At 40.6% G+C, this 72,089-nt stretch overlaps 1 protein-coding gene and 2 pseudogenes across 1 annotated transcript; 1 reads left to right on the top strand and 2 right to left on the bottom strand.

Moving 5' to 3' along the window:
- Positions 1-8,580: 8,580 nt before the first annotated feature.
- LOC147449833 (uncharacterized) lies at positions 8,581-10,567 on the bottom strand (annotated as a pseudogene).
- An 11,011-nt stretch (positions 10,568-21,578) lies between these two features.
- LOC147449834 (uncharacterized) lies at positions 21,579-22,532 on the top strand (annotated as a pseudogene).
- A 1,264-nt stretch (positions 22,533-23,796) lies between these two features.
- On the bottom strand, positions 23,797-24,515 carry LOC147449835 (uncharacterized). The gene is made up of 2 exons (XM_086522706.1): positions 24,121-24,515; positions 23,797-24,046 (listed from the first exon to the last, which is right to left on the bottom strand). The coding sequence occupies exons 1-2, from the start codon at positions 24,513-24,515 to the stop codon at positions 23,797-23,799; spliced, it is 645 nt and encodes a 214-aa protein (XP_086378832.1).
- Between the last annotated feature and the right edge of the window lie 47,574 nt (positions 24,516-72,089).

The raw sequence follows: 72,089 nt of genomic DNA on the forward strand, positions 1-72,089 counted from the left end.
GGACAAAACCTACAAAAGCTTGGAAAATTGACTAAAATTTGGGATTTTCCAACGTTTAGTGATCCAAATTCAAAAAATATTGGGAATTGACCTCTATAGGGCCAACTGGCCAAGATTCACTGGCCAAGATTCATGCCAAAATGGGATCGCGGTCCATGTACCTTTTTATCAATTGGGGTTGAGATTTGAATAGTAGATTGTTGATACCATTTGAAACAACTTTCCTAGAAGGCACAATAGTAAAAAGTGAAAAAAAGTTGGTCATAATAGCAAAGTATCAAAAACTAGCCAAAAAACCGCAAAGGAGACACAAAATTCTACTTTTGATTGGCAAAAAGTTGTCCAAATCCAAAAATGTTTAGGGAGTAGACTAGTGACATCATAAGTAACCAGCATGCTAGATTTGGAGTCCAGATATGATGGAACATGGATCACGATCCATGTATCTGTTCTGATTTTTTGGATAGAGACCATACCAACCTGTAGCAGAGAACATTGTAAACAAAACTTCCAAAAGCAAGAAGGCCAAAAAAGTTCAAAAAGTGGGTCAAAAGGAGAAAATTTAACTTCAAGGCCAAAAACCATCAAGCAGACCTAGGGTTTGACTTTTTGATGACCTAAATTGGTCCAAATCACACAAAAAGCATATAGCTAGGATCAGTAAACCAAGGGGAGATTGTGTACCAAGTTTCATCTCATTCTGACACAAAAATACATGGATCACAAAATTTATTTTTATTTGTCACAAACTGAGACCACACTTGCACCATAGCTAGATCTAGTCACAAGGAGCCTAGTGGTCTTTTCAAAATTGAATTTGGACTTGAATTGTGATTTTGCAAGCAAATTAGAATTTTTTTCCAAAAGCGTGACAAAATTTTGTCAACTTCAGGTTTTGACTAATAGAGTGGTTGTAAACTCATAGCCACCAAGTGTTTTTTTGTACATATTTCAAGAGATAGAATGTGTGGCTCAGAGTGGTTTCTATCCAAGGATTTGGATGCAACAAAAGACATAACATATCAGAGTTTTGCAGTAGTTTTTTCTTGATGTAGTTGCGATCTGATAGAGTATATCAAAGTAGAAACCCTGTTGCAGGAGATCAACTCAGTCACATTTCAACATACAAGAGTGTTAATGAAGGACCATTGGCGACCTTAGAGCCCATTCTAGAGGAAAATCTCTTTGATACTTTTTATGAGAGATCTTACACCTACATGGTTGAAGGGTTCAAAAGTGTGAGTTTCAAAGAAGAAATCAACATGGGGGAAAGACCATCCCAACCCGCACTCCAGCTATGAAACTTTTGCACTTGAAATATCAGTTTGAAAATAAACAATGTGCAAAAAGTTACAAAGATGATATGGATTGCTATTGAGTGAAATTAGAAGAAAGACACTTTGATGACGAGGGAACCATGTACTTAGTTGTGCAAAATTCCTATTTTGTGGAGAAGTGGGGATTGATAGGCATCAAGGATAAGGTTGATATTGACCCTGAAGACAAGCCGTTGAAGCTAGAAATGCCTAATGGGAAGCTAAGGTGAGTGAATGAGGCAACTCGAGTCAACATGGATAATACTCATGTGGGGTTTTATAAGTACAGAAATGGAGAGAAAATACTTTTTTATAAGTGCGATGAGCCCTACATTGGAGAGCTATTGGAGAAAAATATCTTGTATGTGTTTACATACAAACAAGGCCGAGATACCCAAGTGATCATGCTCGATAAGTATGGACAGAGATACTCTGTTGTAGACCATAGAGAGTCGGAGATATATATGTACTTTGGAGGACCTCTCCATTAGTACTATGTCACTCCTAGCATGTATAGACTGATTGTCTAAAAAACGAGGCCAAAAATCTCAAGAGTGAGTCCTCTTAGAACTAGAGTGGAAGATTCATTCATCCGACCATAATTTTCAGTACTACGACTGATGGGATCCTTGAATTCAAGGGTGTCAATGACCACACATTGGGGTAGTGATGCTTCAAACACAATCCACACTATGAGAGCTCCACTAAAGCTAGGGATGTGAAACCGGACAAGAGAACAATTGAGAGAAATCTAACTAGAATCCCTAATGGTGGGTACAAAGCTAGAGAGGTTGTTTTAAGAGAACCTAGAATGATGAGAATGGTAGCTGAAACAAGACGGTGGTAAAATGTGTTTCCAAAAAGTACAATGGGTTGGGGTATCCATATGCACATGTTTCACTCTTTAATCAAGTCTTAAGAGCTGAACAAGTTGTGGATTTCCACACCAAGAGGACTTTGGGTTAACTTTGGAAGGAACATCATTGACATGGTTCCAGCTATTGAATAGGAGAGATTTCCAAAATATTGAGTAACTCCTGTGAGAGTTTGCAAATGAATTCTTAAAAGGAGAAATCAAGCACAGTATAGTTTCCCAAATCTATGTCTTTAAGCAAAAAGAGAACAAAAAGGTGAAGGAAGATTTGCTTTGCTTCAAGCAATATATTGAGAGATGTCTAGTACAAGAGTTACCGCAAGACGAGAGAAATCACTTCTCTTTATAGAGGGCTTGAGAAACAAAACCCTCAAGAAAGATTTTCACTTGAAGGCATGCACCACATTTGAGCAAGTCACTAGAGAAGCATTGTATCTAGTCGACAATTGTAAAACTTATGGAGAGGTATTGGAAGATGTAGAGGCTACTACCAGTAGTGCCTCTTCAACCATAATTGAACCATCCACAAAATGTAGCGCTCCTGCTTCAATCACACCAAATGTTAATCAAGTGGTCGAGGAAAAGATCCAAAGGATGAATCAAACCAATCAACAAAATCCGAACCTATGATAGCCACCACAAGCAACAATGTACCTAGAGCATTGAAGTGGTGCATAATTGAGAAAAAATACACAAATCACAAGACAAATGAGTGTTTTTACAATCAAAATTACATGAGAGAAAGGACATATGGTTCTCCAAGAGTGCACTTTGGCACCACCACCGAGGTACCAAAGAGGTCCAAACAATGCAATACAAGAGGGAGATAAGCCACAACCTGTATTGAGCCAACAACCTCCTTTACCTCAAGACAATAGAGCGATTGTTCGTTAATACACACAATCAGTAGAAGCACTCACTTTTCAACATATGTTGCCACCAACCTCTTAATACAAAGAGCAAGTGGAAACATACGGGGAGAGCTAGAAGGAGATGCCTATGCCAACGAGGGTTATCCTTCTTGGAAAAGATCAAATGAGGCTGTAGAACCTTCTTACATTTCTTAGCCAACAAAAAATCATTACATGATGGATGAAAATACACTCATGTTCATAGCAAATCAGAACTAGAAATCTAGAGGATATCCTCCTAGGATAGGACAACCAATGGGGCACAACAAGATGCTCAATCATAAGGTCCTTGCTATGAATGTGGAGGTAACCATTGGGCATGAGTTTTTCCACACAAGGGTGAGCAAACACATATTTTTGGATTTTGTGAAGGTTGTAGTGTAGGCCATTTACTTTCAAACTATCCCAAGAATCCTAAAAATAAGGGAAATGTAACAAAGAATGTCATTGGGGTTTTACCTTGTTCAAGTGGATCTGAAACCAAGCCAACAATTCCTATCAATGTGGTAACTAGAGCTCAGGTTCAGGAAGCTACAAGAAACATGCCTATAGAGAACGAGCCAAAACTTCCATATCAAACTGAATTGGAGAGTATAACTGTCAGGACTCAAAGAAAATCTTGGAAAGCAAAGAGAGACAAAATGAAAGCCAAGAGGCTAAAGGAAAATACATCCTTGGAAATAGAGCAACAAAAAACCGGAGAGCATCTCAAATATGAAAACAATAAAAAAGGAAAGGTTGAAGGAGCGAGGATTTCTAAAACTTTACCGGGTGGTTCAGTCTTGGTGGAGAAAGTACTGGGACCCTTAGATGCTCTGTTGCAAGCATACGAGGCAAGATTGAAGAACAACCAGACTTTAGAGAAAGGTTGGTATCCGCATCCACAAATCAAAACAAAAAGATTAAAAATGTGCAAATGGATCATAGAGACCACTCAAGCTCTAATACAACTAGAAACAAATATTTCCAGCTAGGAAATCATGACACCTCAATAGAAAATGGAAAATGAGCACAAGAAAAATAAAAATGTCGATCTAATGAGACCTGAAAACAAAACACCTTTGGATACAAGGGTAGTTGCAAACACAACTGATGATGTCAAGTCACAAGGAGTGATGCCCGTTCCAAAAGTGGAAGAGCCATCGCCACAAGCCTTGTGTTTTCCACAAGGCTTGTTGGAAACATTTAGAAATCACAAAGATGGTAGTGTGACTTTTAATTTTTCACCTATCACAAAAATTAAAGTGGATCATGAGTTCTATCAGAGGGATATACAATCATTATATGGTGATGCAAAGATGGAATTGTTTGTAGTAAGCAAAACTGAAATGGTAAAGACTTTATCGTCTTTTATAGGAGAGCACAAAGCTAAGTCAGGGGTTAAGGTTGTGCCCTCTCAATGGAATCCAATTCCATAGATGATGTACACAAAGAGCCTCCATGAATTGATGTCATCTCCTATAAGACATACCATCACTCTCTCAAAACTTCTGCAGATTACATCACATCTATGGGGCCAAATGGGCAAAAATTCGAAAAGGGTGGGGCTTAAAATCCCTCCTCAAGAAGTTCTTGTAGATGAAAACATGGGTAAAAATCCACCAAACCATAGCTATACTTGATAGCAAATCTAGAGTGCCCATATCTACAAAGGAGATATGGGAGAATTGGGGAAGACCAACTCTCAAGAAGACAAGAATGAAACTGCAACTTGCAGACGAGTTTGTAGAAAGACCTTTGGGAATGCAGCAAATAATTGCATCCTCTTGTGGGATTGAATATGAGCATACATTTTCCATAGTGGACTTTGGTAAGAGCAACAAATTTAATGTTATTTTGGGGCGACTATTCATGCATCAACTCAAAATGGTGCAAGATTGGGGCTACGACCATCTCTACTTGTTGTAGCATAAGGTTTTCATGAGGGTTATCCCCAAGGACCATAGTTATAGAGATGTTAATTGAACCTCAGTGAAAGACTTTGACTTACCTATGGTCCAAGGAAAACAATTACCTACATGGTTGCCAAACCAAACACGTATTTGGATGTGTGGATTGTTTGAATATGGAAGCAAGATTGCATACTAGAGAGGTCAATAGAGAATAAGAGCTACATTCGGGAGTCATTTCTTGAAGATATGTTCAAACCTTTTGGATGGGACCAAATACTAGCAACTCTAGATGTGTGTGTGAGCGAGCTAACACCCACAAAATTTTGTGACGATGAGGGTTTTGATATAATGCCCTTCCAAATGGTGAATTCTATCTTGGAATCACGGTTGGAAACCGAGGAGATTGAAACGCAAGAGACTATTGATTGCACACGCATAGTTGATGAGTCCAAGATATAAGAGACAAAAGGGACAATGAGTTCGAAGATTTGCGAGATGATGATTTAGAGATTGGCACTGAGGATGGGCTATCAAGTAGCTTTGAAAATGAGAATAAGCCAAACCAGCATGAGGCACTCTTCTAAGATTTCTCAAATCAAAAATTGAGAAGACATCAGAGGTATCGAGCACAACACGTGAAAAAACAAAGAAACAAACAAGAAAAATCAATGCCTCGATTGTTGAGAAAAACACAGTATTTGAGCTTGTTGGAGCAGATAATTGTTTCAGGGACAAAATCACTCAAAAACCAATGAAACTAGCTTCTATAAAGACCAATCAAAAGAAACAAAGCAAAGGGAAATTCAAGGACAAACATCATAACAAAAATGTTCAAACTTAAAAAAAAACATGAATATCAAGAGTTGAAGGAAACCCTGAAAGAAGTTTGGATAACAAAAATGAAGAGGGATTTGACACGGATAAATGAAGAGGGATTTGACACGAATAAATGGAGGGATTTGATGTGGATAAATCCGACGTGCCCTCTCACTATAAAAAATACACGATACAAGACAAAAGATTTGTAGTGAAGCATGTGAGGAAACTCAAAGAACTAGGAACATCATATGATGGGCATGAGAATGTCAAGCAAATCAACCTGGCTGAACTAGGAGAAGAACCAAATCCGGAATGTATAGCCACAGACCTCACTGAAGAGGAAGAGAAACTTCTAATAGCTACTCTCAAACAGTATAAAGATGTGTTTGCATGGTCATATAAGGACCTTAAGGGAGTTGATCTAAGCATTTGTCAACACACGATACCCCTTAAGAGTTTGTCAAACCTCGCAGGCAATGTCCCTATACGTACAATGAAACATTCACCAAAATGAGTGTCACCAATTGTGGCTATATCCAAAAAGAATGGAAAATTGCAAGTTTGTGTAAATCTCAAACAAGTAAACGCTACCACCATCAAAGATAACTATCCCTTACCAGTTACAAATCATGTGATTGAGAGAGTCATGGGCAAGGAAGCTTACAACTTTCTTGATGGCTTTTTAGGCTATAATCAGCTTGCCGTAAAGGTAGAGGATCAACACAAGATTTCCTTTGAAACAAAATGGAGCATATTTGCTTATAGAGTAATGCCATTTGTCTTGACCAATGCACTTGCCAAATTCCAAAGGCTGATGAGTCACGTGTTCTGAGATAGTTCTTAAAGATTTACATGGATAACTTATGCATTAGGAAAAATTTGGGATCTAGAGAGGGCCTTTTAAGAATTGAGGGCCAAAAGGTAAGAACCAATCAGCTTTAAGACACCGTAACGGTGAAAAGTATCACTAAAAAGAGTTTAAAAAGAAGAATTTTGTAAAAAAAAGAAGTGAAAATGACTAGTAAACCCTTAAAACAAAGATATCAATCTTCATTGTTCTCAAAGATCGAGAAGCTTTATTCATTTAAAAAGAGTCCCTTTCAAATCAACCAGTACTTTCATGATGCAATCCTTCTCTCAAGGAAAAATATATTCTTATTATTAAAATCAACCATAAGTGGACTGCTAGTCACAAAAATATCCCGTTCATAAGCTACTTATGATTAATTATACTTCTCTCATCTAAAGCTTCTTGAACTTCATCTTCTCAAGTTTCTCTTGTTTTCTCTCTGCATTCTATGGCTTCTTCAAGCAGGTTACATAAACCCTCTGCTAGGCTATTGAGTCTATAACTCTTTTCAATACACTTGATGATCAAAATCATCGGATACCTTCGACAATAACTAAAGGATCTTGGATTCTAATACAATGAAGAAAGTGAAAGAGGCAAAGTACAAATGAATTTTTGTCATCTTGGAAGGCAAGGGTGAAGGATTTTCATGTCAATGACAACAAGAAATCAGTTATAGAAGTTCTTGTTCAACATGTTTATATGCATAGAGAGCTTACACTTTCTGAATGGCCAATGAACCTTCCATTAAATAGACCAAACTATAAGTTATAAAGTAGAAGTGTTTATTAATGTGGTTTCTTTGAATTTTATTATGATTTTATTTATTTATTTTGTAGATGTCTATCCTTCTTCCTATGAAGAATGGAAATCAGTGGATTGTATAATAGGAGTAATCAATGTCTACCATGCTTTCATTGGTAGTCAACAATATCAAAAGGAAGAACAAATCGACAACTTGCAGAGCTAGGTGTTCTCTTTTATGATAGTTTCTTTCACGTCGGTACCGATCTTTCTTCTGGAACACTAGAAAAGCTTTCTTTATCGGACTTTTTAAGTTCAGACTGGCCCTTGCCAACTAGTGACATAAGTGAGGCATTTTGCTTGAAGCTATTTAATGAAGTGCAAAAAGGGTTGAAGCCTAATGTAGCAAGTAGGCTTGTGAAAATCAAAGTGAGCATGCAAATCCATGTATTTGTGGATTTTTTTGCCACAAGTGAATGTCCAATAGCTCTTAAAAATACCATGCTTGTGTGTAAGAATGTAGACCAAGACACAATACTTGAGTTTTTAGACAAAGGATGGGTTTTTTGTCATTCTAATGGAATTGACTACCAAGTGGATGCATCAAGTGTAAACGTGAAGTACATGATAAAAAGTCAAAACTTTATCATGACATTTTACTATCAGAGATCTCATAGAGTGAACGGTGTTCCTATGATATTGGATCAAGACCTTCATAATATGCAAGACAATCCTTTAGTGCACATTGATGTGTGGATGAATGAAGAACTTCAAACCACTCTATCTATTGGTGGAGAGTGCAATCTTCTACAACTTCGACAAGATTTGATAAATAAAGATGAAGTTGATCTTCCCCAAGATTTTTTATTTCAAATCAATGGTAGACAAGTAAGTAGTTCCATCAAAACGATAGGTTTACATGAAACATAAAGATTTTTTACTAACATAATTCTTTATCTTGATAGGTATCCAAGAGAAGAGAGAAGTATATGAAGTGCAAGGACATATATTTAAATGTAGTCTTTATAATTATCACTTAGGTACAAAAATTCAAATACGGAGAAGGTAAAGACAAGGTCTTCATCTAAAGAAAGCTTTTTTAATACAAAAAGTACTTCAAATACATTTATTGTGTTTCAGATACATTGTCACTTTCAATCTCTTTTTGGTCCTTTCATGAGGTGCTTACTACTGATGGTTCTGGCATTGGCGACTTCTTTATGTCTCCATCTTCAACAAATTCTTATACATGAGGGTCAATCGGCAGATCTTTTTTGTAAACCTCTTCTTTTTGTCATGGTGATTCTTCTGCAAGACGATCTTCATCTTCAAACCACTCTATCTCTTTGAAAAAATTTGATAGGTCATCATTTGTGGCCTCTCTTCTATCAAACTCTAGCTTTTCCTTTGAGCAAGCTTTGCAATTACTCCAACTATTTGCATTGAAATTATCTATCATGCTTTCAATTTTCTCCATGCGAAAGTGTGCTACATCAAGCTCTGTGTATGTTGTAATAGAAAGCTACAATAAAAAAACAATTTTGTGAGTCAAAGAAACTATATTATTTGTGCATTAAGTGTTATAAAGAAATAGACATGAGAGGTCTCGCTTTTGTAAACATGATCCAACATGGCTTTGGCATTGTACAGTAAATACCATCCACACTTATGATTGTCCTTTTGTTGTGGTACCTGTCAACCAAAATAATTCATAAGACAAAAGAAACTTACAAAAACAACAAGAGCTTAGTACAAGAAAGAGAACTCAAACCTGAATATTTCGATGTATAACCTCTTTAAAAATATTGCCCAAAGCATGGAAGCTTCAATGGTTACAAGTAAGATGTTGACGCAACTGTTGAAACAGTTTATAATACTTCAAATCTTTTTGTTTAATAATTCTTGTAACGACTTTAAATTTCTTACCCTTTGTTATCCAAGTGTGTTGTTTTCTCAATAGAATTCAGATAAAGAACTACTTTTTCTTGCATGTCTAGCATGACAAGACTCCAATGGTTCCTATAAAAAAGATGAACAAAAATAAATTTCACAATTGACAACACTTGTTGTAGTACAAAACAATGATTTACCTTGAGATATATGGCAAAATAATAATTCTCACACTTGGATTGCAATGGGTAAACCAAGCTATAAGCTCTTGGGGAGGCTTTCTTTCATCTAAAGACAAGAGATTTGATAGACAAATATAAACACCTCATCTTGTGCGTCCTCAGGATGTTCTTCTTTGATCATGCTGCAATTGAACACTTAAGTTAGTATCATAAAAGCAATGGGTGAAAGGAGCCCTTCTTAAAAAACAAAAAAAAAAAAAACTCAGAAAAATCATGACAAGGGTATCAGAGATGTCATTGTCAAAGTGCTTCAATATTTGGACATCTTGAGCTTCCAAAGGGACAAAGGCAACATGGTTATCGCCTTTCATTAAGACTTCGACCTTTGGACCAATAGCATTTAAAGTATTTAAAACCTTTTCTTCTTTTTGCAAAATCTCCAATTGTTGAGCCTTTCTCTTTAACTCTTCATGGTCATTCTGTTTTAATTTTAGCCTCTCAATTTCGCCTTGGTTCAGCCTACTATGTATGTCTTTTTTAGTCACTTCTTCTACTTTCAACTCTTTGGGCCTTCTTGCAGGAGGAATCAAAAGAATGATTTTTTAATCTACAAATGATGGCATATATCTAAATGCTCGTAACGGTGTCTAAGCATGCTTAAGCTTGTCATGTCTTTAGGCATAATTGTAACTCTATGAGCACTACTGCAAGAATGAAAGTGTCATTAAAATATTCAATAAGATAATCTTCACAAACCTCTTGAAGACATGCAACAGTTGTAGCCATCCATCTTGTCCCACTTCTACATATTTCTATTATCTCTCGCACTATCCTGACAAATGGTGCTTTAGGAATCCAATTTGTGGTTGCATCTTGTGCTTTTCTGATTTGTCTTAGAACACCTAGATATTGTGAAACCCTTCCTCTCCTTGGTAAATTTATGCTTACACTAGAACTTGGTCTATTGGTCTCTTGGGATGAACTAACACCATTTGGTCCAGTAAGCACTTCTGAAGTTGTTCTAGTGCTTGAGGGTTGAGAAACATGGCCGCCACAACTTTTCTTTGCGGTTTGTTTTGTTCTTGCCATTTTCTTTTTTGAAGAGTACCTTTATCACAATAGTGAATTGATTTAATACCACAAAACTATCTCTCTCTCTCTCTCTCTCTCTCTCTCTCTCTCTCTCTCTCTCTCTTCCCCTCCCCCTATGTATGTGTGTGTGTACTTCCACTTAGATGTACATGAAATGCCATACACACTAATAATATATACTTGTGAGGGATTAATAGCATTTCAAGTATATGCCAATGAAACATAAACACACAGGTAACTCTCTCTCTCTCTCTCTCTCTCTCTCTCTCTCTCTCTCTCTCTCTCTCTCTCTCTCTCTCTCTCTCTCTCTCTTCTTCTCGGAACGAGGTAACCAAACCCATTCCTATATCCTTGAGCCCATCCCGTTGAGTGCGATCCGCACCATTGCCTCCATTCGTCTTAGCTCCCATTCTCTACGCTGCGAGACAGGACGTTGGGGCACTGGCGAGGAGTGTCATCGACTTTGCACCTTATGCCCTCGTCGAGTGCGAGAGAGTGAGTACCACACACTACTTGAGTGCTCAGCTTTTGACCACATTAGGTCCTCTTTTCCCCATATATTCAGCCATGAGCTCTCTCTACATACCTTCCTCTCCCAACCACGATGTGGACTCTCTATTGCGACGCTCATTTCAGCCATTTTTGAGCATCGAGAGTCACTTATGAACTCCACTCACACCACGTGACATGTTCATTTGGTCCCATAGGTCATATTTGACCTCCCAGGACGATAATAGAACTATCTATCTATCTATCTATCTCTCGGCACATACCTTAGAAGATGCACAAAAGCTTATGAGTGTCTTGGAACGCTTTTGCTTACATAGCAGGCTGATCGTGAATGGATCCGAAACCAAGGTTATGCTTGTAAAGACCCTCAATGATGAAAATCCATGCATTGTATACAACAATGAGCAACTTGAAGTGGTAGATAGCTTCAAGTACCTTGGCCTTGGCCTTGAGGTTCCATCCAATCATAGATGGAAGGATTGCGCAATGCGTCGCTTGGAAGCCGAAAAGAGGGCTTATTATGCATTTGAGAACATGTGCAATGCTGGAGAGATCAAGTGTTGAGCTCTCAAAAAGTACGTCTTTGACACATTGGTGACACCGGTGCTTCTTTATGGAGTGGAGATGTGGGGTGGTATCATCGAAAAGTCTACTTGGAAAGAGTTTGAGAATGTCCAAAAGTGTTTTCTCACCAACTTTCTCCAAGTCAAGACACAAACACCCTACATGCTCTTACTTCTTGAGTCCGGACCGCTTCCCATTGAGGTCTTGGGCATGCAAAGGGTTGTGGAGTACATGCTTAAGACACAACGTAGTCCTTTGTATCGACTTCCTAAAATCGCATATGAAGCAAGTCAAAAGGTCCAAAAGACATGCAAGAGCAAAATACTAAGTTCGGGGTGGATGCTTGACATCAAGAAATGGTTTGAAAAATGGGATGTATGTCACTTGGTCAAGGATGTGTCGATCGACTCCCAAGTTAATGAGGCCTTCTTACAACGCCAATGTATCATGGCTTGGGAGAAATCCGGAGGCTCTCGCTTCAGCCATTACACCACACACATTGCCCCAAACTACAAATCTCTCTTCTTCTCCGAACGCAGTAATCGAACCCATCCCTACATCCTTGAGCCCATCCCAGTGAGTGCGATCCGCACCATTGCCTCCATTTGTCTTAGCTCCCATTCTCTACGCTGCAAGACAAGACGTTGGGGCACTCACGAGGAGTCTCATCGACTTTTCACCTTATGCCCTCGTCAAGTGCGAGAGAGTGAGTACCACACACTACTTGAGTGCTCAGCTTTTGACCACATTAGGTCCTCTTTTCCCCATATATTCATCCATGAGCTCTCCCTACATACCTTCCTCTCCCAACCACAATGTGGACTCTCTATTGCGATGCTCATTTCAACCATTTTTTTGAGTATCGAGAGTCACTTATGACCTCCTCTCACACCACGTGACATGTTCATTTGGTCCCATAGGTCATATCTGACCTCCGAGGATGATAATAGAACTATCTATCTCTCTCTCTCTCTCTCTCTCTCTCTCTCTCTCTCTCTCTCTTCCCCTCCCCCAATGTATGTGTGTGTGTGTACTTCCACTTAGATGTACATGAAATGCCATACACACTAATAATATATACTTGTGAGGGATTAATAGCATTTCAAGTATATGCCAGTGAAACATAAACACACAGGTAACTCTCTCTCTCTCTTTTCTCCCATCCCTCTATGTATGTGTGTGTACTTCCACTTAGATGTACATGAAATGCCATACACACTAATAAAATATAGTTGTGAGGGCTTAATAGAATTTCAAGTATATGCCACTGAAACATAAACACACATGTAAATCTCTCTCTCTCTCTCTCTCTCTCTCTCTCTATGTATGTATATGTGTGTGTGTGTGTCTGTGTGTATGCATACCAAATTTACAAAAAAAAAGTGTGTATACACACACACACACACATGTCCATACATAGATAGGTCAAGAGGTTGTATTTATCTAATCTATTTGTCTAGCTATAATATATAATATGTATCATATAACCATCTTCTTTATCCAACTATCATATATAATACTGGATAATATAAATCATATATGTGTTTGTTTGGTAGGGGTCCCAATTCATTTTAGATAGACTCGCGAAGGGGGAACCAGCAAGAGAAGGAGAGGAGGGAATTGGAGGCTTGGACAGACAATAGGATCGAGGCAGATCTAGTTGTGTGGGCTAAGGCGTAAAGGGTTGTGGACCGATTGAGTGTAAATGAGCAAGTAGGTAAGTGCATGTAATATACATATATAATAGACATATATATATATTATGTGTGTGTGTGTGTGTGTGTGTGGGTATTTCAGTTGGATATACCCGAAAAGCTATAGATGCATTTTAAATATTTTGTAAAGGCAAATAGCATTTCAAGTACATCCAATGAGAGTAGGATACACACCCTCCCATCCACACACACATGCACATGCATTCACCTAGAAAGTCACCGCATTTTTTTGCACTAAACAGGGTTCGTAAATACATCTTCAACCAGCTAAATTGCAAAATATTACATAGATTATAAGTTTGAATCAACAAAAATCAGTAGAACTTACGAATTCTACTAAATACTCTTTTTTTTTTTCAAATTTGGACCTAAAACTTGAGAACTTTTAAACATCATATCACATATCAGCTTGTCTAATAATTTTCTATCACCCAAGTGTGGTAGATTGGTTATGCGATTTCCATCTTGAAAAAAAGGTCTTCAGTTCAACTCCCCTCCTTGGCTAGCTCTTTAAGGTCTCTTGGGATAGTTTCCAACGACATTAAAACTCTCTTCTTCTTCTTCTTCTTCTCTCTCTCTCTCTCTCTCTCTCTCTCTCTCTCTCTCTCTCTCTCTCTCTCTCTCTCTCTCTCTCTCTCTCTCTCTCTCTCTCTCTCTCTCTCTCTCTCTCTCTCTCTCTCTCTCTCCATCCATCCGCTAGTGCTCGAAAAAAACCTAGGTATAGTGTAATTTAACTTTCTTTATTATATTTGTCAATAGAAATTTAAATATAAAAGGTACACTTTAAACCGTTACACTCTCTTTCTCTCTCTCTCTCTCTCTCTCTCTCTCTCTCTCTCTCTCTCTCTCTCTCTCTCTCTCTCTCTCTCTCTCTCTCTCTCTCTCTCTCTCTCTCTCTCTCCATACACGTGTACCTGCTACTCCTAGGGTTTCGTGATTTGTGTGCGCCTTCGTGCCGCAATAGGGTCACTTGCAAGCTCGTCACAGCAATGCAGCAAGGCTTCACACCGTGTTGTCGTCATCAGTAGTAGCAGCCCGTTGTCGAAAACTCTATCGGCATGTGAATTGCAGCATTGCTTGTCGCTAGCAGTAGTAGAGGCACTCGTCACCAGTCACCAGCAGCATCAGCAAGGGCACCGGTAGCAGAAAAAGTGCCAACGCCCGTCGTCAGCAGCAACAGAGGCGGCTCCGTCGTCGTCGTCGTCAGCGTCCTCGTCAGCATCAACGTCGTCACTAAGCGGCTCTGTCCTCAGTAGCGACAGTAGTGGCAACGGTAGAGGCAACCATCCCGTGACGTTTTTCAATGCACGTGAGAGAGAGAGAGAGAGAGAGAGAGAGAGAGAGAGAGAGAGAGAGAGAGAGAGAGAGAGAGAGAGAGAGAGAGAGAGAGAGAGAGAGAGAGAGAGAGAGAGAGAGAGAGAGACCACGCTGATATGATCCTTGTGGATAGAATCCAATGTTTAGGTACTGTAACATTTAATGGCCTAGTAACAAAAAGCATAACACCTAGTTAGATAGCATGAACAATACTTTCAAAAGAGTGAGAAATTAAGCTATTGACAACAGTTGAGGACCGGATTTACATGGATCCGGTCCCCCCCTCCAAAAGGCTTTGTATTATGGTTTCTCCCATCAAGAGAGACATTGTACAATACAATTCTCTGTGTTCCTTCAAGACTAGCTAGTCCAATGAAGATGGAAACTTCAAGCAGTAAGCAAAACACTTATCAAACACAACATCAATTCCCTCACGATCTCAAACCCAAGACCTCACACACCTTCAAAGATGGTGAGAGCTAGCGGGGTATGAGAGTAGATTGAGAGGAAGAAGGAGTATTCTTACGAGAAAGATGTACATCTCCTCACATAATCACTCATATTAGCATAGCTTAGCTTAGTAATTATCATGGTAGAGGAGATGAGCATGCATTGAAGCTTGGCTCTTGGTTGGATTTGCATCACAAATCCAAGAGTTGTTGGTGTAGGCTTCCCTTCTCACAAGCTTGGAGTAGGTGATAAGCTTTCCATTAAAGCTTGAGAAGAGAGAGAGAGTCTTCTTACTCCACACATGATTTCTGTGTGTGTGAGAGTCAATAATGCCTTTCAATCTTGGTCGACCCCTCTTGCTATTTGCTCATGCTACAGCCTCATTGGACCTCCCCAAAGCTAGCCAATGATAATTAAATAGTATAAGTGATAGCCTTCTGTGAGGATTTTAGGTAATTGATAAATGCAACTAAACTCTCATTGGACCCCTTTGCCTCCTGGCCAATAGGAATCAGGCAAACCATTGGGCTGCTGAATGCTCATTGGTTCTTTTATTAAGTGTTTTTAAATTAATTAAACTAGCTTTACTCTAGCTTAATTCTCATTGGTCCACCTCCAGAGCTTGTGTGTGTGTGAGTTTCTCTCTCATCCCCTACTTGCTAGGCTCGCCCCCTCCTATGTAGGAATGGATGAAGACTTTTGGGGCACACACAAAGCATCCAATTTCCCCAAAGTTTGACCTTTGGAAACAACCTTTGAATTTTGGAATCTTAGCATTTTGGAAGTTTTAATGGGCTGAACCTTAGGGTCTTTTAAGCCCATTGTTGCACATTGCTCTTCTGCAGATGCCCCCCCCTTTAGATCCCTATTGTGGCCGGTCTGCTAGCTTAACCAATATTCTAGCTTTTTCTCCCCTTGCACTTCCCCATATTAAATGATCAGTTTAACATGAGAAAATCATTTAGGAGAATTAGATATTGATTATTATGACATTACCTAAACTCTCATTGGACCCCTTTGCCTCCTAGCCAATAGGAATCAGGCAAGCCATTGGGCTGCTGAATGCTCATTGGTCCCCTTGGGAGACTGTCCAATAGTCTTCTAGAGAGCTTAATTCCCATTGGTTCTTTTATTAAGTGTTTTTTAATTAATTAAATTAGCTTTACTATAGATTAATTCTCATTGGTCCACCTCCAAGGCCATCCAATAGGATTTCAGTACACCTTGTGGGCATCTGGGCTAGGGAGCTGACATGTGTCCCTCTTTCCCCTTGTGTACAAAGGGAGCTTGTGTGTGTGTGTGTGTGAGTTTATTTCTCATCCCCTACTTGCTAGGCTCGCCCCCTCCTATGTAGGAATGGATGAAGACTTTTGGGGCACACACAAAGCATCCAATTTCCCCAAAGTTTGACCTTTGGACACAACCTTTGAATTTTGGAACCTTAGCATTTTGGAAGTCTTAATGGGCTGAAGCTTAGGGTCTTTTAAGCCCATTGTTGCACATTTCTCTTCTACAGATGGCCCCCCCTTTGGATCCCTATTTTCATGTCGGAGAATGGACTTGGGCTGCAGCACCTCCTCTTGGTCCTCGATCTCCGGTGGGTCTTCAATAGTTGGTTCTTGAGGTGGCTCTCCTTTGTAAGGCTTTAATAGGCTCACATGGAAAGCATTGTGTATGAGCTAGTGAGTGGGCAACTTCATTTGATAAGCCATCTCATTGATTGGCCTAAGAATCTGGAAAGGACCATAGTACCTTTTTGCTAGTTTAGCATAGTACTTTTGGTGTCCCATAGGATTCTTGACCGTTGTGTGCCTTAGTCGAGCCTTGGGAATTTTTAATAAGACCCAATCATTTTCTTTGGGATCTTCTGTGCTTGTCAGCAACAATAGCCTTTTGCCTTTGCTATGAGATAGAGATAGCATCCTTAATCTTTTGAAAAGATTCTTGTAGGTCTCTGCTATACTCATCTCACAACGAAGATCTTCCCATGTACCTTAAGTAGCAAGGGACTTTTTGATCTTCCCTCTATTACCTCGAAAGGTGATTTTCCCGTGGAAGTATGTACAATGTTATTGTAAGCATACTCCACTAAGGGTAAGTACTTCTCCCATTGGGATCTTTGATCTACTTCTGTTACATAGGCTTTTAGTAGATCGAGAATTGTTAGGTTAGCTATTTCACTTTGGCCATCCGTTTGTGGATGATAGGCCGAAGAGAAGTTTAGCCTTGTCCCTAAATTATCAATGAAGTGGCACTCGTTTCTATGAGACAAGAGTTTTCAAGCTAACCAAAATAGTGCAAGGAGCTCACTGCTTGGAAATCGACTTTTAGTTTTTTTTTTTAAAAGACTCCTTCCCCAACCCCACTACACATGGCCCCCTCACTGGTTGACTCTACAACGGCAACTGCATAATGTCGACTAGTTGCTCATCTCATCTCCTGATACATACTTGCCCGACTGCTCATCTCCTGCCATGCGCCATCTCATTTCTTTTCCTACTTTCCCTCTTTAATCACTCAGGGGCATCTCCTTTTATTCCTCTTTTTCTGAATTAATTTCAGCCGGTGCCCCCTACTAGAAAAAACTAAAACTAAAATACTATAATTGTCAAACTAAAATCATTGTCATCATCGTCCATGTGGAAGGATGCCCGACGTCAGGCATTGTCCGAGAAAGTATAATTCATGTTGAAGAGCAATGTCAATGTCCACCTTTATAAATAGTTGTAATGGGTGTCTTCCATATCGTGCTAGAATAGTCCCAAGCTTAGTGGCCAGGGCTAGAAAAATACATTTTCCCTAACCGATCAAAATAAGGGGAAACTTGAAATTCTCCCAGTTTTTAGGTCAAAATTTGAAGGTTTTGCTGGTAATTACACTAAAACTTGTGTAAATTTGACGGTTTTCTTAAAGGTTAGCTCAAAATCTAACCGGGATTTTATAATTTCAGTCAGTTAAAATACATTAGACCCTGGTTTTTTTCTAACATTGTTAGTGGCTTTGTCTACTAATATACCTTTGGTATAAGTGGGCTTTGAGTCTGCTATGAGGCATGCGCATTTGAATGTTGAGTCCGTGCTGAATGTCTCCCAATGTCTGGTCTCCTCACGAGACTCTCCCCCTGTCTGCGTAGCTGTAGAAAAAAGAGAGTCTCTCTCTCTCGCTCTCTTGCGAATGGTAAGAAACGGAAGGAAAGACGGAATGGCTAGCTCATTTGAAATAACTCCATTCAATTGGCTATTGTGTGGGCTCAAGCCCGTGTGGTGGCGATGTTCTATTTTTGGCATGGGTCACTCTTCTCTTTGGCCCCCAATTTTGATACATAGGAATTCAAACATGGTGCCATAACTTTTGGCTCCGGAGTTTGACATACACCATAATTATTTTTGTGAGAGTGTAGGCGAAGACGAATCCAATGAGCTATTGTGCACTCAAAATTGAGCTTTGGTCCCCTTTGAAGCCCACTTGGTCCGGTCTTTGGCTTGGCTTCTTTAGCCTTCGAAGCTTTTCCTCTAGCATCCTTCAAGGATCTCTCTCACATGAACACCCGGGGGGGGGGGGGGGGGGGGGGGGGCACATGCGAGGTCTCTAGTGTACCCTCCCTTGCCTTTACTTAAAAAATCGTTAGCCTATCGGGCGTGGCACACTGCCCTTATAGACCTACCACGTCATAATGCCGTTTTTTGTCATTAGACCACCGTCCACTGTCAGTGCACTGCCAAAATGGCAACTTGCATCCACTGGGCCGCTTTTGCAGCCGCACGCACTTAGAGCACCCTCTCTCTCTTCTTGTGTACCCAATGGGAGGACACACCATTGCTCAACAAATAGGCGAATCTCTCTCTCTCTCTCTCTCTCTCTCTCTCTCTCTCTCTCTCTCTCTCTCTCTCTCTCTCTCTCTCTCAAAAGCTTGGAGCCCGTCGGTAAAGCACGCAAAAAAAGAGGGATATTTCTAGGCGAGGCTTTGAGACCTCGAGGCAGACATTACCGTGGAGATTAGGCAATACATGGTGGGATTTAAGGTGTCTCGATCTTCCTCAATAAATAAGGACAAGCAAGGAGGGTTATTGGGAGGTGGGTGAGAGCGCAGTTGAACTTAACAAGCACAAGCCAATGGAAGGTCTTTGGAAGACAAAGCATAGTTATGATTAAAAAAGGGTGTGCAAAAGGGATGTGTTTTGCAAGATAGAGAGCATGCCAAAATTGGAAGGTCTTTGGAAGACAAAGCATAGTTATGATTAAAAAAGGGTGTGCAAAAGGGATGTGTTTTGCAAGATAGAGAGCATGCCAAAATTTGATTGGGTAGAGGACAGAAGGGAAATTTGTGGGAACTAAAGAGCAGGTTAATTGTATAGGGTGGGATTTGTCTGACAATTACAGATTGCTTCCATCAAGTTGGGATTTTTGATAAATGGGTTTGCATATCAACAAGCATACTGACGATGGTGTATGCAACCAATTTGTAGCATGGTTTTCATATTTATGATAAATGGTTTTGGATATCAACAAGCATACCAACGATGGCGTATGCAACCGATTTGTAGCATGGTTTTTAGATATCAAATTATTGGAAGCATCTACTGGTTGTCAACACCAATTAAGTATTGATATCTACTTTCAGCTTATTTTTCAATGTTATTTATGTTTCGAGTCGTGATTTCTCTTACGCTTGCTCTATAAGCATCTCTATTTACTCTTACTAAAACTAAATTGGCCCTAACCGCACTTGTTTCGCTTGGTTTACGCCTCGACTGCTTATCTGTCTACAACCAGAACCCCGACTCATTCTTGATCGACCTTGGAGAACCGCGCACTCCGACACCGTCTGGACCAATTCCCTCAGCACTTCAAACTCTACAATCCCCGTTTTGAAGCACTTTTGGTCTAAAATATCACATAAAGTATACATTTCCGTTATTTGATGCCATAAGAAGTTCTAACTTAGATAATAGATTTGTCAAAGTTCAAGAAATGCAGATGAAACATTTTCTTTCATCCCGTGCCTGCAAAGCAGCACGACAACATGGAATCTTGGCAGATCGAGCTAGTAAACCTGACAGGCTACTAGTATGAATCTAGTACATTGTGTGAGTAGGAGTTCCTAGGTTTTGTTTATTAAAAAATAGCTAGAACCTTATCATCCAAGACTCCAAGGAAGGGTTTTTTCAATGCAATAACAAAGTCTAACCACGATTTTAGTCGGTCCAAAAATACAATAAAAATTTATTATTTGTAAAAAGTAATTGTGATATCAACTTATTGTGTATGAGAGAGGATATGGGGGAAGAAAACCAACACATATCCTCATAATTTACTCATTTGATGCACCTAAAATGCTAAAAGAATGAATTCAATTGCATCAATAGTTAAAGTGCACTTGAATCACGTCGTATAGTATTCATTTAGTATGAATTGACTACTACGCATTTCAAGTGCACACACATACCAACATATACACACATATATTAATCTACATAATACATGCATGCATGTATATAGTTGAATTGTGTGTGTGTGTGTGTGTGTGTGTATGTGTGTATGTGTGTGTGTGTGTGTGTGTGTGAGAGAGAGAGAGAGAGAGAGAGAGAGAGAGAGAGAGAGAGAGAGAGAGAGAGAGAGTGAGAGAGAGAGAGAATCTTTGCCCAAAGGTTATGGCTGATTTGAAAAGAAAATGTGACTCTCAAATTGATGGTATCTCATCTATTTCTGACGATTTGGCAACGTCTACCCAGAATACAAATGACATAGGTATATTATACATTGACAGGTCAAGAGAGGTTTTTCATAATTGCATTATGACCTTGTTCATATAGACATTTGTTATTACAGATAAAAACAATCTCAAGATTCTATTGCAAGAATTTCTATATGATTGTGGAGCCATGGAATCATATGATTCAATTTATACAATGTTTAATACTCCTTTTGAACTTGAAGAAACTCTTATTTTTCACAAAGAAGCTTTATAGGAGTACAACAAAGAGTTTGATCAATTGGTGGATTCAAGAATGGTACTATACCTTGATGAAGAATATATTCACGCTATAGATTTGGTTCAACAGAATCCATCACAATCCTCTAGGCTTAACAAAAAGTATTCCGCCTTATAAAAAAATGTCAAACTAAATCTTTCAAAATGTCCGAAGTGCAAACACAAATGTATACTATTAAAGAAAAGTGTGGGGTTTATTGTGTTTTTGTTCTTAAGAGATAGCGATGAAGAAGCAGAAAGGGATGAAAGTAACTCTTAATCAAGTGAAGTGATCAAATATGAACAAGACAATGAAGAAGCTCTTGATGTAGAGAAAGAGTGGCAAGAAATTGAGAGTCTTCAACTTTCTAGGATTAGAAAAGAAAATATTGCATTGGAGAAGTCTTTGTACCCTACTTTTAAAGGAACATTTCCATTGCCTATTCTACCATGCTTTCCTCTTTGCCATGGAGAATATATAATGCTTTCAGATATCCAAAGGTCATTTGGTTTATGAGAGGATGAATTGTATGCTATTTTGGCACAACACTTGAACTATAATGTTGGGACCGATAAAGAGCCAGTTAAATACAAAGAGTTTGTAGAAAAGTTCCTCTTTTAGGAAAGTTGGATGCTTGCTTTGAGCCTCATAAAGCATTGGAGGTTTGTTTCAATGAAGCTCTTCAGTATAAAGAGCCTACCGAAGAAGATTTTCTCAAGGCACAAGAGAATATAACAGATCCTCATCTTTCAAAAGCCGATAGTGAAAATGAAGATGAACAAGATAAAGATGTACCGATCATTCAAGAGCCAGATCTCAAAATACGAAATGTTGGTTTGATAAATCTTTGGAAGGACAATCAACTTGTGTCAAATGAGAATATTACGGTAAGCACTTTATTTGTATAAGCTAAAGTTTTTTTGTGCTTTCAATGTTTCTAATGATTAATTGATTTTATATGTTTGTAGATTCAACCACCAAAAGATGAGTTCTTAAGACGATCATCTAGAGTCGTTGATCTTACCAAAGATGCTGCTCTGAAGCACTACATTAAGTACCTTGCTTGTCTTGATAGTTATTTTTCACATGAAGTACTCCTTTGATGGTTATATACCTATGTTTGTATACAAGACATTGTCAAAGTATCTTGGTGGCTATGTTCTTCATCAAAATGCTACTAAAGTAAGCATTTTGGAGAAAGAGTGTGCTATCAATATTTTTGGATATGGTCATGCAATGCAAGGATCACTTGCAGGAAGTTATTTAGCATATACTGGATATGCTCTTGCAAAGGGAGTTAAACATTATAGAGAGATTTCTCCTTCCAGGAAATGATCTCTACTTCGACACGATGATTTGAAGCAGGTTGAATACAAAGAGGGCACTTCAAGTTTAGGTCAAGAAGACGTTGAAGACATTGAAGATATCATTTGAGAATAGATTTGTATTAAGTATACACTTTTATAGAATGCGTTTTGGATCTTGAGGTAGAACCCAAACTTTTTTATCCCTCACTCTCTTAGATCTCCACTGATGTAAGGTTGCTTCTGCAGTAGAATCCTTCCAGTTCTCTCATCTTTGAATTTATTTGGATATCTTTATTGCAAGAGCTTGTTTTTTATTTCTAGAAATTTTCTTCTCCCTTATTCATAGGAAGACTCTTCTATAGAACCAAAAAAATACTTCTTTTAAGTTGTTCGCTCTGTTTTTTCCTCCGTCGTGTTGAGTGTGTCGAAAGTATGCTCCACGAGCTTGATAATGGGATTTTTCCATTCCTTGAGTGAACCATATTGCAGGACATCCATATTGCTTTGTGAACCAGGGCATATGATCGTGTAAAATAAGTTGCATGTCATAAAAGTTATATTTATACAAATCAAATAGGTTGTAAGAAGAAAAATATGAATTACCATGTAGTGGGTAATGCTTTGAGTACTCCATGCATCTTGCATACTTTTACCAAAAGCTTGAAGGGCTAGCTTTAATTTCATGTTGTCATTGTCTATCCATTCTTTAGTATGCAGAAAACCTCATCAAGAGCCATCCACAATTTTGCTTTGCGATTCCTAGCCTTTCCATTCTCAGCATGGTCTTTAATAGCTTATGAAGCTTCTTCCACTGCTTATACTTTATCGTTGAGCAATTACGACTCTTGTTGATTTTTCCTAGTTCACCAAAACCATGAAATGAAAAAAACCTGTGAGCTTTCACATCTCCAAGTGAAGGTTTTACTGGAACTTCATGTGATGATGATGAACGCTTTTGACAAGCAATTATCTTTAGCTCCTAGCCACCATATATCATTCTCTGATTGTACACTGAAGCTATCATCATTGCTCACAAGCTTTTGTGCCACTCCTTGAAGTGCTCTATTCATCAGGGTTATGGTGAATCGTTCTGTCTTTTTTTGCTTCAATATCTCACATTCATCTAGCTTAAGCACAAAGATTAGTTTGCCTTGTACCTCCTCGCTTGTCACATTATAAAATTTGACCGTTTTCTTCCAAAGATTTTGTAAATTGAAAAGAATATTAGACGATTCATTAAAGTGTACCACTCGTCCCGCATTTCTAAATTCTTGGTTGATGAAATATGAATCACCCAAGTATTGTGAAACTTCATTGTTGAGACCTTGTCGTGCTTGACATACATGAGCTGGTATAGGTAAGACAGAAGATGAGACCTTTTTATCTTTGAGCTAGATCTTTACTGATTTAAAGATGCTTGAATATCCTTTTTGACTGATGCCACAATTATCTATGACACTTTGAACATCTAAAGTATCAATGGTTGTGCTTTGTAGAAAATCACTGATTATATCTTGCTTTATCTTCTTGAACTTTAAGGCATCCAAAATCTCTTTTGCAACATGAGGTGCAATCAAAGAGGAATATGAAGATTTGGCCATTTGAGGATCAATATTTTCCTTTTCAGGATGAACCATGCCTCTGCAAAAACATATTTTTGATTAGCTAATAATCAATAATTTGTTACAACAAGAATATGTACTAAAATGATATACCTTATTGCTTGAATCCTTTGCTTAAGACCTCCACTTCCAACTTTGAGGGTTTCAATGTTGGAAACACTTCTGCATCTTTGATGAAGACCAAGTGGAGTGGTTTTTATCCTCGTCCTTCTCACCTCCTTTTCAAGCTCAACAATGGTTTCTTTGGAGGATAATATTTTGTTCTTCAAAAGTGTTTGTTCTTGCAGAAGCTTACTGTTTTGCATCAATAAATTGAACAAAGATGGTTGTTGCTGCTTCAATATCTCTAGATTTATCATTGCTTGTTGTGTATTCCTGATCACCAAGTTATTGCAATAACCCAAGAGACCATGAGACCCATCCCCAACAAAATGTAATAGAGATGTAAGATTATTACATGGAGGAGTAGACATAGCAAGGGGATCCATAGGATAAAGTGTTCCATCACACCAAAGATCAAGATGTTTATGATTAGTATGTCTCAAGTGATCCATATGCAACTAAGTAAGTGTGAAAGATATGTCCCTTTTTTTAATGGGCTCATAATTTGTGTCTATGTCTATATGGAGATGATATTTACGCTTAAAGAGAAAAGAAGATTGGTTGTTAGATTGTGCATTCTCCATAATCAAGGATTTTTTAGCAAAATGGTTGATCTTTGTAAAAGTTTCTCATCAAAATAGATTGGTGCTACGGCCAATTTTTTTTTAGCTCAAATGAGTTTGAACTTTCCCTCTCTTATTTCAAAGTAGAACGTCTATTTAGATCTTGTGAGATCCTTTAAGGCACAAACTTTTAGCAAAATCTTAATCATTGCAACACAAAATATTTGTTCTACCTTATTGATAGATTTTCTCTATAACTTCAAAATACTTTTGTGCTAAAAGAATTGCACGAAAAATTTGTTGAGGTGGAAACTCTTACAGGGCCCAAACAAGACCCCAAAATTTTCCTAATGCTTGCATTCTCTATTGAGAAACAAACATATAGAGCATCTAAAAAAGATCTTTGAGAAGTGCATGACTTATCATATCTGTTTGAATTTGGAGAAATGTGCCTCATGGTAAGACAAGGGAAAATTTTGGGACACATTGTGTCCAAATATGGCATTTTCACAGATCTTGAGAAGATACAAGTCATTGTTTCTCTTCCAAGACCCACAAAAGTTAGAGAGGTATAAAACCGTATGGGCCATTGTCGAAGGTTTATCTATATGTACGTAGTCATTAGCAAAACCTCTCTACACTCTCATCACAAAGTTTGAGTGAATTGAAGAGTGCAAAAATGCATTCTAAGAATTGAAGCAGAGATTGATTTTTACTCCAATTTTGAAAGCACTTGATTAAAATAAGATATTTCATGTCCATGTTGATGCATTGGCATACATGATTGGATGACTTGCTAGACTCATATCTATTCAATGTCGAGATGGTATTGAGGTGGAGTGAACATGTAGTACCCCTTCTCACCATTGGTTCATTGCATATAGAAAGGAAACCATCACCATTGGTTCATTGCATATAGAAAGGAAACCATCAATCATCGAGCAAACACAAACACTTGTGCTAATAGCAAGAAGGCTATACAAGCCTGGAAATGATGGAATATTGAGGTTATGTATAGAGTCAACAAACAAAAATATGTACTTGAGACAAGCTAATGTGCAAACGACACGGATTCACAATGGAAAAACGCAAACATTCTAACGATTGATGAGACTTGGAGTGTACTGTCCTAATATGCAATGAAGTGTTCATGACTATGTTAGTTCATGTGACATTTGTGCAATCCAGGAACCTATAGAACATGCAACATTATTCAAAGTAGTAGTTGCATCTAAGTGGAGTAAGTACATTGTGGAATACCTCAAAAAATGTGCCTTGTCGAAGAAGATGAGTAGATCTGAGAAATATATGAAACATTGTGATGAATGCCAACGCACTACAAAACCTATGAGGTGAGTGAAATTCCATTATGGCCTATGATGCGAGCAAGGGATTTCTCCAAGTGATGGATAGACTTTGTTGGACCTATCAAACCACCTGCATATAGAATGCATGCTCAATATATGATAGTGGCCACATATTATCTAACCAAGTGTATTGAGGCCAAAGAAACACAAAGAAATGATGCACAAACAATAACACAATTCTTGTACGAGAATATCTTCACCAGATACAAGCTATCAATTGAGATAGTGAGTGATCGAGGGACCCAATTTTTAAACAAAATGATTAAATTCTTGTGGAAAGAATTCATGGTGCTTCATTGTAAATCAGTACAATATCACCCTCAAGAAATCGAATAGGCAGAGAGTACAAATAAAATTTTATGCACAATGCTCACAAAAATAGTGGATGAATCAAGCGACATGGAAAATAGTGAACGAATCACAAAAATAGTGCCCCTAGAAACTTGTTGGGACCAGAAGTTACATTCAACTCTATGGGCATATCAGGTAGCATACAAAACAACCCTTGGGACAACACCTTTGAACTTAGTATTTGGGATTAATGCCATGCTACCCATAGAGTTCTTGATTCCTACACTATGAGTAGCCAAAAACCTAGGATGGATCGGACCTAAATTGTCTAATAGAGTTGTCCAGCTAGAAAAGCTACATGAATTGCGACTCAGATCTATTGTTTCCATCTGTACACAAAAACGGCACATGAAAGAGTTCTATGATCAACACGTGATCAACAAGGAGTTTCAAAAGGAAGACTATGTTTTCTACATCTTGAAACAACAAAAAGTTAAAAAAGCAAGGTAATGGCCCATTTGTGATCGCAACAACATATCGCCTAGTGCACTTGGAACATTAGAGGGAGAGGAGATGCCTACTTGGATCAATGGTTGCAGATTAAAGAGATATCATTTACTATTAAGTACTAAAATGCTGAACAAGATTCATCAAGCAATCGAACAAAAGTAGATTTCTTAAGCCATTCAAGCTCACGCAAAGAAGGAAGTGAAGTTGCGGATTTTAGAGTGCAAAGAACAACAAACCTCAACCCCAATTCGACAATTAAAAACCCCATCTCCTCCTATTCGAACGATTCAACCGGAGCCAAATTGGCTTGGAGGTATGGATGTACGCATCAATATTCAACTGGTAAATGGATCACTAGAAAGAGCACTTGTTGATACTTGAGCGCAAGTTAATTCCAAGAAATATTTAACTTACCAAAACCTGTCAGATAAGATATTGATTCCAATCAAGATAGAGCGCTCAGTAGCCAACAAAGGGAAGATGTGTCAGCTTAGGTCAGGCCAACATATCAATTAACATTAATGACCATCACTACCCACATCAATTTCATATTAAGGCAAACATTGATTTTAATAAAGAAATCATCTTGGGAGTCTCATACATGCAAACATATAAAGCACTTCCAGATTGGCAAAAAGAAACCTTAAAGTTTCACCTTAAGGGCACCTTTTATGTCACTCCCTTAGCATTGATAGATCATATCTAGAATGTACTGGTAGTTCACACCAAACTGTAGTCTGCATTTGAAACTAAACTACCTACATCAACCGATGGAAAACAAATCAGGAAAGTCTGGGTGAAAAAGTCACTCATAGAAAACAAACCAAAGAAGATATGGTTACCCAAGATACAAGTTTCAAATATCCCTTCCATGTCTACTCAAAAATGACTAGCACGGAATCGATCTCCTCAAAGTAATTATACTTGGAAATAGAAATCAAAACACCATACCCCCTATGTATCCAACAAACCCAAGTACAAATGGATTCCAAAGTCCAAAATAGGGAAGAAACTAGCCGCCAACAAACCAACTTGGTAATGGAGACCCAATCAACCAAACTAGCAAACAAGTTCCGTCCCCATAGCCAATTTAATACAAGTGGATACCAAAAGATAGAGGAGGCCAAACAATCATACAATTAATGGTACTAACTAAACCAACAATTAGGGAAAGAGCATGCCATCTTCAAAAGCTTTTTTTTAAAACAATGCAGTTTATATGGAGCCTCACTAAAGAAATCCACTGAGCAGTCTATTTAGTTCCCGCAACTTGCACAACCTATTGTTACCCAATGTATCTCTTCCATTAGCATAACAAGGCCACTTTACTGCCTCCATAAATACTTTGTTCGTGTCCATGCACATTGCACAAACCTTCATCCGGGATGACTCAGCATGGGAAGGGGGAGTAACAGTAGCTTTGGTAGCTTATTGTAAGATCTAAAGCTTCAAGATGTTGAGAAATTATCTATATAGTGTACAAAGCATTCACGGGAGCAAAGTGAGACATGGACCCCGATGGCCTCTAAAACGCCGAGAGCCGATGCACGCCGCAAGCCGGTCACGGTAAAGCGAACAAGGGGCACCACCTAGCTTTGAGCGGCTAGGACACAGACAACGGTGATGTGAGATATCACGAACTTATACACACACACACACACACACACACACACACACACACACACACACACACACACACACACACACACACACACACACACACACACACACACACACACACACACAGAATGAACAAATGATGAAAGCCCTCGGGGGGTGTGAGGGAGAATTACTTCTTGACATATTTACAAATGATCTTCTTTCCAACGATGTGGCACACCGTGGTGATAGAGAGATAGTGAACATACTTGGTGCGTTCTCTAGAGACAACTCGGTGATGTGAAACTCGCTACCAAGAATGTGTGTGTGTGTGCGCATCGACCATTGGAGTCGAGAGGTGGACGTAGCTCCCTTCACATGATGCAATTCCCAAACAAACCATTACACTAAATCCCCCCTCTTGTGACGCGAACATTACCAATTCCTCCCACTAACACTCTACCAAGTGTTGACCTCTCATGAGCTGCCCCCCCCCCTCCCCCCCGATAGTGACCTCTCAGTGCCCTTTTATAGGTGTTGGTTGCTTAGATCAAGGTAACCCGGTTTGATTAGGGTAAGCTAATCGGGGAGACAAAGCAAGGCGGTGGGCCGGGGTGGTTGACCCTTGCTTTGTCTTGGGAGTTATTATAATGAAAAACCTCTAGGTGGGCCTTTGTGACCATCACCTAGAGAGACGAGAAATTACAAGTTGGGATCTTTTTACAAGGCTTGCGTGAAAACTAAAAAAATTGATGATAATAACCTACGATCTACTGAAGAGGGCGTCGTGGTCCCGTGATGCCAGTGAATGGCAGCTTTGCCGGTGCTTTGATGTAGTGCGTTCGTCTCTTCGGGGCCGGCCGGGGCATGCCTTCGGCGCATTTGTTCTTTTTGTTGTCGGTGTCGCGTGATTTTGGTCGTCCTCCTTTTGTTGATGTCGTCGTTATTTACCGTTGGTGTGTGCATATATGAATGTGTGTGTATGGATGGGTGCGTGTGTGTGAGTAGGTGTGTATATATATGTATGTGTGTGCGCGGTGTGCATGGGAACGGGGGGGGGGGGGGGGGGGGGGGGGTATGTATATAAATAAATAAATAAATAAATATAGTTTTTGGAATGTTGGCGACGTAGAGGCGGGGGGGGGGGGAATGGAGTGAGAGAGAGAGTGTGGTGCATGAGCGTGTGTGTGTGTGTGCGCGTGTGTGTGTGATGGTGCGGCGCCTACACGGCTGAGTGGAGAGAGAGAGCGCGAGCAGCTGCCTGCAGGGCGCGCGCACAGCACGAGGGAGAGAGGGAGAGGGTGTGAAGAGAGAGGGGGGGGGGGGGGGGTGAGAGCATAGGGTGGTGTGGTTGTGTTGCGCCCGCGAGGGCTGGGTCCGGGGGTGCGAGCGAGAGGGAGAGAGGTGGGGCTCGACAACGGCCAAGAATCGGGGGGAGGAATGCCTAGTCAACGAGAGAGAGAGGGGGGGAATATTGGAGAGAGAGAGAGAGAGAGAGAGAGAGAGAGAGAGAGAGAGAGAGAGAGAGAGAGAGAGAGAGAGAGAGAGAGAGAGAGAGAGAGAGAGAGAGAGAGAGAGAGAGAGAGAGAGAGAGAGTATAATGTCCCCTAAGATGGGTTCCCACCATGGGATAAGGAGAGTGAGAGAGGGAGTGTGAGGTGGTGAGGGAGGGTGAGAGAGGATAGGGGGTGGGTGTGTGGTTAAGGGAATTGAGAGAGAGAGAGAGAGAGAGAGAGAGAGAGAGAGATAGAGAGAGAATGGATCCCCTCCATGGCTTGCGGGACCGCCCTCCCAAAAGAGAGAGAGCTAGTGGGAGGTGAAGATGGGGGGGTGTTAGGCTGTTGGTCCACAAGGGTTGGGGAAGAAAACGAGGGGGTATAAGGCCGAAGGGGATATGGACGAGCAAAGAGAGATGGGTATAATATGGTGGCCTGCTGGGGCTGGGGTGTGGATGAGCAAATAGAGAGAGAGAGAGGGAGGATATTTGAAAGAGAGCGAGAGAGAGAGAGAGAGAGAGAGAGAGAGAGAGAGAGAGAGAGAGAGAGAGAGAGAGAGAGAGAGAGTATATACAATATCTATGGTGGCCCGCTAGAGGGTGTGACAGAGGCATGAGCGTCTTATGCGCCCACTGGACTGGGTGATGCAGCAGTAGAGTAGGTGAGAGAGAGAATATTGGCGGAGCCGAGCAATATGAGAGAGAGAGAGAGTCCGTCTTTTGGCGATAATGGAGAGGTGTGGCCAAACTGGTGGCGCCTCGCTAGTGGTTAAGCTTAGAAGGGGGTGGTGAATGGTAAAGAGCCTTTTTTTGTATTTTTTTTTCTTCCTTTTGTAATATGCCTTCCCTTCCTTAGGGTGTGGTTCTCGCGGTCGCGGTTTTGAAAACCGGCCGTCATTAGCCCTCCCATCTGGCTAGAGGCATTCATGCTTCTAGCCCTTCCTCTGCATCTTTAGTTGTGGAGTTGGAGGGTTCTCCCTCTTCTGGAATATCTATCATGAAATCTGGATCAAACCTAAGGAAATACCTTTTTGGTCTCCATCCATTGACTGTGGTCTTGTGAATTCTCCCATCTGCTTCCATCAGCTTATAGCTGCCGTTGTCATAGTGCTTCTTGACAATGAATGGTCCTTCCCATTTGGGTTGAAATTTCTTGTCCTTCTTGGTGTCAAATATGTTGTTGTATCTCAATACTAGCATGCCTTTCTCCAGGCCCTTTTCCTTAAGCCCTTGATTGAAGGTGAGCCGGTGTCGTTCTGCCTGTGCTGCATAGTGATTGATTGCTTCTTTCCTATCTAGTTGGAGCCTCTCCAAATCCAGGATGTGGTTGCGGATATTTACAGTGTTGACCTTCAGTTTCTTCTCATAATGGCGATGAGGAAGTATTCCCGATAAACTAGCCCTGGTGGAGTTTTCCACTTGCATGGTGTAGTGGAACTCTTGTAACCTAACTAGCCATTGAGAGATCCTAGACGAGACATCCATGTGTTACATTACATACGGAAAGACCTCCTCCATTGTCAGAATTACAAAGGGTCTAGGCAAAAGATAGGAGCGGAACTTTGTGGTAGCAAACATTAGTGCGAGAACCATGTGTTCTACTATTGTGAATCCCTTTTTTGATGAGGTCATGACACGACTAGAGAAGTAAATAGGACGCATGAAAGAATTTTGGGGCTCGTTCTGTATTAATACGGCTCCAAGTGTATCACTTCCTACACTAGGGTTCACATAGAATGTCTCGTCCCATTTGGGGGGTGCAATGGTGGGAAGCGTAGCTAGAATTTGCTTCACCTCGATAAATTGCTGCTCATTTTCTTCACTCCATGAGAAGACATCCCTCTTGGTGACTTGTTGTAGAGGGAGGACCACTTGAGATAGCAAGTGGATGAACCTGCTTAAGTATCTTACCTTTTGAAGGAAAGAAACCATTTGCTTAGCTGTGGTGGGTGATGACAAAGATACTAGAGCCTGGATTTTGCTAGGGTCAGCCTCAATTCCTTTTGCTGAAATTACATGACCAAGGAGAGTGACTTTACTCTCACCAATGTGACACTTATCTACGTTGAGCTGGCCACCCAAGGTTTGCAGCCTGGTTAAGCCATCATAGACTTTTCTTAAATGGAGGGAGCATGAACTATAGATGCAAAAATCATCTATGAAGACCCGTATTGATGTTTCAAAGTAGGGTTGGAAGACAAAAGTCACATAGCGCTGAAATGTGGCCGGAGCGTTGGTGAGGCCAAAAGGCATCACTCTGTAAGCAAAGCAACCCCAAGGCGTGATGAAGGTTGTCTTCTTCTGGTCTTCCTCCGCAATGCTAATTTGGAAGTATCTTGATTAGCCATCACATACTGTGTAGCGCTCATGACCTGCCACTTCATTGAGAATTTCATCCTGGAATGGGAGTTGGAAGTGATCCCTCTTTGTGGCTGCATTGAGAGGTTTATAGTCCACACAGACTCTCCACTTGCCATTCTTCTTTGGTGTGACTACTATTAGAGAGACCCATTCTGAGTCTTCGACGGGGTAGATGAAACCTGCCTGTAGCAAACTCCTCACTTCTTTAAGTAGTTCCTCTTGTTGGATTACCCCAAGTCTTTTGAGCTTTTTCACTACGGGTTTACTGCCTTCCTTGAGCTTTATGTGGTGTTGCACTACTGTGATTTTTGTGATCTTATCATAGCCATCAATGAACAACGTAGTGAAATTACCTAGCATGGAGACATACTCCTTCCTCTCTTCATCGGTTAACTCATTGGAGAGCATCCAATGTAACTTACTTGCATCCTCTAAGGATTGCGTACGTGATGGTTCCTCTCGGTTTGTCAGGGGTGCTTCAGATTGTGTCAATCTTTTTGGGTCTTTGAGGATGACCCCCATCACTTCGATGATACTATCACACTCATCAGTTGTTGTTGTCTCTTTTCCTGAGGTAAATGAATGGTCACTGGTGGACTCATCTTCTGAAGCCTCCAAAATCATGTTGTGTTGCTTCCCAGTTCTCATGTCGTAGAATATGGACTTCCCTTTAGCGTCCTTCATCTGAATCATTCCGGTACTCCAGTGTGGCTTAACTTTGAAATAGCCATGAGCCAAGGTCTCTCAAGAATGATAGGGTAGCCCTCCCCTTTGTGTGGCATGACAAAAATGTCTACCTCCACTTCTGTATTGAATGCTTTTACTTTGATTGCATTCATAATGCCTACGCATTTCACTCTTATGTTGTTTGCCATTTTGGCTCGGCAAGGTGCTGGCCTACTCACTGCTAGACCTAGATGGTGCATCAGTTTTTCACTCATGACGCATATTTGTGCACCACCATCTATGTAGACGTTTGAGATTCTCTGCCCCTTGATGTGGGCATCCATAGTTGGTAGGATGTCGTCGAGATTCCTCCCAAAGATAGCCCCATCTATCCTTGGTCTTGATTTCCTTGTACTCACCATCTTCGTCCATTGCTTCCTCATTCTTGGTGCAAGGTGCAATAATTGGGGCCAAGTTATCTTCGGGCCCTGCATCAACACATCCTGAACTAAGTCATAGGGTTTAGCATACTCACCTAGTGAGAAATCCACGATGTCTATCTTCCGTCGTGGTTTAGCTGCTTGGTTGCTAGACTCGCCCTTATCTTTCATTCTCTCCTCTTTTTGAGAGGCTTCTTCGTGCCTGGCACGCTTCACTCCCATAGCATCCACTTATTCTACTTTTGCTTTCTCTTTGTGCTTCTCTTGAATTGATTCTTCTACCTTTGCCTTCCCTTTAGCTTACAAGCTAATAACACTCACTGCTTGGTTTACAGCAAGTGATGGGGGTAGTGGTGGAATAAGAGGTGGTGGTGGTTGTTGTTGTTGTACGGGTGGTCGAAGGATTTGGACCAGTGGAATCTGTCCTGGTTTCCTGGATGGTGGTGGTCTCGCCCTTGGTGGAGAGATCTGATTCTGTCTCCCTCCTCTATTGAAATTCTATCTCCTTGGATGTGGGCAGTAGTACATGCCATGGCCGTCTTCCCCGCAATTGTAGCAGTGGTACTCTTGGTTTTGCCTTCGTTGTCCTCTTCCTTGTTCTAGATTTTTGACAGGTGCATGCCCTTGCTGCACCAGATGCATGGATAAACTCTCTAGTTGGGTAGTGATGCGACTCAGCAGGTCTTGCTGCTCCTCTGATGCCTCTTGTGGTTGGGCTCTATGAATGGCTATTGCAGTCACTGGGGTTAGTCGGACTGAGCTTGATTCCTCTGACTCGTTGACTCTTACTTGCATGCACAGATTCTTGTCTTTAAGGCGGGCTACTTCTACTGCCAACTCATACGTTGCAGGAAACCTTCCCTTTACCTTCTCTTTAAGCGGCGACCATAGGCCAGCAATGAAACGGTCCTTCTTCATGAAATTAGGCGCTCCTTCGCGTTCCTCCAGTGAGGCACAAACTTGGACTCACAAGTGGAATACTCTAGCAGACCTCCCTGCTTTAATTCCGTCAGTAGCTTCCATAGATTTTCCGAGGTTGTTCCTCCACCAAACCTCTTCACAAAGGCATCACGTAACACATCCCATGCATTTTTGGTAGCCTGGGGCAAAGTATTGTACCCGGACTTGGCCTCTACTTTCATCAGTAGAGGAGAAATTCGAAGCCGTGAGGCGTCGTCATCCTTGTTGGAAACCACACAAGCGATGTCGAGATCTTCTCCCTTCTTTCCACTGAACGTGGGGAAAGAAACACTTGCCATGGTAGTGACTCAGGAAATTACAACCCTTTTTTCTTTTTTTCCTTTTTTTTTCTTTTATATTAATGAAAGTAGCGGCTCATAGCGGCTTTTTACAGGGTTGGGTGGATAGATTAAAACAAGATAAAGATGGAAACATTGAAGGAGTGGTGGTAATCCAATATGGGGAGAATGATAGGGTTTGGGGAATTAAGGATTTCTCCTAGCACTGCCGCACCGAATAGATACACGATCTTCTGTTGGTAGAAGATTTTCCTATCTACATAGATATTTGCATGCATATGCTGCAGGAATCTAAACAAGAATGTTGTCGCTCCGTTTTCCATCATGCACAGAGGGTGGAGTACTTACTTATACTCATACCGTGCCAATGTTGATGAGTCGGCACATCCACAGGAGGTCGTTGCCTTTCATGGGATCTACCTTTCCTTCGTCGCTCAGCACGTACGGGGTGATGGAGACGCGTTTGACCACTCCCAGCCTTTTGGCTAGCAGCAACTGCAGATAATTACCATAGTCGGTGTGTTGCATGAATTCCAATCCATTCAGCTGTAATTCATCTCCAGCCCACTGGGTCTCACCCGTGGTGGAGAGATTCTTCAGGATAATTTTTATAGGGAAAGGAGGAAGACCCTCTACCCGTCTTCCAAAACAGCGAAAGTAGTAGCCGAACCACTCTTCCTTAGGGCATGGGAACCTTCTTACCACTTCTGCTTCAGGATTGTCAAAGTGGATTGGCAGCACTCGCATGTGCCGTGCGAATCGATAGGCGACCTTTCGCCGCTTAGCCTCGGATGACTTTCTCTTTGTCAAGCTGGGTACGACCTGGCTTTCTGAGCTTGAAGCACTCGCTTGGCTAGACGCTTCTTCCTTTGGGGTCATGTGTTTCCAGACTGGTTTAGCCTCTCCTTGCCTTTGGCTTGAGCAACCCCTTTAGGCCATTTTGGAGTAGTTTCCTTAGGAAAGAGGGGTCTTACCGTTTTCTTTCCTCCTTTGATGTGGACGACCTCCTCGTGGTGAATGTCGATGTAGATGAGTTCAATCCCTCCACTGCCTTCGTTGCTGGCACTCATTGACAGTGTGCTTTGGTTGATAGCAGTGATGACACTTCATAGGCCTCCCACTTGATCCTCTCAATTTGTGGTTAGAACGAGCAACACGAGATGGGGAGCTTACCTCTTGAATACTGAGTCCTGACGATACTACAGCCTGGCAGTAGCACTTGAATGAAGGCAGCTAGTGCCTCTTTAGTCTCCTCCTCTTCCGTCCTCCAGTTAGAGAACTCCTTCCACCATTCGTCCATGATTGATGAGGTGCGTTGCTTTTAGCATTGTAAACTGAAGGTTTCTTGGAATCCCTCCTTAGTGGGGGCACCAAAAGGACGGGAGCAAAGCGAGACACAGACCCCGACGGCCTCTAAAATTCCGAGAGCCGATGCACGCCGCAAGCCGGTCACGGTAAAGCGAACAGGGGGCACCACCTAGCTTTGAGCGGCTAGGACGCAGACAACGGTGATGTGAGATATCACGAACTTACACACACACACACACACACACACACACACACACACACACACACACACAGAGAGAGAGAGAGAGAGAGAGAGAGAGAGAGAGAGAGAGAGAGAGAGAGAGATAGAGAGAATGAACAAATGATGAAAGCCCTCGGGGTGTGTGAGGGAGAATTACTTCTTATCGTATTTACAAATGATCTTCTTTCCAACGAGGTGGCACACCGTGGTGATAGAGAGATAGTAACCAATTTGGTACGTTCTCTAGAGACGACTCAGTGATGTGAAACTTGCTACCAAGAATGTGTGTTTGCGCGCATCGACCATTGGAGTCGAGAGGTGGACGTAGCTCCCTTCACATGATGCAATTCCCAAACAAACCATTACACTAAATCCCCCCTCTTATGATGCGAACATTACCAATTCCTCCCACTAACACTCTACCAAGTGATGACCTCATGAGTTGCCCCCCCCTCCCTGATAGTGACCTCTAAGTGCCCTTTTATAGGTGTTGGCTGCTTAGATCAGGGTAATCCGGTTTGATTAGGGTAAGCTAATCGGGGAGACAAAGCAAGGTAGTGGGCCGGGGTGGTTGACCCTTGCTTTGTCTTGGAGTTATTATAATGAAAAACCTCTAGGTGGGCCTTTGTGACCATCACATAGAGAGACGAGAATTTACAAGTTGAGATCTTTTTACAAGGCTTGGGTGAAAAAAAAATAAAAATGATGATAATAACCTACGATTTACTGAAGAGGGCATCGTGGTTGCGTGATGCCGGTGAATGGAAACTTTGCTGGTGCGTCGGTGTAGCGCGTTTGTCTCTTCGGGGCCGGCCGGGGCATGCCTTCGGCGCATTTGTTCTTTTTGTTGTCGGTGTCACGTGATTTTGGTCGTCCTCCTTTTGTTGATGTCATCGCTATCGGTGAATCCTCCATTTTTTTTGTATTTACCGTTGGTGTGTGCGTATATGCGTGCGTGCGTGTGTGTGTATGGATGGGTGCGTGTGTGTGAGTAGGTGTGTATATATATGTATGTGTGTGCACAGGCGTGCGTGGGAACGGGGGGGGGTATGTATATAGTATATATAAATAAATAAATATATTTATATTTTAGTTTTCGGACTGTTGGCGATGCAGAGGCGGGGGGGGGGGGGGGGGGAATGGAGTGAGAGAGAGAGTGTGGTGCGTGAGCGTGTGTGTGTGTGTGTGTGTGTGTGTGTGTGTGTGTGTGTGTGTGTGTGTGTGTGTGTGTGTGTGTGTGTGTTTGTGTGATAGTGCGGCGCCTGCATGGTTGAGTGGAGAGACAGAGAGAGCGCGAGCAGTGTGTGTGTGTGGCGGCTGCCTACAGGGCGCGCGCACAACACGAGGGAGAGAGGGAGAGGGTGTGGAGAAAGGGCGGGGTGAGAGGATGGGGGGGGGGGGGGGGGGGGGGTTGTGTTGCGCCCGCGAGAGCTGGGTCTGGCAATGCGAGTGAGAGGGAGAGAGGCGGGGCTCGACAACGTCCAAGAATCAGGGGGGAGGAATGCCTAGTCAACGAGAGAGAGGGGGAATATTGGAGAGAGAGAGAGAGAGAGAGAGAGAGAGAGAGAGAGAGAGAGAGAGAGAGAGTAAGTATAAGGTCCTCTAAGGTGGGTTCCCACCATGGGATAAGGAGAGTGAGAGAGGGAGTGTGAGGTGGTGAGGAAGGGTCAGAGAGGATAGGGGGTGGGTGTGTGGTTAAGGGAATTGAGAGAGAGAGAGAGAGAGAGAGAGAGAGAGAGAGAGAGAGAGAGAGAGAGAGAGAGAGAGAGAGAGAGAGAGAGAGAGAGAGAGAGAGAGAGAGAGAGAGAGAGAGAGAGAGAGCATCCCCTCCATGGCTTACGGGACCGTCCTCCCAAGAGAGAGAGAGCTAGTGGGAGGTGAAGATGGGGGGGGGTGTTAGGCTGGTGGTCCGCCAGGGTTGGGGAAGAAAACAGGGGGGGGGGGGGGGGGGGTATAAGGCCAAAGGGGATGTGGACGAGCAAAGAGAGATGGGTATAATATGGCGGCCTGCTGGGGCTGGGGTGTGGATGAGCAAAGAGAGAGAGAGAGAGGGAGGATATTTGAAAGAGAGAGAGAGAGAGAGAGTATATACAATATCTGTGGTGGCCTGCCAGAGAGTGTGACAGAGGCATCAACGTCTTATGCACCCACTGGGCCGGGTGATGCAGCGGCAGAGTAGGTGAGAGAGAGAATATTGGCGGAGCCGAGCAGTAGGAGAGAGAGTCCGTCTTCTAGCGATAATGGAGAGGTGTGGCCAAACTCGTGGCGCCCCGCTAGTGGTTAATCTTAGAAGGGGGTGGTGAATGGTAAAGAGCCATTTTTTCTTTTTTTTTCTTCTTCTGTTGGTAATATGCCTTCCCTCCCTTAGGGCGTGGTTCTCGCGGTCCCGATTTTGAAAACCGGCCGTCAGCATGTTTTGCCGCTTAAATTTTTGTTTTCTTGTTGCCTTTTAGTGGGATTTAAATCTTATCAGGCATAATAACGAGCCATAATGACAACTCTTGATAGACATGATTTCTAGAGTGAGTATGTATATATGAGTGTATGGAATAATTTTGGCTAATTTTTTACCAAATATTATTAATTTTCGATAATTTTCTTTCTTTTTCAATCTAATAAGGATAAAATATTAAAAAAACGAGCCAAGAAAGTCGGAATCAAGTTCTGAAAGAAAATTAAAAATCTACAAAGCGAGAGCTTTGAGAATGAAAAGTTTGGAAGGATTTGGCACAAGTCAAATTTTGGGTCGGACCAAAATTGAAAAATTGAGAGAAATTAAGGATCGGGCATCCAGATGATGAACCGTTATGATAAACCACAACAAACAAGGTAAGTATACACTTAGCACTCTGGGTAGGTCGAGCACATATAGGAAAATTATGCCAAAATAGAGCTCATTTGCATTTGTCAAAGCTACACACACACACACACACACACACACACACACACACACACACACACACACACACACACACACACACACACACACACACACACACACACACACACACACACACACAGACATACAGACATACAGAGAGAGTTGCTGGTTTTATGCTTGCTATGGATACCCAAAGACTTCATATTGCACCAAATTTCACAAGTATGATCCTTAACTAAGCAAGAGAAAATGTGTATATTGCACACTACACAAAAAACACAAAAACAACCGCACAAATCAAATTGAAGACAAAAAAGTTGCAAACTGTCAGGGGTCCAATTTGGCATAAAAAACACTACAAATTCAAAAATATTTAATCAGTGAGCTTCCAACACTGGATAAAATTTGGCCATGTACCCATATTGAAAAATGGGGAGGGAACATTGATCACGATCAATGTTCCTCCACCCCCAAATCCAAAGATATTTGGGCAAAAGGGTCTTCTCAATACCGCCTATTAATTGATGTAATTACAGACTAAAAGAGTTTCCCAACATGGATTGCAATCCTAGGGAGGTCACCTAATAAAAATGTAACCTATCACCTAAGTTCAACAGAAGGGTATTTAAAGTTCTTGAAACTTACAGAAATATATATACAGAAGGGCCTTATTTTTTCAAATTTGAAAAAAACTTACAGGTTTTAAAAGAAAAGGGTACATTATACTCCTAACAAAATTCATAGATAAGGGGTTTTACAAACATGTCTTGAACGCACATGATATGGTAGTTTTACACATAGTGAACCCCCCGAGATTGCGATCCATGTACCCTATAGTGCAAGGAGAATGCAAAATTTGGGCCCACAATTAGATATCTGCTAGGGGATATCATCCTGAAAATTTCAGTGAAAATGGACACAAATTGACCCCAACCCTTGGAAAATTGGAAAGTTGACCTGTAAATGGTCATTTTGACCCAGATGATGTAAAAATGATCCAAATTCCAAAATCTATGATCAATAGCCCAGGAAACATATCAAGAACCTCCACACCAAATTTGGTGACATTTGGCCACAAAACATGGATTGCGATCCATGTACTTAAAGAGCAATTTTTGCAAAAACCAAGTAGAGAATGCATGTACAAGCTAATTATGGCAGGAAGAAGAGAAGAAGAGGCACCATCAAGGGAAGAAGCTACCAAGTGGACTAAAAATATGTTGTAAAACCCCCATTATGTATGTATGCACATGTCAAGACTTGGGCTAATCTATAGGGATGGAAAATCCAGTTTAGGTTATAGAAGTCTAGGCATCTTCTTTGGGCTTCTCACTGTGGAGTAAAGGGATTAGGAAAGTGTAAAGATTGTATCTTTGAGGGCGAGTGTTGAAGATTATGGTAAGGTTGGTGGAAGGTGAAGGGTCACAAAACCCATATGAAATGTATTAGTGTATGGCTTGCTATAAAAGACTCTCATTTATCAATGAAAGCTCATCCAAATTTGTGTACATGAGGTGCAATTCTTCTTATGGGCTTGTGATCACTTGCACTTAACTCAAGATCGTGTTCATGAGTCGAAGCTAATCTATCTTGGAACCTAATTTTCCTCAGTCACATCATTTGTTCACACTCCTCCCTCCCTTCCCCTCTCTCTCTCTCTCTCTCTCTCTCTCTCTCTCTCTCTCTCTCATGCATTATGCTTAGGCATCACCCACCCTACCTCACTTGAACCCATAGTATTTAACATTGGGCTCCTACAATCAAAGGAATCCAAGAGAAGACATTTTTAAGTCTCAACATGAAGCTGGTTAAGCACTTTTTGTGTTGTTTGTGAATATGACACACTTGGCATACATGTCAGCCAACACAATGCCAAACATAGTGGTTATGCATGGAAAGTCCTTGACTAGAAATTGCACCATGAAATTTGTGTGCCAGGTAGCCTAATATTTCTTGATCCTACTCCTCATTTGTTGGCCCATTACCCTCATATTTCTTGATCCTACACCTATTTGGCATATTGTTCAATTGAAAAACTCCAAGAGACGATACTTTTGTACTCATGAAGCTCATTTAGATTTTTTGAGTAGACCACACTTTGGAATACATGTAGGTCAAAGCAACACCAAAGTATGACAATTTTCTCCAGTGCTAGGAAGCATTGTCTGCTCATAATTGTCTAGGGAGAAAATTTTATATTGATACAATCACCAATGATTGCGATGTGTGGATTTATGTAAGATGTTAAACATGGACAATCTAATATTTAATGATATCTTTTATCAGTGGCTCCTACAATTTTCTGCAAGAGCCTCCAGCTAACGATCTCAACATGAAATCCATCAAGGTCCAAGTACAATTGATTGAATTAGGACGAAACACTCGCTCCTTATTCATTCTACTCAACCCGTTGCTTCCTTGCTTGTTTTCCCTTTTGCCATATTGTGGAGTTCAAGCACTCCAAGTATTGCTCGTCAAGAAATTTACGTTGGTTTTGTGAGTAGACCATAGTTGGCATACATGTGGACAAAATCATTGTCAACCATGGTGTCTTTTTCTAAGAGCTCCTAATTGACAACCTTACTAAAACTATGTTTAATTATGTATACTATGCACATAAAGCCATTGACTTTAGGATGCAAGAATAGGTGTTTGTATCATGAGAGAAACCCTCTCTTCAAATCACTAAAAATTGGCAAGTGCTTTGTAGCCCTATCCTCTACTCGAATCTAGCATCCCTTTCCTGCAGTGCTAATTTTCTCACAAACCAATTCAGCCCTTGTGCATCACATGCAAGGGAAAACATGTCTTTGCTCCACAAGATGTTGTTGAGTTGTTTTTTTTAATTTGGGACCTAGCCTAAAGAGGGTCTTTGCTCCTATCAATGGCATCTCAGTCACCCATTTCATTGTGTTAATGTCTGCTTTTGATACATACATCCATGTTCTCATCTCAAGGATTCTTTTTGCCCTCTTCTACTCAATCAGCCAAGGAAAGATGTTTGTAAATCCACTTTCTCTTAGCACCTCAACTTTGCATAATTGAGGCAAAACTGCCTTGGCCAAATTGAGGCGTAAGTAGTTGTAAGATCTTGCTACAAGAAGCTCTTACATGAGAAATTGCAAAGATACTTGAGCAAGCCTTGGGGCTTCACTTTTACAAAACCCTCTATATCACATGCGTTCAAGTAACATTTAAATAACCCCTATTATTAAAGGAATCCTCTTCCTTTAAAGCCTATATATATTTCTTTAAAAGTGATTTTGAAAACCCCTTCCATCAATGTAAGCCTGTAACTTTCCTAAAATTAAAAAATCCTCTCGATGGACTCATGCTCTACAGTTACATATTTAATGTGTACCCTCCAAGCTTGAAGCACTCCTTTGGTTGAATTGTTAGCAATACCAATCTACTAGACAAAATTATGCATGTAGCATTAGAGGTGGCATTAGGAGAAACATGGACTCACTTTTGAGCCTTTTAGTTCTAGAGAGAGAGAGAGTGGCGCTCAACCAATGAAGAAGAGGCTTACGTTGTGTTGAAAATTGGCATTTTGGAGCCAAACTCGTTTAGAAAAAACGGAGAAAATAATATTTTTGTTCTTCAAATTATAAAATTTCTTACTTTCAAAGCATAAATGCTATAAGTCGTACTAACTCTATACTGTAAAATTTCAGAACTTGCATTGAAGACTCTAGTATCTATGTTTCCGCCCAAATATTACTTTTAGTAGTTCTACTTCCCTCTCAGAAATGTCTTCCTTTTTTCATATTTGCGTTGACTCTACTGTGTTTTCTAGTGCACACCATTTCTTGTGTTGAGATCATCTCACACTCTTGGCCTGTTTCTCTCTCTCTCTCTCTCTCTCTAATTTAATTTTCATGGTTAATTTGCACAATGTGGTTTGTAATCATAAGATTTTCTCTTTAATTTGTAATAATTTCATATTGTTTAATAAATTTGTATCATCATTTAATATATATAGGGTTAACACTCATTATATAATAACTATGGTGTACAATCTTATCATAAGATTCTTAATTTATAATTTTGTCATACAGATATGGCAGACACGAAGCTAGCGAAACATCAACGAAAGTTCGTCTCCGAAGTGATTGTGAGACACTTTCATTACATGTCAGAGGCAGAGATTAGATGTTGTTTAAACCCTGTCGCTCCGGAGCATTTTTATCAACTTACAGAGACTCTGACCAAGTCTGTGTTTGAGCAGCTCCAGGTAGTGTTTGCACCAGCTATTTTTGACATAGCTCTCATGACATCAGGTGCTTTAGTAAACATGGTCAAACAAACCATTGGACAGATCATGAAGACCTTTCAGGAACTGAAAAATCCTGCAATTAATTCCTTGCCAAACATAGCTGAGCGCATACATCTTGTGCAACAGCTTTATACAGAGTTCAAGAGCAAGGAAAAGTTAGAAAGAGCAGCAAAGCGTGCAAGAGTGGAAGCTAGCTCTTCCGAAGTTGCTATTGAACCAGAAATCCTTATTAGAACAGAGTCTGCAGCGTCATCCGTTGTTGCATTAGACCTCTCTCAGCTACCACCTATTTTACACCTTTTAACCCGACACAGCCGTCTTCAATATCCAACCTCCACAGCTGGGAGAGGGAAGATGGGCACATGTGAAGCATGTGGGTGTCACACATCCCGCTTTCAAAGATCAAGTGTATGCTGCAAAAGTGTTCAAAGTACACTTACATGGGCCCACCATGGAGCAACAGGTCAAAGACGAAGCAACAATTTTGGATATTTCCCATCGTGGTATTATCTACCCTCTTGCCATGGTGCACCACGTGGAGCGACCTATGCTCATTTTATGATTTTGGAATGGCGGCCATGTGGAGCAATGGATAAAAGAATGCACTGCAAACGGCAGTCAACCTGTCATTCGCGATTACGTACTCACGAATGGAATAGTAGAGCTATTCCAGGAGAATATTTTGCAGATCATCAATGCTCTCCTCAAAACTCTGAAGTATATCCATACACATAACTACCTCCACAATGATCTACACTCTCGCAATATGATGCTGCATTTTGGCGAAAAAGGTGTTTACGTTGGCATTGTGGATTGGGGTTCATGCACCAAAACAAATACCACAGCTGGTTTTCCTCCTCTACGCGATATGAAGATAGAAACTAGAAAACAATATGAGAGAGATTATCCATGGGCAGCCCCTGAATGTATATCTAGTAATCCTCCCTCCTGGACCAAAGCTATGGATATTTATTCCATGTGTCATACATGTAAACCCATTTTGAAATGCTTACCAACCCCCCAAGAACAAAGCAAGATACATTTTTTGAGTAATGTACTTGCCCATCTTGAAAGCGGCAAGCGTATTGACCCCAAAACCCGACCTAATGCTTTTGATCTCTCCTTATGTTTAAATGGTGCCCATAGAGTGGGTTACAACATTGTAATGACATCTGGCTTACGACCAGTTGATGATTAATGAAAACGCAGTCTCATGATTTCATCATTGTTTTACTTTAGGTGTCAGATTTAATTATATGTTTAATTGAGCAAAAATTCTATGTTTGTCATTCGATATACTGTCAAATTAATTGAATGGGTATTTAAAAGTAATGACATGTTCACCTGATATGCAGATATGGAAGAAAAACTCAACCACGCTGAAGCTCAGGAAATTTTTAAAGAAGAACAAGTTAGATGTGGACAAGCAGATCTTTCTACTATTGCCAACATTGAAGAAGATGAATCTGAGCTACAAGGCGAACCATTAACCCTTAAAGAGTGCAAAAAGCTTTGCCCAAATCATTTTGTACGCCATCAACTATTTCAAATAAGTGGCAATGCAAAAGATACAGCTCCGTTAAAGCTCTCTGATTTGCAACATAAAGGACTGGCACGTGTATTGCTGCAAAGGTTTATACGACAAGAGAGATGTCTACCAAACAACAACCAAGTAGCAATTTACTTTATCCAACAATGCTATGTTCGATATGTTTTGCTGAAGAGAGTGGATTGGTCAAATCGTCCAGGCACCGCTGGCGTTGGATGTGGACGCATTGCAGAAAAGGTGGCAGCACGCAATGCAAATAATCCAATGCCTCGTCGCAAGCATCCTATTGTTTTACTTCAAAAAGAGTCAGAAACACTGACAGAATTAGCCAGCCAAGGACAAGACCTTGCCAGCCAAGGAGAAACACCGAACATGCTTCGTGGCCGGATTCTTGAGCTTGAAATAGAGATAAGTGATGCACAAGAAAATCTTCAATGATATGAATCATTGTATGGACCTTTGCTAGATGATACTACCACTTCACATCAAGATGATGCTGCACCATCCCCAGATTTTACCATAGACGAGCTTATAGCAGATCTATCAAACTCATAAGTCACTCAAAAGCTTTATTTGGTGACTCAAAATTATATCAAACTCTTTTCGATTGAGTGATTTCAAACCTGCATCGACTTTATGTAATTTTTATTTGACAAGATATTATCGGCAGTTTATTATTTTCAACTGAAGAGACCACATCTCTTAATTGTGTATATATTTGAGTGTGAGTGAATATGTGTCTGAGAGAGAGAGAGAGAGAGAGAGAGAGAGAGAGAGAGAGAGAGAGAGAGGTTTTGATGTGAACGACAACGAGATAACACTTTCTTTCATCATATACAAAAACTTGTTGAGTAAGTATTACAATGGTACTCTCACAAATCATCTTCATCTTCAAAAACTGCAACCATATCATCTACTTTGTCCATATCTGAGCATTCTAAAACTATCTCCCATTCCATATCATCATCATCATCAACTTCTGCAGAAATAGCTTCATGCGTTTGGAAGACTCCATATTGCTTTTGAGCGGCTCTAGTTGCAATGTTTTGAGGCTTATGAATAAGTCTCATATTGCAAAAAACATACACCAAATCAGCAGCACGGTTAGTATGAACTCTGTTTCGCTTTTTAGTGTGCACAAAGTCGAATGCTGACCAGTTTCGCTCACAACTTCCACTTGATGCAGCTACTGATAAAACTCTAAATGCAATGTGTTGCAACTCCACTTTCTCTCCACCGTACTCCTTCCACCATAAAGGTGCACTTGTTTTGCCAATGGCATCTATATGCCATTGATCCTGAAACATACCAGTTCTGTTGACATAATCTACTCGCTGATGAAAAGCTACTTTTCCATCTTCGTGTCCTAAGAGTTGGGAGCACACTGTTTTGAAGTCGTACATAACTTCTTTGTTGGCAGATTGCTGATGCATTTGAAACTTAGGATCCAATACAAAAGCCACACCATGCAATGGCGTATGCAACTGCACCCAACGCTTGTTAACAATTGTAATCATGGTAGCTTTATCCTTTGCACCAAAACTGACATTTTCTCTTAGCTTGCGTATAGCCTCTGACATATACCAGTAGACCCGACCAAAAATAAAAGAATTTGTGTCAACTTCTCTCAAAAGATCTACAAATGGCTTTGACACAGTTACTATTCTTTCTACATTACGCCAAAAGACTGGCGAATTTACTGTTTGCGCACATCGACCAACTGCTTCCTGATAACTTGGATACTTGCTGAGCCATCCATCCCATCTTCTGTCTGCTAAGGTTTCCATCAATGCAGGCTTCAAATATTGCGAAGCAGGTAAACCTGTCCTGCACCTATACTGTCTCTGACTGTCCTGTCACTGTCGTGTAAGCATAGACTGCGACAATGCCTTAACGGCAGTAAAACAAAGATGCAATCCCAACTGTCTAACTCACAATCAATACATCCTAGCTGCCTATCTAAGGGTGCTCGAGGGATCGCTCCAAGACCTGTATCACCGAAAGGATCTCAACATTCGAGAATCCCCCAGCTCAATAAAACCTCACTCGACCCTCAACAAAGGCTGCAGTAAATTTGACAGTACATAGACTTCCCACAAAGTCATACATCCACAAATTTCCCACTATATGCAGTAACCGCTGTGGCGGTTGTTTGCTGCGTGACTCATAGCCAGCAAACCCTCAACAAACATACATCATCTCTGACAATACATCCCATGTGGAAGTACCTACAATGTCAGGATGAAATCTGGAATATCAAGCAGCAAACACAAGCTACCTGATGAACTAGTGGATGTCGCCTACAGTCTGTGTGTAGATGCGTCCGTGTCGTATGTGACACGCCTCCAAGAACTGTGAGCCATCCTTCGATGTGTAGACAGCCACAAATCAACACTATGGGAGTGTCGATATCCTCAGCACCTGCAGTCGTAGGCCGAAAACCCCAAATTTGCAGAGTCGGATCTGCACCCGTCGAGACCACGTAGTCGAAAATGGCCTGCGTAGACCTTTGTCGAAGCCGAACGGTGGCCGAGATGACCTCAGAATGAAATTCTGAGAACACCAAGTCCTTCGGGTTTTCCCACAGGATTTGGGGCCGTGTCTTTGCCTGTCCAATTTCACTCCAATCTGAGTTGGTGACTCTAGCCTCTTGCAGTGCTGCCCCGAGCCTCGATCTGAGCTCTTATACCAGTTGAAGGAGTACGAGCGGAAGTGCGATGCGAGAGAGAGTGCGAGAAGAAGAGCACGACGATATGGTGAACTCACTCTACTGTAATGTTTAGAGCATAGTGAGTTCTTATTAGGTTTTTACAAAAGAATATGTGTACATACCTGGCGGCCCGCCCACTTACCTGGGCGACCACATTGGGCTTTATACCCCAACAGTAATTAATTTCAAGGCATTTAGCTTCAATTTTTGTCTATCTTTGGCTTCAAGTTGTCTTCAACTTTGTCATATGGCCTACTTACATCAATAGAGTTCCATCATTGCCATGTTGCCTACACTACAAAGCTACTTTCCATGCATTCATCACATTTTTGACGCATGTTGTACACTCACCAACCTATCAAATTGGTTATTGCTACTACGTCTACACGCTCCTTGATAGCCTTGCCGCCATTTCTCGAGCCCACATGCTAGTGGTATGTTGTTGATCTCCCTCATGCATTAAAAGAATCCCAATGTCCCACAATGCCCACTTAATTAGTAAAAGCTTCTAAATCCCCTCCTTTTTCACCCCAAATTTTTGCTCACACAACATTGCAAAGTACCTTTCATGGGCAGTTGAAAGTTCACACAAAAACAACATTTCAAGAGTAAATTCACACAAAGACAAGATCTATCCACAAAAAGGGTTTTCTCATGCAACATAAAATTTTCATCAATGATCCTTTTGGCCTTGTATCTCCAAACACCCTTTTTATACACCAAACCAAGAATTGTTGCGTAATGTGTGTGCTTATTGTCCAAGGATTAGACACTACCATCACCATGATGGTAAGACCTTCCATATGTGCAAAGATTATGTAAACTTTTCCTGCTATGCAACTCATGCCTTTATTAACTTCAATCAATGATGACATGCCACATATGGCTATGCTAAAATTACCAACAAGAACAACCATAAGACAAAGGATGTCATATTCAAAGATAAATCTTCATTGGTTATTACCAATCACAAAGAGCATTTCAAAGATAATGGAAAAGCTAAAATCAGCCTCGACATTGATGACATTGATAACCTTACCCTTTGTAAGTGTAGGGGAGGATTGTGGATATTACCTATGTGTTTCAAGAAGATCTTTGTTCTCCTTTACCTAAGTGTGTTCCAAGGGAGTCTTGTGTGAGCCTACCACCTGACTTGTATTTCAAGGCAGGATTGTGTTTTGTGTGCCTCACCTTAGTCTGTTTTGAGTGAAGGATAATCTTGTGTGTGTGATATGCAATTAAAACCCACATAGGGGAGGTTTGTTGAGATATAGGCTTTTGTTGCATCGCTTGTGAGAGAAACCTCTTCCAAGTAGAAATGTGATGTGTCAATAACACATGTGAAGAACCTCTTACAATCCATATGTAAAGCATAGCCACTTGTGTGGTGCACAAGCATCCACATACAAATGGTGCATAAGCAAAAACATATATGAGACACCCAAATGCTGACAAAATCTATGCAAACCTATTTATAGAAGCCTCCTCAGTGCTAACTGCAAACACTACATCATCAAGACTACTCATCACATATGGATGTGTCATCATGTCAACATTGGGATGACTATGTCTCTCTCATCCATAGGTGAAACTATGTGTCCTAGCATCAACTCATCAATCTTTAGCATGATCATATCAAAGAACTCCATGTCCGTTATCCCTTGCTTTGTCTCTCAGGAGTAGACGTGCTCTTCCTCTGTCTACATAGACTCTGGCGGCACTTTTTATGTCTTAGTGGAGGAATCCCACTCCACCTCTACCTTTGCAACATCCACTGGCATGTCTTGCATAGATACATGCTCTATCTCTAGATCATACTAGAGCTCACTAGAAAATGAGACACATCTCATCTCTTTCATACAACATGTCAATGATGTAATAAAAAACCAACCCTCTCAAACCTCATATATGTCCAATGGAGAAAGAAGCCATATCTAGATCCTTTTGCAATCACAAGCAATCCGCAACACATCTGGAAAGCTAATCTTAAAGTAGCACATGACAACCATAATCTGCTAGCTATCTCACCAAGATCAAACTCTACAATCTCATGAACATAACACACATGCAATAGCATAAAAAGATGACCACATCTCTTGATTGTGCAATGTCAAAAACCAAACCATTGGCTACATATACATGGCCAAGTATCCCACTAGACAAGGTACTAAGCCACTAACTATCTAGTGTAATGCAAATGGCCTATGAACTTTGAGAATAGCGGAATCAAGAGAATTAGAGTGAGATTTTTGTGAAATTACTTTGAGAACTTGGAGGGTGAACTTAATTGATGGTAGCAACATAAACATAGTACTTCATTAACTTGAAGCTACCGCCTCTCTAGTCTATGTTAAAACCTCACATGCATCATGCATACATCTCCACTACGTCCTCACAAGTTTAAAACAATAGTGCCTAATGTGCCTTGTGTGATCACAGTGCCAACAACGTAAGAATCATCATGAACAAGGCCTCCATCTGTCACAAGTCATCTCTATAGACTCTAAAATATCACAGATATTTTCTAAATGGATGTTAAGAAACCAAAATCTGCATATTCATCAAAAGATGTATGGTGAGAAATCTGGGGAGAAATATGATAGAACCTCCCTTGTAAATTGAGCAACATCTCAAGTAAAATGTAAATGATAAAGCGAAAAAAAAAAGCCAAAGTGGAAGATCACCTTGACCACTACACATTTATAACTATGATAGCTCTACCAAATAAATCTATAGAACCTATAGCTTGTGACTACTTGTAACCTGTATGCAGTAGACCCATGATCAAAATATTCATCGATCAAACATAATGCATAACTAGTAATCTATAGCCACAACAAGCATATACAAATCTCACTCCTACAAGATCAAATACAAAAACACTAATGCATTTTCAAAAAAGACAAAAAACCCTAGGACGATCATGTATTAAAAGCTCTTTATATCATGTGCATTCAATAGGTTATGATTAATAACTCAATATACATACTATTTTTACACTTTGGACCTATTTTTAAAAAAACCCACTCCCCTTTGATGTATACATAAACTTATACATTTTGAATAATTAATAATCCTCTCCAATTAACTCACGTGATATGATACACATTTTGAAAAGTAATTGCCCTGAGCAAATCACCTATCAAAATGAGATTCAAAACATGATCACTATCAAAGTGGGAGTCACACTTGACCACTATAGCATTAGAGAGTAAACTACAAGTTTTAGGAACTATGGCAAGAACCTGGGAAAAACCCATCAAAGTTTTTCCAATAATTTGAGAAAAATCTCAAAAATCTCACCAAAACCGGCATGCACAAAACTTGTGAAGCCAATTGGGCTTTATGAATCTCTCATCCACAATTTGCCGTACATCAAGTCAAAATGACTAAAAATCTCTCCAAGCATGATGAAGAGAAGCAAGAAAAATTGCCAAGTTGAACAAAGCGCATTAAACCTGTCAGAGACAAAACCATCTCAAATCACAACCACCAATAGTATGGTAATGAAGCTCACTCTTGCATGAGTATCTCTCTAGGAAACTCCACCTATTTTTAACTTTTATACATGTGAATCTATATCATTTGTGAGATATAATTATCACTAGTCCTGTAATTGGACACTTAAGTGTCCTATTTTCCTACCAAGCTTTGGCAATTTATTTATCAAGTTAGAAATAAGTTTTTTACACCTTGCTTCTACCACAGGTTGGTTATGAGGGAAAAAAAACATTGGATTTTTCTCCATGTCAAAATACAATCCCTATGGAGAGAACTATGGTAAATTCGAAGTCATAAATTTTAGTAAAATTTCAAGCTGCTTTACCAAAAAAATCATAAAATTCTTTTTTTTTGGTAGAGATGGCCTTTTTTATGTTTTTAAAATCCAAATGTTAGTACTTACTATTACAAAACAATGGAATGCCCTTCAAAGACTAGTTTCCAAGTCATAGGCAAGTTATAGACATAATTTCATATGTACAGGCAAGGTATAGGCATAATTTTTGTCTTCCAAAGGTCCCCTCATAGAATTGGGGCTATTTTAGTGCAGTTTGACAACTACAAATGACTTCATATGTTGAAACCAAGAAACTACATATTTTTTTGGCTCCCTGACTTAGTTAAATCTTGTTGCTTGAACTCTATCTTGAAATTTTTATTGTGCAAAAACTCTTGAAAATCTTGAGTTCTCCATAATAACATTGAAACCAAGGTTTTAGGCACCCCAATTATGTATGTACCACATACTTTGATACATTTAGTTGATCTACGTGAAAAGTTTGATATTATTTGAGGTTTAGAATGCTTATGTCTCAAGAATGAAAATATCAAAGTTTTCTCTTATGTAGTTTTGAATATTTAAAATGATCCAATAATTGCATACCAAAGTCCTTCTATTTTCCACCTTGAGTCCTCAACGGAAAGGGTAAGCAATGTATCACTTTCTAAAACTCACAAATACATCAAAAACATATTTTTCTTTATATACAACGACATGCTTGAAATGGCCATAACAAACATATAGAACTTTCCATTATTTTATATACTCTAAAGTGATTTTTTTTGCACATGAAACTTTAAATTATCTATAGCACAATTGTGGAAAAGTCACGTAAAATTTTCTACAAGATCTCTTCATTTTCTCTTGAGCTTATAAAGTCGATTTCTTCAAAACATCGTTCACACTCTTACGAGGGTCAACTTGATGAGTATAGTTCTTGATCATGGTAGATTATAAATGCAAGGTTATATTTTTAAAATGCCCTCTATCTAACATATTTAAGCATATTTAGAGGATTTTCTTAACTACACCATTTAATGAAAGTAGTATTCAATTTTTTTAATATAAAAAAAGACCCTTAAGTGTCATGTCTTGGTACCAAACTAGTGATTTAACTAGCTCAATATGTATCTGCATGGCTAAGAAGCACTAAACCAAGTGCTGCAACCTCTCTAAAATCCCACATAGTATGAATGTGCATTTGGATGTGTATCAATCCAAAAACCACATCCCACTTGCAATTATGCAAGGTAAATTATCTCAAATAGCACCGCAATGTGATATACATAGTAAGAGACACAAACTACATGATGCTTTGTAGTGTAAGAGTCCAACTATCGAAGCATCTATGTGTAGAAATTACTGTTGGTTATCACAAATAATTTAGCATTTAGAATTTTGTAATTTTGATATTGCCAACACATCCAAAACATTGAGAAACCTTGGTATAGTCACTTTAATCATGTAGATCCGAGTTTGAGTGTTAGAGATATATACACCAAAAAATAGTGTCATGTAATTAAATTTCATTATTATGTGATGTCAACAATGGTAGTCTGTCCACCTAGCTTATGTAATTTTTGTCATTTAAATTGTAGTTATGAGCCAATGGTAATTGTGTTGGCACTACAAGATTCTAGGTAGTAATTCCCATTCTTGTTGTCAACAATTACCAAGTGTAAGTCTACCTTTTGAGAACATACCAGTCTCTACTCCTCCTATGCAAAATAGTGAATGAGAAAAGATAGAGAAGTCACCAAAAAAGGTGTTTGAAGCCATTTTTGAGGCCCCTCTACAAAGAGAGGCAAGATTGGAAATAAAACGGGAATATTATGAACGAGAGCATAAATTATATGGTGACCTCAAAGAGCATTGGGTCTTGAGGACCCTCATACTAAGATCCCCTCACTTGTGTAAGCTATAAACCTCCAAGAAGTGCTCAAGAGCTTATACAAAGAGGAGGAGGCACAATGGTTCAAGCTAGAAGAAAAAAGAGCTAACTCCAAAGCGACAAATATGTCTATGTTGACAACTCTAGAAGAACAAGAGGGAAAATAACCAATTAGGGAATTAGTCAAATATTTAACACTAGGTTGGTAACCTAACAGGACATAAAAGTGTCCTTTTAGGGTTTTGAAAAAAACCTCCAAAACCATAGTAGATCCACTCATTTTGTAAAATCCTTTCATGAGGTTATAGTTCAAGGCCTACTACACATGGAAAAAATAAGAAACTTGTAAAATTTCTCATCTTTTGGTCACACCAAGCCTCCAAAGTTGATGGACCAGTACATTTTCATCAAAACAGTCATTTCTTATGTTTTGTTGCATAAAAATAAGATTAGGGATTTTTGTAGGACTTGAGATAAATTCCCTAGTGAACTTCAATGGGTTGGTGATCATAACATATGATTTCTTCTCACTCACTATTTTTTGTTTTGCCAAAAGAAATAGGTACAAAAAAGTTGAATTTTTACCATTCTGCAAGCCTATCATCAAAGTTTCTATAGCCACGCTCAATACAAATAATATATGCATGTTTTCTTAGTTCCCTATTGTCCTTTAGGTTCATAAGGAGCCATGGAGCATGTCAAAAGAATAATACATCTCTTACCAAGGGGAATCTTGGGGACAAAGATGAAGTGCTAAATACAGCAAACATGGAAAAACTGGGTTCAACATTATGAGTTGTAGAATCCCATAGAAACTATTCAATATCTATCCACATTTGATCCTTATGACTAGATATGGTTACTACCTACAAAATGCATGTATTTGTCACAAAAAACCAACAATATTGAAAAAGCTATACTTGATATACTAGAATGTTTCATTTTCTTCTGTAATTGAAAAAATCAACCATCATTGTCTACTATGCAAAATAGGGTATTAGGTGTCCCAAATCTCAAGGAATATTAGCTTTATGTTACAATATGCGACATAGAAAATCAAAACTGCATTTAGATATCATGAAAGCCACCAAAAAAATCATAGAAGAGCTAAAATTGGCTAAAAAAACAGGATTTGACAATTTTTGTAATTTGGTCATAACTTACAACTTTAACATTTATTTCTCCCTAGAAGCATCAGGACATGTTGAGGACTACTAAAGATAGTTCTCTAGCATTATAGACCTCACAAACATGAATTCTAGAGTGGTGTAGTTGCAAAAAGTTGAAAAAAGCCAAAAACAGGACCCGTTTTTTCACACAGTTTAGGTTGTGAAATGTTGTGCAAGGACAAGGTTAAAGATGGAATTGACATTCCAAAAAAATGTCGAGTGTTTTTCAGCTCATGAGACAACTTTCTAGATAGATAGCACCTTAAAATCCATTTTGAAACTCTTGACATAATTCAAGGAAAATGGTCACTTAATAGCACATAAAAGTGTCCCAGGACATAAAAGTGTCTCATTACCAACCGAGTGTTAAAAGAGAAACCACTGTCAAAACCACAAGTGCTAGACATGCTCAAGGTGCCAAATCAAGGCAAGAAAGTGGCACCATCTATAAGCACCACCGTTTTTACACCTATAGAGGCAACTACAAGAACAACATCCACTTTGCAAGACATTGAAGACTATTCTGAGCAATTTCTCATGCTTTTGGACAAGTTCAAGGGAGCAACTTAGAGCAAGGAGGATTCTCTCAAGCACATTAGGAAGAGAATGAGGTTTAGGAGGGCCTCTTTATTTGGAAAGTGAAGGGAATCAAACCTTTAGTATTAAGAAAGAAACAAGAAAAACAACTAGTTTAGTTGATTCAATTTTTCCACCCAAAATGAAATTTAAAATCTAGCAAGTAAAATTATATCATGTAGCACATATACAAGAAGAGCCTGACATGTCAATTAGAGATCTATAATATTTTCTCAAATTGTACAATTTTCTTTCCACCTATGAAATAAGAATATCTTGATCCCATCGTTTTTATCCTCTTTGTTTCACCTCCTTCTTCTTCACTGTGTACCTCTTTCATGTGCAAGCCCCTTAGATGAACTCTTTCCTCTGTTGATGGCAGCATCCCTGCAAGCATCAAGCGTCCTCTTTCCCTCAAAAATAGCCTTTTGTTGTATGGATCTAAGCTCTCCGGGTCTTCAACTCTTGCCGCCAGACCATGAGTTGTGTAGGACATGAAATAGGGGGCTCTAAGTGCTTGGAACCCATACCCAATGCCAAATATGCATAGAGAAAATTGTTTCTCTATTAGAATTAGCCTTTCTACATTCAGTGGCATGGGATACCCACCACACAATCTTGTAATAACTTTCATTGCAAATAGTGGGAACTTTGAATTGTCATCAGATTATTCCTTGTGGTATATTATGATCTACAAAACAATATTAAAACATCCATGGGTCATAAGCTCTGCATACAATAGAGTCAAGTACTTGAATTGTTTCTACAAACCTTTTTGTGGTTGAAACACCCGATGTAGTGAGACAACACCGCATCCTTGCCTTGTACTCTAGTGACAATCCCTTGCCTTGAGCCTCCTGCTCTTCTAAGGAAACTATCTTCATACACAAGCACCTGTAAACAAGCAGATTTATCTCAATATTGCTTCATTGGGCCATGTCCAAAACCATCTAAATGCCTAAAGGAAATTACCATCTAATTCTTGTCCATTTTTAGCATGGATGAAGCTTCCCCACAAATGAATAGAGTTACTATTCTCTACCTGGGCCGCTAGGTGCCACAGGGATACCCATGTTTTCCAAGCCAAGTTGTCTTGTGGTAAATTGAAAGTGCTCCTTTGTTGGAAATTTGGCTTCTCTGGCATTTGCTTCATTGAATGTATCTTTGATAAGTTGTCCCCTTGAAGTGAACTCTGTGTTGTGGACATTTGTGTTAGCAAGGAGATGTTGGTCCACGCCAACATCCTCCACAAATCCCATATGTTCCTCACAAAATTTCCAATTGCAGCTAGGTAGTAATCCTCCTGTATATTCAGCTCATGCATAATATCTGTGAGGAGAATGTAGTGAATTTTGTCTGCCATAGCAAAGTTGGGGACGCAATTCAAAGGCAAAGACCCATCCTCATTCGGGCTTTATTTCTTGCCCTCTAACGCTGCATTTGCAAGAGAAGCAAGATTTAAGCATGCATCAAATGTTTCCTTTAATACCTCTACCTGCTCTTCGTCTGGGTCAAACTGTACCTCGACATCCTCTACCTCTTCCTCTGGTGCCAATGAGAAACTACCAAAATTTGATGACTGGGAAGACTCTGACTCACCATTTGTCAAACAAGTACACATAACAAACAAACCTATGGTTGAATTCCACTAAGAAACACCTTTTAGGGTGCCTAAGACATCTGTCTTCCACAAGATGTGCATTGGAGGGACACTTTTCTAGACAACAATTCAATCTCCTTGCTGCATGATTCTCAGGGTAAAGATTGGTTGGGTGCACATATTGCATGCCATCAATTGTCAGGGAATTGTCACAAATGACTGTTTCATACTCTTGCAACTACGGTTGTAGGTTCTCAATTGAGAAATCAATGATCCGTTGGATAGAAAATCTGTATTAAACATTGCATGGTGATGTGCACGGGTGTTGTACAAGAATGTGTACAATTTTTCTTCACATGTATCCTCCCCTACATCGTTCATTTCCAAGACTATGTTCTACATGTTTTAAAGAAATAGCAACCCAAAACCACCATTATATAATGAATAGTATTTGGGGTCGGAACCAAGAGAATACTGAGTCTGAAGAATCTCTCAAGGTCTGTTGCGGCTAACAGGCTACACCGAATGTGCATCAAGCAGGAGATATGCTATGGTTGTGCATAATATTTCCAACACACTTTGTATAAGTCTTGGGCTCACTTGGAGTTCCAAAGTTGTATACGCTAGTCTAGAGGGCTCAAGCTTAAACCCATAGTAGAAGGGATTGTGGGTAAAGCCTTTAACACTAGAATGGTAACCTAACAGGACATAAAAGTGTCCTTTTAGGGTTTTGGGAAAAAATTCCAAAACCACAGTAGATCCACTCATTTTGAAAAATACTTTCATGAGCTTATAGTTCAATAACTACTACATATGGAAAAAATGAGAAACTTGTAATTTTGCTCCTCCCTTGGTCACTACAAGCCTCCAAAGTTGATGGACCAGTGCATTTTGCCCAAAACAGCAATTTCTTACGGTTGATTGCGTATAAATAAGAGTGGGGATTTTTGTAGGACATGAGATAAAATGCCCCGTTAACTTCAATGGGCTGGTGACCAAAACATATGGTTGCTTTTACCTAACTTTTTTTTTTGGGCAAAAAAAATAGGTAAAAAAAAGTTGCATTTTTGCCATTCTGTGGACCTATCATCAAAGTTTCTATAGTCACGCTCAATACAGATACTATATGCATGTTTTCTTAGTTCCCTTTGGGCCTATGGATTCAAGAGGAGCCATGGAGCATGTCAAAAGGATAATGGATCGCTTACAATTGGAACCTTGGGGGCAATGATAAAGTGCTAAATACAGCAAACATGAAAAAACTGGGTTTAGCATTATGACCTCTAGAAACCCATAGAAACTACTCGATATCTAGCCAAGTTTGTAGTCTATGATTAGATATGGTTACTACCTACAAAATACACACAATTGGCCTAAGAAACTAGCAATATTGAGAAAGTTGTACTTGCTACTCTAAAATGTATCGTATTCTTCAGCAATCAAAAAACTCAACCATCATCATATACTATGCTATATAGCATATTAGGTCCCCCAAAACTCAAGGAAGATTAGCTTTATGTTATACATTACACTTACACAATCAAAATTGAATTTGGATATCAAGAAAGCCACCAAAAAAATCTTAAAAGTGCTAATTTTGGCCAAAAAACAGGATTATGCAATTCTTGTAAATTGGTCATAACTTTCAATTTTAACACTTAGCTCTCCCTACAAGCATCAAAACATGTTGAGAACTATGAAGGCCTAACCTCTAGCCATCTAAACCTCACAAACATGAAGTTTAGAGTGGTATAGTTGCCAAAATTTGAAAAAAAAACAAAAACAGGATCCGTTTTTTCACACAGTTTAGGTTCAAAAATGTTGTGCAAGAGTAAGGTTAATGGTGAGATCGATACTCCAAAAAAAATGCTAAGTTTTTTTCAGCTCATAAGGCAACTTTGTGGATATATAGCACCTAGAAATTCATTTTCATACTCTTCAAATAATTCAAGCAAAATGGTCACTTAACAGGACACAAAAGTGTCCAAGGACATAAAAGTGTCCTGTTACCATTCTAGTGTTAAAAGGAAGCCTTTATGCAAGAAGGCTCCATTCTTGAGTATCCACTCTTGAGGATCCACTTGAGAAGTGTTTGATTTTTGGCCTACAAATGGTCAATTTTGGAGCTGATTTGATGGTGCACACACACTCGTGTGTGCAATGGTGCGTCTTTGCATGGAGCAAAGGAATAGCTTGGAGTGTAATTACGATGTAAGTGCACTCACTTGTTATGTCAATTCTTGATTGATTAATGAGGTTCAATGTTGCTAATTATTTGCTAAAATTAGGTGTGTAACACAAATTGACCTACACTTTGCACCTAATTTGATTCACTTGGAATGAAATTGATAGTCAAATTGTGACTAATAAACCTTGTATGTATCAAAATAATGCTTAATTCTCATCAAGAATTCATATGTGTGCATAAAAATCATTGTGTGTGTGCATGCACCAAAGAGGAAAAAAACTGTTAAAAATGTTAAGTATGTGTGCATACAAAAAAATTGATTGAATTGATAATTTATGAGTATGCAATCATGAAATTGATATGTATGCTAGGCTAATTCAATCATTGGATAAGCCTAATTGCCAAAATTTTGGGCAAAGATTGAGTGTGTGCGTCTATCCAAGACCACTTGATTTTCAAAGATTGATGGTCAATTGGGGCACCAAAATGATTTTTGATTGTTGTGAAATGTTCATGAAAAGTGCGTGCAATCATTAGGTGTAAGCCTAAATGCATTGCCAATTGAGCCAAATTTGAATTTTTGTGCTTAATTTTTGAGTGTGTGCATTGCTTGATTGGGTAAAAACAGTGTTAATTTTTTAGAAATTAAGCATGCATGCATTCACTTATGCTTGATTGAGTTTGCAATTTGAGCATTGCAATGTGGAATTGATGTGATTTCTGCATAAAATTTTGGGCTAAATTTGAGTGTGTGTGCCACTCAATGGCATGTGCAATCCGGTGCTTGAATGAATAATTGGTATTTTTTATCAATTATGATGATTAATTTGGCCAAATACTTGATGTGTGTGCCAGCCACTCAATGGTATGTGCAATCCGGTGCTTGAATGAATAATTGGTATTTTTTACCAATTATGATGATTAATTTGGCCAAATACTTGATGTGTGTGCCTACTCAGTGGCATTGGATATCCAAATTAAGGATGAATAATTGGTAGCAATTACCAATTATGATGATTTTAAGGCCTAAAAGATTGGTGTGTATGATCAAATGACTTGGTATGACTCAATTGAGGATGATTATATTACCATTAATGTGAATGCCAATTGGATATCGTAAAAATTTGAATGATTTGTGCAATTTCCAATGTCATAATCACAAGGGTATAGCAATCCAAGCCTAATTAGCACTACAAGAGGCTATTCATATTAGCGATGCTCACACAGCGATGCTCACAAAAAAAATTCCCGGCGTCGCTATGAGCGTCGCAAATTTACAAAGAAATTTGCGATGCTCATAGCGACGCTCATAGCAACACCGACTGGGCTAAAAAAATAACAGAGCACGCCCAAAAACTCAGATCTCAGATCTGAGTTTTTCGGCGCCCTCAAGCAAGGAGCAGGTAACGCTCTCCCTCCCTCTCTCTCTCTCTCTCTCTCTCTCTCTCTCTTTTTCTTCTCCACACACACACACACACACACACACACACACACACACACACACACACACACACACACACACACACACACACACACACACGAGGAGAGGAAGGAGAGGAAGAGGGGAAGGGAACATGAGAGTGAGGAGAGGAAGGAGAGCCAGGTATGCTCCTTCCCTCTCCTCACTCTCATGTTCCCTTCCCCTCTTTCTCTCTCCCTCTCTCTCTCTCTCACACACACACATACACACACACACATAGTGTTTTTGAGAGAGAGAGAGAGAGAGAGAGAGAGAGAGAGAGAGAGAGAGAGAGAGTACAAACATAAACAAAAACGCACACACACATACATAAACAAAGAATGCACACACACATTGAGAGAGGAAAAGAGAGAGAGAGCATGCATAAACAAAAAACGCACGCATTGAGAGAGGAAAAGAGAGAGAGAGAGAGAGAACATGCATAAACAAAAAACGCACACATTGAGAGAGGAAAAGAGAGAGAAAACATGCATACGATCCAAAAAAACGCACACACATTGAGAGAGAAAGAGAGAGAAACTAATTTAACGTCGTAGGAAACTAATTAAAATTAAAAGACCTAAAGATCTAGCCGACGAGGAGTTGAACTCAAGACCTATTATTCAAGAGGGAAATGGCATAACCAATCTATCATACTTGGCATGGGTGATAAAAAGGTTATACCATTTATCTCTTTTTATTGGCACACACATCCACACACGCGCACACACACAAGAAGAAGAGAGTTATAACGTCGTAGGAAACTATCCTAAAAGACGTTAAAGATTAGGTTAGATGTAGACTTACGTTAAATTAGATTTAGGTTTATTTAAGTTAAATTAGATTAGATTTAGGTTTATTTTTAATTAGATTTACGTTTATTTACGCTAGATTTAGATTTACGTTATATTAGATTAGATTTAGGTCTCCATAGACTGCGATGCCTGCATGAAGCGGGTGAAGAAAGCCCTCAATGGAATATAGGGTATTGCTGCCTTCACTCATGGTGGGCTCCGTCGATCCAAAAGTACTGGTGAAATGTCTTCAGAAGATAGGAAAGAAGGTGGATCTTCAGGACGGCAAGAGTCACTACATCCCCAACACAATGACCATCTAGACAACCTCTAGTCATTCAACAACAACTTCAAAGTTAGTAACAAGAGCAAGAACGGTCTAAAGGGCCAATTGCTGTCGTCATATGTGGATGGAGATGAGGCAGCGTCACCGCCGGAAGTTAACTCTCACATCTTTAGTGATGAGAATGCCAACTCTTGCCGAGTTATGTGAAAAATTATGTGTTAAATCAGTTTTAAGGTTCTTATAATCCCTGTTAGTTTAGTTCTTTGTTTTTAATATAACATAATTTACGTTAGATTTAGATTTATGTTATATTAGATTAGACTTAGGTTTATTTAGGTTTACCCACACACACACACACACACACACACACACACACACACACACACACACACACACACACACACACACACACACAAGAAGAAGAGAGTTTTAACGTCGTAGGAAACTATCCCAAAAGACGTTAAAGATTAGGTTAGATGTAGACTTACGTTAAATTAGATTTAGGTTTATTTTTAGTTAGATTTACGTTTATTTAGATTTACTCTTATTTACGTTAGATCGATTCCACGCAAGAATTACTTACGGTTTAGCGTCTAGAGTTAGACGAACAGTGAAAAGATCTACTGTGAAAAGATGTTAAGATGCTGTGAAGTGCTACAGCTAGAGAAGAGGCAAAGGGGTTTTGTCCACTACATGCAGTATCATGTAGACATGGGTCTGTAGATTTCTTGTACCCACAAATATAGGTATTGACCAATAAAGACGAGATTATAAGCCGGTGGTTCTGATCTCCGTGCACCTCTAGACCGAGGTGTGCGGGGATTGGACATGACCGAGGTGTGCGGGGATTGGACATGACTAGAGAATGAGAGGTAAAGAGAGAGAGAGAGAGAGAGAGAGAGAGAGAGAGAGAGAGAGAGAGAGAGAGAGAGAGAGAGAGAGAGAGAGAGAGAGAGAGATAAGACGAAGAATGCCAATAGAATATTAAATTTGTTGTCCAGGTTATAAGATTTTTATCCTCATTATGAGTAGTGACGAGGATGTGGGACCGTCCAACCGAAACACCTATCTCTCAACGAGGGTCTTATGTCCTTGTAATCAATGCAAGCATGCTGTGCGACGGACAAGACGTGTTTCTTTGCAACACGTTCGCGAATTTGGCGAGTTCGATCCATCTATTATAGATCGAGTTGTTGCCAATTATAACTCGTCGGACTCTAACGCTGGCCAACAAGCAGCAATCTTGCAACCCAATAGACGTGTTCGCAGGCGCTTTGGTCAAGCAGCATATGTGAGGCCACAAGATGTAGCCTCTGACAGCTCGGGGGATGATCATGCAGAGCACATTCCCAACGAGGCAATGTTTGAGCCCGAGATTGATAAAATGATCGAGACGATCATGGATTCAGAAAGGCTTATCTATGATGATATGAAAAGTGAAGCCAATACGCCATTGTATAATGGAGCACGTATGTCTAGATTGAAAGCACTCCTGGTTCTTCTCAACATGCAGGCAAAGTTTGGATGGAGTGACACTAGCGTCATAACGCTTTTCAGGTGATCTATTACAATTAGTCTACTTTAATAAAACTCTAAATGTATAATGATCTGATAGATTTTTACACGACTGTATCGTATTTTTATGTTGTGTAGATTGCTTAAAGAGCACATACTACCAGCTGACAATGTGATGCCAGATTCCCGAGATGAAGCAAGAAAGATTTTGCGAAACTTGGGGATGGATTACAATTCTATCCACGCTTGTCCTAATGACTGCATTCTTTTCAGAGGGGAATACATAGACATGGAGAAGTGTCCGAAATGTGATTCCGAAAGATATCGAGTAGATCTCCACGAGACAAAAATTCCACAAAAGGTTTTGCGACATTTTTCTCTGCTTCCTCGCATCAAGCATTTCTTCGAATGTAAGTCCATGGCCGCCCTAGCATCATGGCATGAGGAGAATAAATCTTCGGATGGTGTGCTACGAATTCCTGCAGATTGCGCAGCCTGGAAACATATAGATGGAACATGGTCGGATTTTGCAAGGGAAGCTCGAAATTTGCGCTTAGGCCTGGCTATGGATGGCGTAAATCCATTTGGTCAAAGATCAACATCTTACAGTGTATGGCCCGTTGTCATCGTCAACTACAACATTTCCCCGTGGTTGACTACGAAGAAGGGGCACCTATGGCTAAGCTTGATTGTGCCAGGCCGATATAAAGTGGGGAATATGGATGTGTATCTTCGTCCACTATTGGAAGAGCTACAACAATTGTGGATTGGCATAGAGGTGGTGGATATGAGCCGACACACAGGACGACGGAATGCTTTGATCAGAGGCATTCTAATGTGGACCATGCATGACTATCCCGGGCTAACAGAATGCTCAGGTGATCTATTGACACTCCTCACTCAGACACTGTAAATCTTGTTTTTTCCCATAGTTGATCTATTATCATGTGTATACATGCAGGGCTTCAAACAAGCGGATACAGAGCATGTGTCACATGTGGACCTAGACTGAATGCACGTAGGGCGTCCTCACTGAAGAAGCAAATCTACGAAGGTCATCAAGCGTATCTTCCAGAGAATCATGTGTTACGCGACGGCTTTTTGGGAAGAGAGCCACCAAGGATGTCTGCACAAGCATGGTTATAGCAGAAGGAGATGTGCGATGACGGATTGCCTCCAGGGATGAAGAGACTATCTCTATGGTACGAGTTACCATACTGGCCCCGACTCATGATCAATCACTTGCTCGATCCAATGCACATATTCAAGAATGTGGGTAATCTACTATGGGACCATATGACCGGTAAGAAAGATACTTTGGGAGCCAAAGTTGACCTTAGAAATGTGGATCGTATGGAGAAATATTGGCCGCAAACAGCGTCTGATGGATTGATAAAACTCCCTAAAGCACCATGGATTTTCACAGGAGCCCAAGAACGCAAAGTAAAAGAGACCATTCGATCTTTGCAGGCCCCCACTGGCGTAATGCACTCGCTCCGAACGTGTTTTACTAAAGAAGGAAAGCTTACCGGTTTGAAGTCACACGATTGGCATAAAATGTGTCAGGTACGTTCATAGTGGACTTTAATATCATTGCATAAAATGTGGACTTTAATATCATTGCTGCACATACTTTACAGTTTATTTTACCGGTTGCCATTGAGGGATGTTTGTCTCTCGACATCCGTAACACAATCTACAAACTTGCAAAGCTGGTGCAATGGATCTCACAAAAGGAGATCAACGTAGACTCCATACCATTCGCCAAACTAAATGCTGCGGAGCTTGTGTGCATGTTTGAGAAACATTTTCCTACTACCATGCTAACCATTCAGGTGCATCTTCTTGTTCACATAGTTGATGAGGTGGAAATAGCTGGCACAGTTCATTCCAGATGGATGTTCTTCTTAGAACGTTTCATGAAAACGCTTAAGGGATATGTGCGTCAAAAGGCACGTCCGGAGGGTAGCATGGCAGAAGGTTGGTTGGTATCAGAGTCCCTAGTGTACATTGGAGAGTGGCTAGACGGATTTGATAAAGCCCGGGACACGCTATGGCGAACCATAGATGATGAGCGCATATCTGGGATTGTCATGTGCAATCTCGGTGTTGAGAAGAAGATGACGGAAGATCTAGAGGCTAAAATCAACCGATTTTGCATGCTTCACAATCCAGTGGTGCAAAAGTGGATTTCACAATATGAGGATGCAAAGCAAGAGCGACAAAGGGCACGAATCGAGTGGAGACGGGGAAGACGACCACCGATGCACTATCCGACGGTTCTGGAGAGCCTACCAACCTTCATGAGCTTAAGATGGTTGCACAACCAATTGAAAAGCCACAACAATGCGGTGACGAAGTGACTGAGGAAGAGTGGGAGTACTCTCGGGGTTGCGCGACCAAGGTAAGTTTGCAGTGTATGACATGCTAGTGACTTTATTTCTAAACGTTTGAACGGCCACTCATAATCTTTGTTCGTTGTAGTATAAGTCATACACAGCAACATGGTGTAAAGGTCGACATTTTAGGGTGGAACGAATTGACAAAAAGCGTTTTACTCAAGATTGTGGAATCGTGGCAAAATTTGAACAGTCTAGTCGACGACGTTCCTCTGATGCACATCCTGTGGTGACGGAACTCACTTACTTCGGCACGCTGCAAGAGATTTTGAGGATCGATTACAGAGGATTTTTTGTCGACTTGTTCGACGTGCAATGGTTCAAAATAATCATGGAGGGTCGCAACGCTACTGTGCGTAGAGGAGAGTCTGGTTTTCTTGAGGTGGATTCTACTAAGAAATGGACTGACCTAAGAGACACTTTCGTACTACCAGAGCATTGTGAACAAGTAAGTATGTAAATAGTTAACATCCCCCTTTTACAAGTTATGTGCTTGAAAGCTCTCATGTAAGTTATGTAGCTCTGGCAGGTAATATTTCATCCTACAAAGTCTACATCAAACTGGTGGTACGTCATAGAGGTAGCCCCTCGTAGTGCAAGGACGTATGAAGGCTACCATGTGCCAATCACAACGGCATCAATGGAGGAGATCAGAGAAGATGCTCAATCAGAAGCCGCTGCGGTGGTGCCAGACGAGCATCAAGATGCTACTACTCTATATGGGGTGCATGCAGAGGAGCTACAAAATGAAACAGAGGATATGTGTTTAAACGGAGAGCTCTATATAGATATAGGAAGTTATGCTGAGTTATGCGAGGATGAGAGAGAGATCTCTTAAAGCCACAAATATTGTATTTGAACAATTTTGCTCCGGGTTGTAAAAGCTCTAGCTCTCTAAGTACCTTCCATGGCGCTCACATCTTTTGATTGAAAATTCTGAGTTTTCGACTTGCCTCTTCTTTCACTCAATTCATTGCGTCATTGTATTTATATGCGTCATTACGTCATTGTATTTAATGGTCTTTGCGTCATTGTCTACTCTATTCATTCAATATTAAGTTTAAATATTCGTGTGTTTAATGCAGGTATGGATGATGAGGAGTTTCTTTCTTCTTTGTCACCGCAGCAGAGACAGTGGTACGTGGAGCGTCATCGCTCTGGCGCATCATCGCGCGTTCCTACTCCATCCGTATCTCCCTCTATTTCGGAGCATTCGGCGCGCTCCGAAGCTTCGGCGTCGACGATACGAGCTTCACACTCGTTTAGACACCGGCGCTCTAGTGGTGGCGGTGGCGGTTGTTGTGGGGATTCCGCCACCGATGCCTCCACACCGCCTCGTGTTCGACGAGGCTCTTTACCCTCCCCTTCTTTGCCCGCCCCCACACCAGCCACAGCATCGCCATCTACGCCAGGTTTTGCACGGCTGACTGTTCCTAGCAGCTACACACCTCTATCTACTCCACCAGGGGCCACCCCACTCGACACTCCTCGCTTCGGGGCCCAGACACCGGTGGAGACACCTGACGTCCGTACCCCCATCGACACGTCGCTAGAGACCCCTGTCGGGACACCCAGGTTCACGCGTCACCGGCCAGAGGGCTTGCCTTACTCCGTCGACTTCAGCGGCGGCATTATCATGGATGATGACGGCAAGAAGGTGATCTCGCGCATGCGTGGTCTTTGCTCTCAGCTGTTTAGACACTACATACTAAACAAATGGAGTGAAGTACCAAGTGATTTAAAAAACAGAGTCATCAACATACTTCATGATGAGTTTCCCATTCCAACACGGGATCTGCGCTTCAATGAAGACCCGATGAAGATTCGAATGCGCGAATACTACAAACACAAGCGTTCCGAAGTACAAAAAGCAATCAAGCATGGGTGGAACAGGCCAGATTAGCTGGCCAAAGAAGATTGGAAGAATGCGAAGAAAGCAGCGCGCGAGAATATACATGTTCTTTCCCCTGTAGGTGAAGTAAATTCTCCTTTCAGGGAACTTCATGTTGGCAGCCATGCGATCAAACCATGGTGCCCCTAGGATAACATCCTGATGTTGGAGGGGAGAGATGAAGAAGTCTTCTTTGTCGACATAGCTTTGGACATGAAGCCTCAACTTCCCAATCAAGGGAGTAACGGAGGCTTGTTGTCCCTTGAAAGCTGCATCAGCTGTTACTATATCTCCCATCTCAAAAGCTTGAATGCCCAACTTGGTGGCCAACTCTATTGATATGAAGTTGAGAGTAGAGCCAGGGTCAAACAAGATGAAGGCATCATGCTCTCTTACCTTTCCCCAAGCATAGGAGAGTGATGATCCTTTGCAATGAGCATCCTCTTTTGGAGCTTCGATGGTGGAAGCCCTAGGAGTCTCATTGCGAGTATTCTTCTTGGGGCAAGAACGATAGCCATGTCCTTGCTCCCCACACTTGAAACACTTATGGTCCTTGCGAAAAGCTTCAAGCTCTTCAGGAGAGAGTTTGTTTTTACCTTTGTAAACTCCCTTCTCCTTGGACCGATTGTTGTTGTTGTTGTTGGAAGTGCCTTGGGAATTATTTTGAGCATTGGATTTCCCCTTTGCATCATTTTTATCTTTGTTTTCCATGGGCTTGACATTACGTCTAGCCCCTTGATGGAAATTGATGCGTGAAGCAACCATGGTGTGGTGGATTACTTCGGTAATAGTACCGGGCCGTTGAGAGTTGATATATTCGGCCATCTCTTCAGGTAATCCCGCACAGAATTGTTGTCTTTGCTCGGCAAAGTCTATCTTTTGAAAGACAGTAGCTTTGAGATGTAAATCCCAAAACTTATCTACATACTTGTTGATAGACTCATGAGAGAGGAGCTTCAAGCCGCGCCATTCGGTAAGAACTTTATCTTTAGTATCGCTTGGAAGAAATTGCTTCATGATGGAAACTCGTAGAGTTTTCCATGTCTTTGGGGCTTCTCCATTGCCACGAAGGCTAGCCCACCATTGACGAGCTGATTTTTGGAAGTGCATAGCTACATGGCGTAGCTTGGAGGACTCTGTGAAGCCCTCGTCCCCAAAGGCCGCATCAAATTGCTGGATGAAGGCCAACACTTTGTCGGTAGCACCAAAGGTGCCATCGTAGGTGAGAAAAGAGATACTCTTTCCTCCCTCCTTGAACTTCTTTAGCTTTTGTGACCTTCGCCATGCAGGAAATGATTTGCGATGCCCTCCCCTCTTGTATTCTCTAGGAGAATAGCCATAACTTTCATCGGAAGAGAAGGAAGGTGAAGAAGAAGGAGAAGAGGGTGACCTCTTCCTAGCCCTTTTCTTCCTTTGTTTCCTCTCTTGCCTTTGAGAGTGATGAGGAGAAGGACTATGGGTTGCTCTTTTCCTCTTGGGAGGAGTAGGCGATCGTCTAGACCGCCTTCTTCGTGGAGCCACATCTTCAGAAGAACTTAGACTTTCATTGCTTTCTTTCTCTTTGGATTCCTCCTCTCGAATGGGAGAGAGTCTTCTTTTGGGGGTCTCTTCAAGAGGCCTCCTAAGCTCTCTCTCCTCTTGGAGAGGAAGGGAAATTCCATAGGCACGAAGTTGTTGAGTAACTTCGGCTTGCAAGGTAGGGTTGCCCATAGCTTGTTGCAACCTAGTCACAAGATAATTCACAAACATGGGAGCATCATCATTAGCACCTTCATGTGCAAAATCAAAGCTATCAATGTTCATTCTACTCTCTTGATTATTGTCAGCCATGTTAACAAAATTTTATGTATGTACTTAGTGTATGCTTTGGCAATTCAAAACCTTAGTTGCCACTCCTCTTAGCCTTTGAAAATCGGCTCTTAAGTATCTACACCCACGGCTCAAAGTGGTTAATTATAGAGAGTAGAGGAGTAGGTCTAACATAGCAGAGTTGCCAAGGGCTAGCTCCTTTCGGACTTCTTATGGCTCAATAATGGTAAAGCCGTAGGCAAGTCTAAAAAGACTCCATTATTAAGTCCAAAGCTCCCGAGGTGTGCACCATCCCCCACATAGTGGGCTTAACAAAACCGGTATTAGATCCCAGTTCCACTTACTCTATTATAATTAACAACATCAACCATTTATAGGCTACTTAAGGACCTCTCTTCTTAAGCAAGAAAAGAGAAACCAAATGCTCTGATACCAATGTAATGGAATTTGCCTATTCAATTTTGCGAATAGCGGAATTTAATGAGAGTACTTTCAAGAAATGATTTTGTGAGCATAGCGGGTATACATAATTGAAGATAGCAACATAATCATAGCAATTAGTTAACTTGGCATAGACAATACTTTTGCAAGAGAGAGAGTTTAGAGAACATGACAACAATTGAGGACCGGATTTATGTGGAGCCAGTCCCCCCTCCAATAGGCATTTGTATTATGATTTCTCCCATAAAGAGAGACTTGTTACAATACAGTCTTTGTGTTCCTTGTGACCTAGGTGATGCCATGAAGATGGAAGGCTTCATGCACCACAAACATAACATAAACTTGAAGAAAGCTTTAACTATCCCAAGCCTCAGTCCCAAGACCTCAAACACCTTCGAAGGTGGAGAGAGCTAGCAGGGAATGAGGGTAGGGAAGAGGAAGAAGAAACATTTCGTAGGAGAAAGAATTAGTTCCTCACTTATCATACTCTTGTTGCTAGCATACATAATAGCATAGTAATGAAGAAGAAGGAGATGGCAAGCTTAAGCATTGAAGCATGGCTCTTGGTTGGATTTGCACTCCATAGCCAAGAGTGTTGGTGTAGGCTCTCAACCTCTACTTGCTTGGAGAGGGAGCTCTTGCACTTTGCATATCACACAATGAGAGTGATTGTGAGTGTGTGTGGGTGAGTATACCCCCTAGGCACCCCCCTAGCTTGCTTGGGTCGACCCCCCCTTGTAGCTCATGCCTGAAGCTCATTGGACCCCTCCAGGCCTAGCCAATCACAAGCAGGAGCCATTACAAGCAACATGGGTAGCCTTGGGACAAGTGTCCCCCTTTCCCCTTTGAGAGAGAGGACTTGATAAATGCTAAAACAATTAGATAATTCATGTAATTTATCATTGGACCCCTTTGAAGCCTAGCCAATAGGCTTCAAGCAACACATGAAGGTAACATGGGTAGGGGCCTGACATGTGTCCTTGCTGCCTCTTCAAGATGGGCTTCCCTTGTGTGTGTGAGTAGGTGTTCTCTCTCTAGGCCCTAGGAAAAGGGCTCGCCCCCCCTCTTGTAGGAATGCTTTTGACTTTTAGGTGATCAAGCACCTTACTCACCAAGCATGACAAAGCACTTGAACTAGGGGGGGTTCCCACAAGCATCTCAGGCAAGCTTCTCAAGGCACCTCAAGTACTTTAATCATGCAGCAAGTCAAGCACCTCAAGCATGGAGCCAGTCAAGCACCTCAAGCATCTTAATCAAGCACCTCAAGCATGAAAAACACCTCAAGCATGACAAGCACCTCAAGCAGGACAAGCACCTCGAGCTTGGGCCGGGTTCCCACCTCAAGCTCAACCCTAACTTACTTAAGGTCAAAAGGACTTTTACACACATTTATTGGAGGTCTTCAATGAAGCTAACCCTAAGGTCTTATTCTCCATTGGTTAGCCTTGCTCTTTGATAGACCATCTCCCTTTTGGGCCCCTTTACATTGGCCCCGTGTTGAGATAGATCTAAAAGCACATACCTATATCTTAACACTTGTTCCCGTTTATTCTCCCACATTAAGTGATCAATTTAATATGAGAAAATCATTTGGGTTAGTTAGATATTAGATTTTATGACAATTATCTACCCTTGCACTTTTTTTAAAAAGTGAATCAAGTACAATATGGTTGATGGGTGGCAGGGCATTCAATACCCTGTCACCAAAAAAAAAAATCTCTCGGGCGTCGCTATAACCGTCGCTATTTATGGCTCTGTAGCGTCGCTATGAGCGTCGCTATAGACTTCTGTGTAAACGTCACTATAATCGTCGCTATGAGCGTCTCTATATAGCGACGCATATAGCGACGCTCTCGTAGTGACGCTATTAGCAACGGTTTTAGCGATGCCGGGGGTTATAAAAACCCAGTGTATTTCCGTCGCTAACAGCGTCACAAGAGCACACAACCTCTTGTAGTGTAGGTTTGACGCTTTTGTGTGATGAAAATGAGCAAATTTTGTTGCAATGATTATGAAATGGTAAATTTTGATGGAAGAAACTGGTCTTCTATGCACGAATTCCAAGCCATTTCAATGTGTGTGTTCCGTTCATCAAATCTTGAAGGATTGTGCATTGATTTTTAAAAAAAGAATGACCTTATATATATGTGCACAAACCATTGATTTTGGAAAATTGATTACGACGGGTGCCCGATTGAGCATAAATCAAATCCATTTTGAAGAGAAAATTTTGGGTTATTTGCATAAATGATGGTGATCATGGTGAGAGAATATGAACTTAAAGTAAATGAAGAAAAAATTCTTGAATCTATTTGGTCAAGGGTTGTATGCTTGAAGATTTGTATATTCAATTGCTGTAAGCAGACACTTGTGTCACACCACTTATTTTACCTTGTATTCTTGTCTTGGCGTGGGAACAAGGCCCCAAAACCCATACTCACACACACACACACACACACACACACACCTGAGCCTTCATGGCCTGCCTGCCACCACGGAGGACATGCCATAAGAAGCGCCCGCTGGATTGAGCTGCACACTTTTATCTCTACACATGCCACGTCCCACTCCAACACACAAATACACAGTCGTGAATCCGAAGATGCCCCGTTGCCAATTTTGGCTCTGCAATTCCGTTGCCATGCTCCCATCCTTGTGTCGGC

This window comes from Adiantum capillus-veneris, chromosome 10 (genome assembly GCF_014529385.1).
Source record: "Adiantum capillus-veneris isolate H3 chromosome 10, ASM1452938v2, whole genome shotgun sequence".
In the NCBI taxonomy this organism is placed as follows: domain Eukaryota; kingdom Viridiplantae; phylum Streptophyta; class Polypodiopsida; order Polypodiales; family Pteridaceae; genus Adiantum; species Adiantum capillus-veneris.

Coding starts and splice junctions, on each gene's coding strand:
- LOC147449835 (XM_086522706.1), bottom strand. CDS start 24,515: ATGGATCCCCTTGCTATGTCTACTCCTCCATGTAATAATCTTACATCT. Junction 24,047..24,120: donor CAAAGGATTCAAGCAATAAG/GTATATCATTTT, acceptor ATGTTTTTGCAG/AGGCATGGTTCATCCTGAAA.